Genomic DNA, 72,089 nt, shown 5'->3' on the forward strand with positions numbered 1-72,089 from the left:
TTGCATCTCTATGATTCCAAGATTACTGGATGACAATACAAGTGTCACCACAAAGACTCATTAGAAATTTGGAACAAGTTGTTGTATTGGAAAATGATGATGCTTTCTCTTCCTCTCAGGATGTGGGAGATGCCAGCAAGGTCATAGTTGTTGTCAATCTGTGGAAGATTTAAGGAAATGATGCTAAGGCTTTGTTAACTACTGAACTCTTGTTACTGATGCTTGTGTAGGAAACTGTAAGCTTTTAGGGGCAAAACAATGAAAGAAAACTGATATCTTATATTAGACATAGTGGAAATTAGAAACAGTCAGCATGTTGTGTTATTCGAAGGAGAAGACCCTAAATGTAAAGTAAAATTGCCTGCCAATGACACTATAGCACTGAATTTGTTCAACACTATGCTGGCGTACACCGGCGATTTGGCAGGAATCAGTTGCTAGGCAACAAACAGCAGAAATCCTGATGTTATTGAAGCACTGTTAAAGGGTACAACAGTTCATTGAGTTCAGTAATCAGCAAAAGCAAAGGAACTCGGTTTCCATTGGCTGACGTGCTTGGTAAACTATGCGCCACTAATGAAGATTTATGGAACTAGTGGTGTTATCTTCATCATCCAGTTATAGAAAATAAAAACCATAAGACCATAAGACGTAGGAGCAGAATTAGGCCATTTTGCCCACTGAGTGTGATCTATCATTTCATCATGGCTGATCCATTTTCCCTCTCAGCCCAATCTCCCGCCTTCTCCCCGTATCCCTTCATCACTGAGTAATCAAGAATCTATCTGCCTCTGCCTTAAATATATCCAATCGCTTGGCCTCCATAGCGGAGTGCAGCAACAAGCTCCACAGATTCTCAACTATCCTGTTAAAGATATTCCTCCTCATCTCTGTTCTAAAAGGACATCCCTCTACTCTGAGGTGGTGTCCTCAGGGCTTAGATTTCTCCACCACAGGAAACATCCTTTCCACATTCACTCTACTGAGGCCTTTCAACATTCATAGAAACATAGAAACATAGAAAACAAACAGCACAATACAGGCCCTTCGGCCCACAAAGCTGTGCCGAACATGTCCCTACCTTAGAACTACCTAGGCTTCACTCATAGCCCTCTATTTTTCTAAGCTCCATGTAGCCATCCAGGAGTCTCTTAAAAGACCCTATTGTATCCGCCTTCAACACCGTCGCCAGCAGCCCATTCCACACACTCGCCACTCTCTGCGTAAAAAACTTACCCCTGACATCTCAACTGTACCTACTTTCAATAGGTTTCAAAGAGATTCCCCCTCCTTCTTCTGAATGCTAGTGAGTATAGGGCCAGAGCCATCAAAGGCTCCTCGTATGATAAGTCTTTCAATCCTGGAATCATTTTTGTGAACCTCCTTTGAACCCTCTCCAAAGCATGTAAAAGCACAAGAACAGGCTTTCAGCCCAGCTTGTTTGTCACAACTCCGGAGCCAATCCATGGCTGCACATGGTCTGTTACACAAGAAATTCTACAGATGCTGGAAATACAAAGTGACATACATAACATGCCACAGGAACTCAGCAGGTCAGGCAGCATCGATGGAAATCAGAATCAGGTTTAATATCACCGGCATATGTAGACTTTATGATGGCAGACAACCCAACAAATCCTATACTTCCAGAGCCAGGAGAGCTCAGAAACTCTGTGGAATGCCCAGACCCTGGCCTAGACAGGCAGTATGAAGATGCAACCTCAAACCCCACAGGGAGGGTTGAGTCCAACAGGGGGGCCGAGCGAAGTGCGCTTCTTTTGTGCTGTAAGGTAAAAACGATCATCTCAACCTTCAACGCAAACACCATCCGCCTCTTGCCTCGATGCACAGAGTTGGCATCACAGGCAAGCAGGTACGAGATCTCCATCCTGGGAATCCAAGAACACCATCATGTACACCCTGAGGAAGAGATAAGGTTCACAGAGGTAGAGGGGATGCACCTCATCACCTTGTCCGCATGGAGAGAGCTGACGACAATGTCAGCACAAGGTGGAGTAGGGCTGATGTTTAACCGCAAGGCGAAGAAGGCACTGAGGGGCGTAGTCTCAGTCAGTGACAGAATCCTTACTGCGGAATTCGATGGAAACTCGGCGACCTCTGTCACCTGTTACTCCCCGCTCAACTGCAGCGAGGAGAAGGAGGTGGAGGCCTTCTACAGTAAACGTCACAAAGCTGTCACTTCAATACCGGCATATAGCTTCCTGGCTGTGCTCGGCGATTTTAATGCCCAGGTCAGACTGGAAGATGTTCCATACTCATACCAAGACTTTACCAACAGAAATGGACAATATCTAGTTGATTTCATCCAGGAGCACAGTCTTATTGCCGCCAACACTCAATTCAAGAAGTGAGCTGGTAAACTGTGGAAACACGAAAACAGAGCCTTCATCTACAGGAAACAACTTGACTACATCCTCGTAAGAACAAAATGGCGTAATTGTGTGATCAACACAGAAGCCTTCAACTCAGTCAGTTCTGACTACAGAGTAGTGTCAATACAAGTGAGACTGAGTCTGCGGCAACCCAAAACCACAGGTCCCAAGGAGGAGGTAGACTGGAAGGCATTCTCCTTACAACCTGTTCTTCAAGCCCAGTAAACAGTGGAGGTGAGAATCGCTTTGGCCCACTGGAAAGGGAGGAGGAAGAGACCGCCACTGACGGCTATCAATGGCTCATAGATGCACACACAGATGCAACAAAGAGTTTGCCTACTGTGAAGCGAATCAAGAAAAGGAGAATCTTGAAACATCCTGACTTTGTCGCAGCAAGAAGTGTGGTCAATGCTTGTCATGCCGAACTTGGAAGGAATGAAACAGAAGAGCTAAGAGACAAGTTCAAGACAGCAAAGAAGAATCTCTTTGTCACCTATGACTGACTGAAGGAAGAGGAACTAGCTGAGAGGATTAGAGAGGTAGAGGCTGCTAATGAAGGCAAGCAGCATGGAGAAGGATAGCGCCTAGTCAACGAGATCAGCAGACGGAAGAAATCCCCATCAGGTCACATAAGTGGTAAAACAGCAGAGGACCGTGCCCAGACATGGTTTACCCACTCTATGAACCTGCTGGGAAGCCCTTCAACGATCACAGAAGAAGAAGAGGACATACCCACGATACTAACGCAAGTCGACATTGATGACGGCCCATTCACGATTGAGGAATTGAAGAAGGCCAAATATGCACTCAGAAGACAAGGCAAGAGCGCTGGACCAGATGGGATACCACCAGATGTCCTGAAGAACTGCAACCTGGACGACATCTTGCTGGACATATATAATATGGCACTGATGAAAGGCAACAAACCAGAACAGTGGTCACTCTCAAACATTATCCTAGTCCCCAAGTCTGGGTCCCTCACGAAGACAGATAACTACTGCAGTATCAGCTTGACCTGCATCTTAGCAAAGCTATACAATCGGATGATCTTGAACAGGATTCGCACCGCCATTGACCCTACGCTAAGATTCAATCAGAATGGTTTTCGGCAGAAGCACACAACAGTAATGCAAGTACTTGCTCTCCGTAGAATCATCGAGGAAGTCAGGAAGAACAACCTACCAGCTGTGCTTACTTTCATCGATTTTCGCAAAGCTTTTGACTCCATTCACCGAGGTAAAATGCTGAAGATCCTGAAAGCTTACGGAGTGCCAGACCATCTACTGAGAGCAATAGAGTCCAGCTATACCAAAACCATGGAGAAAGTTGTATCACCAGACGGAGAAACAGCAGTGTTCGAGCTCCTAGCTGGTGAGCTGCAAGGAGACACTCTGGCACCCTACATCTTTATAATCGTCCTTGATTACGCTCTGCATCAAGCTACCAAAGATCATGACAAGCTTGGTTTTACCATAAAACCAGGATGAACCAAAAGGGTCAGACCAGTTACGCTCACAGATCTCGATTTTGCGGATGACATAGTCCTGCTCTCTGACCAGATGGAGGAAGCACAGCAGCTACTGACAAAAGTGGAAATTGAGTGTAATAAAGTTGGACTTCACCTAAACGCTAAAAAGACAGAGTACATGGCGTTTAACTGCGACAAAGGTACTCTTAAGACCTTAAAGAAAGTCTTTGACTTCAAGTACTTCGGATCAAGAATGATGAGTTCGGAGAAGGACATAAAGATACGGAAGGTGCTGGCGTGGAGGGCTATGAACGACGTGAAGGAAATCTGGAAGTCGACCCTGACCAGAGGGCTTAAAAAGAGGATCTTCAGAGCAATTATAGAGTCTATTCTCATGTATGGACGCGAGACGTGGACACTCACCCAAGACTATGCGAAAGTCTCTAGATGGTTGCTATACACAAATGCTCCAGATAGCTCTGGACGTGAGTTGGCAACAGCACATGATGAACGTCGAGCTCTATGACAACCTACCGATGCTCACCACTAAAATCGAGGCAAGAAGACTGCAACTAACAGGGCACTGTCTACGTCACCCCGAGCTACCTGCCAGCCTAGTCATCATATGGGAGCCCAAGCACGGGAGGATGAACCCTGGGCACCCTCCCAAGACTATGGTCAACACGCTCCTAGAAGACAGCGGCGTGGCTAATGTAGATGAACTGAACACACTGATGAGGGAGAGGGAGAAGTGGAGAGTCGGTCATCATGCCCGACGCCGGCCCCCTAGGCCTGAGTCGACGTAGAAGTAGTAATAGTGGCATATGTAGTGTCAGACAGGGTCCAGAGGAGTTCCCATGAATGAATCCAGGAATCAAAGGGTTAACGTATGAGGAGCATTTGATGGCTCTAGGCCTGTACTCACTGAAGAATGAGGAGGATTTTATTCAGGCCGCAAAACGATTGAACTCCCTGTCACCTCCCAGGTCTCATCACGTATGAAGCACCAGTAGTGTTATACTGTGTACTTTTTAACTTCTGTCATAAATGCACCTTATTATTTGTTAATTTACTAGCGGTAATGTTACTTATTGTGTTTTGTTTGTGAGTTATTTGTACTGTGTTGTGCACCTTGTCCAGAGGAACGTTGTTTTGTTTGCTGGTATGCATGTGTACGGTTAAATGGCAATAAACTGAACCTGATACTGAACTTGAAACGTATCGAATTGGGAAGCTGTTGTGGGATTTTAATTCAGGAGAAAACCTGAATGGGCCACAGTTGTGATCTTCATTTTAAAAAACGCTTGGTTTAATTTTGACTTTCATTGATGACTTTTGGCCAGGACCCTGACGAAGGGTCTCAGCCAGAAACGTCGACTGCACCTCTTCCTACAGATGCTGCTTGGCCTGCTGCGTTCACCAGCAACTTTGATGTGTGCTGCTTGAATTTCCAGCATCTGCAGAATTCCTGTTGTTTTTGTTTAAGTTTAAAGGCATATTATTTTACACAGAGAGTGGAAGGTGCATGGGATATGTTGCCAAGGCAGTGGCAGATGTTAGACAGACACATGAATGGACAGGGAATAAAGAGAAACAGACCAGGTTCTGGCATCTTCCCCCGTCTTTCAGTCCTGAAGAAGGTTCTCGTCCCAATTTAGACCACAAGGCAATAAAACACGGGAACAGATTTAGGCCATTCAGCCCATCGAGTCTGCTCTGCCATTCGATCATGGCTAATTTATTTTACCTTCCAACTCTATTCTCCCGCCTTTACCCTTTAAACTCTGATGCCATTACTAATCAAGAACCTATCAACCTCCACCTTAAACATACTCAATGTCTTGACTCCACAGGCATCTATGCAATGAAATCCACAGATTCACCACTCTCTGGCTAAAGAAGCCTCTCCTCATCTCTGTTCAAAGGAGATGTCCTTCTATTCTGAAGCTCTGCCCTCTGGTCCCAAACCCTCCCACTATTGGAAACATCCTTTGAATGTCCGGTCTATCTAGACCTCTCCAATGTCAACCTCTCCTTTCTTAGATTTGGAGCTCAAAACTGAGGTCATTCTCATTTGACTGGTCTCCCTCTTTCCCTCTCGCTCACTGCTGCCAGAGAATGGTGCCAGGGTCTCGGGCAGGATTTAACCAACACTGTTTGTGGATTGGGCTCTGCGGTTCACGTTGTGATGTGTTTCTGGTTTCTGGTGGCTCCTTTTTTATTGCTACTTTGTGTGATTTTTGATTAGGACAGACTATCATCTTGCAATATCCTCCAGAATCTTCTCATTATGAGGGAACATTCCTTGCCTGCTGCAAAGGCTTGGGGAGAGGAGGAGAAAGGGGAGAAGAGAGAAAGAGGTAACAGACATCCTTTATTCACAGTCTTTGGCTTCAGTTAAGGACTCCACTCCTCCACTCCACTGAATAAGGGATCAGTTAAGAGAAAAATCTGCAGCAGATTTTGCCAGCAGTTTTTTCAAGGTCAAGTGATGGGCCTGCGGTGAAGTATTGTCCAAGTTAAATAAGAATGTCAGATTTCCTTCCCTGGTGGACATCAGTAATCTCGGTGTTTAGCAGTCTGCCAAGTTCATGGTTACCAGCACTGAATCCAAATGTCTTTAATTAACTGAATTTCAATTCCCTAGCTGCTTTGGTGGGATTTGAACTCACCTCTCCAGATCACTCATCCAATAACTTGACCACACTGCCTCAGTACCTTACAGTCTCTGAGATATCCCAAGGAGCAATTAAGAATGGCTAAAAAATGTCATTTATGCTAAGTAACATCCATGTCCCATGAGTAAACAGAAAAAGCTTGTACCGTTTCAAATTAATCTGAACATGGTTGCACATAGTCTTTAGTACGGCATGCAGGGTTAACTTGATATGGTGCCAGTCACTGCAACAAATCATCCCCCCAAAAAAAAAGATTTGATGCAAATGCGTCCAATGCACAAAGGAACTTATTCCTACTATAGAGAAGCAGATTTCCTGTTCCGAGCAAGAGAAGCATTCACTCAGCTTGTATGCATTTTCGTACAGCTGTTCCCGGTTTAATTTGCTTGCTGGGCATCTTGTCAGTGGTCAAGGTCTCTCCAAAAGAACAACAGGAAAACCTCACACAAGGCAGGACCTTCAGACACATCCTCCCAGAAGAGGGAAACAAAACTGTAATCTGTCTTGCATGCCTACACGCCTTTACAGACCCAGCCAGCCCTTGTGAAGGAGAAAGCAAATTCAAAGTTCAACGTAAATTCATAATCAAAGTACATATGTGTTACTGTATACAACCCTGAGATTCATTTATGTGATTTAAATTGTTTCTGACCTTAAATACCAAGCTGACACACAAAATTCTGGAGAAGCTCAGCAGGTCAACCAGCATCTGTGGAGAGGAATAAACAGTTGATATTTCAGGCTGAGACTCTTCATTAGGACTTTAACCAAATGAAAGAAATTTATCAGCCTGTGCAATGAAAAGCACACTCACAATTTCCATTTAGTGAACTTGCTTCCCATATTACACTCGATACCATGGGTTAGGGAGCAATTTGTTGTACATACATCACACATGTTAAAACAAAAGTGCTAATGAAAGGTCTTGGCCCAAAATGTTGATTACTCCTTCCTCTTTCATAGATGTTGTCCGACCTGATGAGATCCTCCGGCATTTTGTGCGTGTTGCTCTGGATTTCCAGCACCTGCAGAATTTCTTCTGTGTATTAATTACCAAGCTTTTCACTTGCAGCAGGAAATCAGCTAATTAGAAACCCCACTTTTTTTTTTCGAGGATAAGCAAACAGTTGAGCAAAAATCAGAATGTCTTATTTGGTTGTGCTGCACAGGTAATTGCATGTCTGGTGTCATCCAGGTGAGTACGTGTTTAATGGCGTCTACCAGCTTCTCACTCGATGCTGCCGGAGAAAGGTGTCTGTACGTGATGGTCTGTCTTTCTCTCTCTCTCGCTCACCGCTCCCAGAGAAAGATCACTGTACTTGAATGCCCGTTATCTCTCTATCCCTCCCTCGATGTTGTTGGAGGGAGGTGTCGAAGTCTTGGCAAGGTTTAATTGACGTGGTTTGTGGTTTAGACTCTGTAGTCCACATTATGATGTGCTTCTAGCATCTGGTCACTCCTTTTCTTGTTGCTGTGTTTTTCCCTTTTTTTTTGTCTTTTGCAAAAATTGTTTTTTTTGCATGTTGGGGGGTGGTTGATGTTTTTTCTTTGAATGGGTTCCATGGTTTTTTTTTGTTTCGTGCCTGCCTGTGGGACGACGAATGTTAGGGTTGTATACTGCATACTTTAATAATAAATGAAGTTTCAATCTTCGAGTCTTGGTGTAACTTATAAGGAACTATTGAGATGCCATTTTCACTATTGCTTCGGACATCAGTTGGCACCAGTTATGGTAATTTAAAATCTATTCTGCCTACTAGAGAAGTGGTTAAGATTATTTTAGACAATACTTTACACCAAATAAAACAACAGGATCCTCTCTATTTCACAGGCCTCCAATGGCCTATCTCAAAGTTCAAAGTTCAAAGTGCATTTACGATCAAAGTACGTATAAATTATACAACCTTAAGATTCCTCTGCTTACGAGCAGTCACAAAGCAAGAAACCCATTAAAAAAAACAACACCCAATGCAGTAAGAGAGAAAATAAAACACATATCATGTAAACAATAAAAGCAAGCAATGGCATTCAGAATGAGAGAGAGTCTATAGACACGAAGCCCAGAGCAGCCAGATCAGGCCCACAGTCTCACCTTCAGTTCATCACACAGTGGAGCAAATTATCACAGAACTCGCGGGCACAAAGCCTGAAGCAGCTGGAGCAGTCTCACACTCTGGGCCTGGACCCTACCACTGCAGCCACACATTCTGGTCCCGAACCCTGCCACAGCAACACACTTTGGGCCTGGATCCTGCCACAGCGACATACTCTGGACCTAGACCCCACCATAATGAAAAAACCCTGGGCCTGGACCTCACTGCAGGGACACACAAATGGGGCCTGGACCCCTCCACAGCCACACACTCTGAGCCTGGACCCTGCCGCTGGGACACACTCTAGGCCTGGACCCCACCGCAGCGACACTCTCTGGGCCTGGACCCCACCGCAGCCACGCACGCTGGGCCTGGACCCTGCCACAGGGACCAGCCAGTACCCAACCTTTCCAAACCGGCCCAGCACTTAGATCAATCGTAAACACAAAATAATCTGCAGATGCTGAGGTCAAAGCAACGCTCACAACACGCTGGAGGAACTCAGCAGGTCAGGCAGTATCTGTGGAAACGATCGGTCAATTTTTCGGGCCGGAACTCTTCGTCAGGACTTTGAGTGTTGCTTAGATCAATCTGCAGGTTAACTTTTTTATCGGCCATAAGAAATACATATATAGCAAATTGCTTCCTATTATATGGTACAGAGTGTGTTCTGGGAAATAAACTTGCTAAATAATGGGAATTGTGAGAGTTGTTTTCACTGCACACATTAATATATTTCTTTTTTTTTGTTAAAGTATTATGATTATTTAACCATAAAGCAGTCGGTGGTCTATGTAAACTGAGCCAGGAGGCTATGGGTTTACATTACACTCTACAGAGTTTTTGTTGACAGTTATGTGCTCTTACTGCAGGACGTGCTCTAAAATCAGAGGTGCTGCCTTTCTGGTAGGATGGAAAAATCTAAGCTCTATAATCCAGGTTGGATTCGACAGAGAGAGAGGGCTGGAGGTCCCTAAGCCTGTTGTTCAGTTACCTGACAACGATAAAGTGAGTCATGTCCAGTCTCTGGATAAAAAAGCTCTCACTGTCCGTGGCTCCACAATGAGACTCACTGCCTCATCTTGACATCTGGTGCTTGAGTTCAATGTTCAAAAGAAATTGTATTATCAGAGTACATATACGGTATGTCTGGGGTGTATGGGGTGACAGGGAGGGGTAGCACTTCTGGCAGGGGAACATGTCGCATCCTTTTCAGGGCGGTTAGTCCACCTTTGGTCCCCACCTGGCACTCAGCTCTCACCCGTGGCTCCCCGTAGCTGTTTGCATGCGACAGCGGCCACACCCCGGGCAACGGCTTCGACAAGCCGGCTAAACCAGGTGAGGGTAGCCGACGGGTCTCAAACCCTCGGTGAGATAGGGAGTTGTCTATCCCAGCATGTGAAGTCAGACTCCGGCGGATTGAGCGGACGAGACCCATGGAAGGTCCGACGGTCAAGAAGGCGGTCTCTGCAAGCGTCGTGGAACGTGTAGAGCTGGACAAGACACAGAAGATGTCCTGGTCATCCACTGCGCCTAGTCCCATCTCCAGCCGTCTAGACTCTGTCTTGCCACTGGATCCAGATGGGAATTGGGAAGAGAGAGTGAGGCTGACGCTGCGTAACTCTCCCTTACTTAAATCCAAATCACGCGCTAGTCTCGACACCATCATATGGTGTCAAGGTCCTCATCGACGTCAACGATGGACGAACAACATATGGTATGTCACCAGATACAACCCTGAGATTCAATTCCTACGCAAATCTATAGAATATTAACTATAGCAGGATTAATAGAGATCAAATAGAGTGCAGAAGACAACAAGCTGCAAATGCAAATATAAATAAATAACAATAAATAACAAGAACATAAAATAACAAGATAAAGAATTCTTAAAGTGAGATCATTCGCTGTGGGAACATCTCAATGAATAGGCAAGTGAGTGTAGTTACTATATCCCCTTTTGTTCAAAAACCTAATGGTCACTGGGGTCAAACTTGGAATTGGTGATTTCCATGAAACTACTTCAATAAGACACTACAGACACAAAATACTGGAGGAACTCAGCAGGCCAGGCAGCACCGATGGAAAATAGTACAGTCAATGTTTCGGGCCGAGACACTTCAGCAGGACTTCGATAAGAAGCTGATATACCAGCCTATATTCATCCCTCAATCAAAAGTGACAAACAATTTACCTGACCATTTATTTATTTCACTGTTGTTGTGGACAAATTCTCTGTTTTGTTTCCTACATTAAAAAAATGAAAGTATTTTTAAAAACAATTTTGAAGCATCTTGGGACATGGGAAGCACAATGCTAATGTAAATATTTCTATACTATTATTAACTTTAGTGAAATATGGTACAAAGGTCAAATGCAAATACATTGGATATTACATTGAAGTATAAAGTATGGAGAAAATTCAGCTCCTAATTGGGGACAAATAATTCATGACTCTGAGTTTTTGTAGCTGTTTTAGTAAGTAGTGATGGGAAAATCAGGTTCTTGGGTCCAGACTCTGGACATCATGAAGGAATGGGAAGAAAATAAAGGCGGATTAAACCACTGTCACCAATGCGACAGAAATGATTTAAAGTTGCTCAAAGATTATAGACAAAATATCCATTGAAGTGGTGAAGTGAAACAAAATTGTAATATATAAACTCCAGAAAAAAATATAGCCTGCTATTATTTTATTTAGAGATACAGAGCAGAACAGGCCCTTGCGGCCCAACCCACCGGTTTTATTCTAGCCAAATCACAGGACAATTTACAATGACCAATTAACCTACCAACCGGTACGTCTGTGGATTGTGGGAGGAAACTGGAGCACCCGGAGGAAACCCACACGGTCACGGGAAGGATGCACAAGCTTCTTACAGAGGACACGGGAACTGAACTCCGCACTCCGCACTCCGCACTCTGAAACCCTGAGCTGTAATAGCGTCGCACTAACTGCTAAACGCTATGGCAGCACTCTACTCACTACTGAACTCATTTTCTGCAGTTCCTTCTCACACCAAATTATCTTACCTATTTGCAATGACAATATAAATCTATTGGTTCCTAAGGTTGTTATTGTTAGTGACGTCAAGCTCCCACTGTCTATTAAATGTTCCCAATGACATGCGCCTCAAATAACCTCGGACAGCCAAGTCCAGCTCCTAGCCTCCACGTGTGGTTTAGCTACTAAGCCCAGCAGAACCATTTCTACTGACAGGAGAAGGGGAAAAGGTGGGTTACTGGCACCTTAAAGCCAGTCGCTTCAGGCAGATGGAGCTCATCAGCCGCAGTTGGCCCCTCACCTAGGAGAAGGAAAACTGATCTCAAACTTCCGCTGCTTTGCGGCTTTACTCACTCACGGGGAAGGCTTTGGCAGCGAACCTTATGGGAAAAATCCGGAACTGGACTCTCTAAGGCAGTCCTACGTTGAGTTCAATACTAACTGGCAACTCCTGCGATGCTGCCCGTGCCAAACTGCGTCAGTCTCTGCCGTTCCTTTGAGTCCATCAGATGAGTTTGGGGGTGGGGGAGCTTGCGACATGGGCAATGACTTGCTCTCCATATCGTACTGCCCAGGCTTGCGTATCTAGACAACTAGAACACAACGTCCATGGTCGACCCTGACTGACGGAGGCCTCAAAGATAAAGATATTATTTCCACATATTGCTGATGTTTTCTTTTGTTCACAATGGACATAGCTTGGTTGTCATTTTATTAAGCGTGGAGGTTGGATCAAAGGATACATGGTGCGGCACAGTAGCGTAGTGATTAACACAACGCTTTACTGTACAGGCAGCCCAGGTTCAGTTCTCACAGCTGCCTGTAAGGCGTGTGTACATTCTCTCCAAGACTGTGTGGGCTGCCTCTGGGTGTTCCGGTTTCCTCCAACAGTCCAACGATCTACCAGTTTGTAGGTTAATATGTTGAAGGGCTGGAAGGGCCTTTCAAGCTGTACCTCAATAAACTAAAGAAAAGAAATGTGTGTAAGTTGTAAGATGTGCAGGAGTGTTGAGGTAGTGATGAATGAGTTTTAGCTGAAGCTGTTGGCAGATGAGACTAGACCTTCTTTATTCTCTACATGCACTGCACTTGCTCTGTAACTGTTAACAATTTATTTTACATCCTGTTATTGCTTCTCTCTTGATCTACCTACGCTGTGAAATGGTCTGTATAGATGATATGCAAAACAAAGATTTTCAGTGTATCTCAGTAGATGTGACAATAGCAAAGTACCAATTCTCATTAATCTGAGGGAGATTTTATTGAAATCTGTCAAATGTTGAAAGCCCTCGATAGAGTGGATGTGGAGAGGATGCTTCCCTTGGGGAGGGTGGGTGTCTAAGACCAGAGGATAGCCCCTCAGAATAGAGGGATGTCCGTTTAGACCGGAGATGAGGAGGAATTTCTTTAGCCAGAGAGTTGTGAATCCGTGAGATTTGTTGCCACAGGGAGCTTTGGAGGGCAGGACATTGGGTGTGTTTAAGGCAGAGGGTGATAGATTATTGATTCATCAAAGCTTTATGGATTACATGAGAAGGCTGAGAAGGAAATGGATCAGCCATGATGAAATGGCAGTGCAGATTTGATGGACCAAAAGGCCTAATTCCGCTCCTAGGTCTTATGGTCTTAATTTATTTGCATGGTAGTGTCAAATATTGTGTTGGCACGAGGCCAAGTGGTTAAGGCATTCATCTAGTGATTTGAAGGTCGCTAGTTCAAGCCTTGGCTGAGACAGCGTGTGTGTCCTTGAGCAAGGCACTTAACCACACATTACTCTGCAACGACACCAGTGCCAAGCTGTATGGGTCCTAATGCCCTTCCCTTGGTCAACATCGGTGGCGTGGAGAGGGGAGATTTGCAGCATGGGCAATTGCTGGTCTTCCATACAACCTTGCCCAGGCCTGCTCCCTGGAAACCTTCCAAGGCGCAAATCCGTGGTCTCATGGGACTAACGGATGCCTATGTATATAAGAAGTGTCAAATAGTCAATGGAAGGCCCTGTTAACATAGAACATAGGACAGTACTGGTAAGCCTTTCTGCCCATGATGTGCCAGTCTTGATGCCAATTTTCACTAAATGTCCTCCTCCTTTACGTCATCCATATCCCCATTCATTTCATCCTCATGTGTCTATCCAAATGACTCTCAAACTCTAACAAACCTCTGCTGGCATTGGGGCCCTGTCCTCAGGTCATTATTTCAGGCATTCACCCTCAAGTTCAAGGTTCAGAGTAAATTTATTATCAAATTACGTACCGTACTCTGAAAAAGTCTTAGACAGATGTACATAGCCAGGGCACCTAAGACTTTTAAACAGCACTGTAGTAATTTTATGTATTACACTGCTTGCTGCTACAAAAAACAAATTTCATGACATACGTGAGTGATGATAAACCTGATTCTGATATAACCATATATAACCATATAACAATTACAGCACGGAAACAGGCCATCTCGGCCCTTCTAGTCCGTGCCGAACTCTTACTCTCACCTAATCCCATCTACCTGCACTCAGCCCATAACCCTCCATTCCTTTCCTGTCCATATACCTATACAATTTTTTCTTTAAATGACAAAATTGAACCCCACTCTACCACTTCTGCTGGAAGCTCGTTCCACACAGCTACCACTCTCTGAGTAAAGAAGTTCTCCCTAGTGTTACCCCTAACCTTTTGCCCTCAACTCATGTCCTCTTGTTTGAATCTCCCCTACTCTCAATGGAAAAGGCTATCCACGTCAACGCTATCTATCCCCCTCACAATTTTAAACACCTCTATCAAGTCCCCCCTCAACCTTCTACACTTCAAAGAATAAAGACCTAACTTGTTCAACCTTTCTCTGTAACTTAGGTGATGAAACCCAGGTAACATTCTAATAAATCTTCTCTGTACTCTCTCAATTTTGTTGACATCTTTCCTACAATTCGGTGACCAGAACTGTACACAATACTCCAAATTTGGCCTCACCAATGCCTTGTACAATTTCAACATTACATCTCAACTCCTATACTCAATGCTCTGATTTATAAAGGCCAGCATACCAAAAACTTTCTTCACCACCCTATCCACATGAGATTCTACCTTCAGGGAACTATGCACCATTATTCCTAGATCCCTCTGTTCTACTGCATTCTTCAATGCCCTACCGTTTACCATGTATGTCCTATTTTGATTAGTCCTACCAAAATGTAGCACCTCACATTTATCAGCATTAAACTCTATCTGCCATCTTTCAGCCCAATCTTCTAACTGGTCTAAATCTCTCTGCAAGCTTTGAAAACCTACTTCATTATCCACAACATCACCTATCTTAATATCATCTGCATACTTACTAATCCAATTTACCACACCATCATCCAGGTCATTAATGTATATGACAAACAACATTGGACCCAGTACAGATCCCTGAGGCACACCACTAGTCACCGGCCTCCAACCTGACAAACAGTTATCCACCACTACTCTCTGGCGTCTCCCATCCAGCCACTGCTGAATCCATTTTACTACTTCAATATTAATACCTAGCGATTGTACCTTCCTAACTAACCTTCCATGTGGAACCTTGTCAAAGGCCTTACTGAAGCCCATATAGACAACATCCACCACTTTACCCTCATCAATTTTCCTAGTAACCTCTTCAAAAAATTCAATAAGATTTGTCAAACATGACCTTCCACATACAAATCCATGTTGACTGTTCCTAATCAGACCCTGTCTATCCAGATAATTATATATACCATCTCTAAGAATACTTTCCATTAATTTACCCACCACTGACGTCAAACTTACAGGCTGATAATTAACGCAACACACATCAAAGTTGCTGGTGAACGCAGCAGGCCAGGCAGCATCTGTAGGAAGAGGTACAGTCGACGTTTAGGCCGAGACCCTTCGTCAGGACTAACTGAAGGAAGAGTTAGTAAGAGATATGAAGGAAAAGTCAGTAAGAGTAAGAGGCTGATAATTACTAGGTTTACTCTTAGGACCCATTTTAAACAATGGAACCATATGAGCAGTACGTCAATCCTCCAGCACCATCCCTGTTTCTAACGACATTTGAAATATTTCTGTCAGAGCCCCTGATATGGGTCTCTATTGTGGACTGAGAGTGGGAAGGGGGCAAGGAGAGAAGAATCATGATTGGGTAAAGGGGAATGGAGTGCAGAGGGAGTGGGAAGCATCAGAGAGACATTCTGTAATGATCAATAAACCAATTATTTAGAAACAAATACTACCCTGAGATTCATTTTCTTGTAGGCATCTACAGTGGAGCAAAGAAGTACAATGGAATCAATAAAAAACTACACAGAAGCAAAAACTAATGAACTATGTAGATACAAAAAGAAATGAAAAAACAATTAATAAGTGTTATTTACTTCAGAGGCCCTCCGTTGTTCAACCGCGGATGATGTTTCCCTTCCGTTTACATAATACACAAGCCAGTATGCAAGCCACAGTAGTAAGGTATGAAGAGCAATTTGTCACCCATGTAGCACGCTCTCCCTCTACACAGAGATGTTGAATCCAATGGAATGGCAGAAACTGATATAGTTTGACACCGGTAGTGTCGCAGGAGTTGCCAGTCAGCATTGAACTCAACGTACGGATTCCAGCTCTGGATATTTCCCTCAGGGTTTACTCCTGAAGTCTTCTCCATGAGTGGCTATAGCCAAGAGTCTGTGGAGATCTGAGATCAGAGTTTAGTCTGAGATCTTAGATGAGCTCCCCACTATGGCTGATGAACCTCCATCTGCACAAAGCCACTGGTTTTAAAGCATCAGTAGCCCACCTTTGCCAATTCTCCCATCAATAGAAATGGCTTCACTGGACTTAATAGCTAAGCCACATGTGAAGGTCAAGAGCTAGACTTGGTTGTCAGAAGCTATTTGAGATGCACACCATTGGGAGCATTTGATAGGCAGAGGAAGCTAATCCCCACTGCCTTCCCCAGCGATAATAACCTTAAGGAACCAGTATTTATGTAAATGTTTAAATAAATGCTGTCACACTACTATTCATTTAATATTTAAATAAACACTGTAAACAGAATTACCCTGTTTCCTTTGGCTGTATTCATGGGTATTCATGCATGGTTGAATAGCTATTACATTTAAACTTGAAACTCGAACTTGAAATGAATAAATAAACAACACTGAGAGCATGAGTTGTACAGTCCTTGAAAGTGAGTCTATAGTTTGTGTTCAGTTCAGTGTTGTGGTGAGTGAAGGTCCCCACCCTGGTTCAGAAGCCTGGTGGTTGAAGTGTAGTCATTGTTAATGCACCTGGTGGTGTGGGACCTAAGATTCTCCCTGTCCACAGCTATTCCATTTTGGTTCTGTACCCCTTGAGTATGCAGGATCTCGGTCTAGGCATCTACTCTTTCACCGGGCTGCCAAGGTTTGTTCAGAAGGTCAGCTTCCAGATCAGAACGTCTATCCTACTCTACCCTGCGCCACCTGGCACAATGACTTTCAGCAGTAGTTAGATTTCCTTTAAGAAGTGCAGGTGTGATATGAATTAGTGTGGGACCATGTCAGTTTTGTCTGCCTGCTCCAGCTCCTCCTACATCTCAAAGACAAACCGCACGGGTTAGGGTTAGTGAGCGATGGGCATGCTAAACTGGTGCTGGAAGCGTGACAACACTTGCAGGCTGCCTCCAGCTCATCCTTCATCCGTGTTGAAACAAAACGCTACATTTAGCCGCGTGATTCGAGATTTCCATGTATATGTGACAAATAAAGCTTTTTTCCAAACCTAATATAATCTTTATCCATGGGGATTCCTGAACTTACAGGTGCTAACTGTCCCCTAATAGGTAAACATTATGATTGGCACTTCTAAATCACCACAATAGATGCGTGCATGAAAATTGTGAACAATTGGTGCTGGGACAAACTGTTATGAGCCCATCAAGTAATATCTTTCTTTTGAAGTTTGAGATGCAAGGATTTTATTTATTTATTTATTGGGCTACAGCGTGGAGTCAGCCTGTCTGATGCTTCAAGCCAGACCGCCAATCCGCCATTTAATCCTAGCCTGATCATGAGACAATTAACAATGACCAATTAACCTATGAACCAGTACATTTTTGGACTGTGGGAGGAAACTGGAGCACCTAGAGGAAACGCACGCAGTCATGAGGAGAAAATACAGACTCCTTACAGACAACAACAAGAATTGAACCTGGGTGGCCTGTACTGTAATGTAATGTGCTGTGCTAACCATTATCCTGCCGTGCCTCTCAAATTTTCACATCAGGATCCTGAGAACGCTGGATTATTTGTAATTCTCAATACCAACAGATAAATTTAAACACTGGTATCAATATTGTTCAAAACTGGCAAATGAAATATAGACAGGAGAAAATTTGCAGATGCTAGAAATTCAAGCAACACGCACAAAATGCTGGTGGAATGCAGCAGGTCAGGCAGCATCTATAGGAAGAAGTACAGTCAACGATTTGGGCCGAGAGTTCGTCCTGATGAAGGGTCTCAACCCGAAAAGTCGACTGTGTTTCTTCCTATAGATGCTGCCTGGCCTGCTGCGTTCCACCAGCATTTTGTGTGTGTTAAGTGAAATATAGATTAATCAAGATTATATTAAAGGACTGGCTGGTCTATTCATGCCTAACTCCTTGATTCATGCTATATTTGTATTTGCAGGCTTTCTGTCTGCTGAATTTATAATATACATTGCCTCATACTAAACTTGCAAAGTGTTTCTGCAAGACAGAAAAAAAAGCAGCAGAAATTAAGAACAAATTTAAATTAATATGATTTATTCTTAATTTATGAAGAAAATTCTCTTTTCTCTGTAGTATCCTAGGCCTGGCAGGGAATTTTCAAAATCCTGTTTTCCTTATTTCCCTTCCATTCCAAAATCTGCAAGTTCAAAAAGTTGCATGAACCATTCAAACAATAATGGACTATACAATGTAGTCACAGGGTGTGAATCTAGTCAAGCAATTAACTGAACTCAGTCTGATGATCAGTCGTGGCAGGAAGGAACAAACAGATCATGGCTCGTTCTCACAGGGTGGCAGGGAATACAAGAAGGCTTTTGTGCACCTCCTCACAGGCCCGTAACAGAATGGGATTGGTAATCTTACTCGACTGTGGCTTCGCCCATCCCCCACAATCTAACATCCCTTTTGCCCAGTCTTGTAAATTGTATAAATCAGAACGGAATTTAAAACATTACCTTTAAAAAAAAAGCTCAGTGATTCAGGAACAGCTTCTTCCCCTCTACCATCCGATTTCTGAATGGCCCATGAATCCATGAACGCTACCTCACCACTTACTGTATATTTGGCTGTTATTTCTGCAGTATTTATTTAACTATTTTATGTATATATACACACACTTACTGTAATTCACAGTTATTTTATATATTACTATGTATTGCATTGTACTGCTGCCGCAAAGACAACAAAGTTCACGGTCTATGCTGGTGATTTTGTACTTGGTTCTGAAATTTGAATAAACTGAGCAATATAATAGTAGTAGCTGAGGTGACTATGGGAAGTGGAGGAAGATACCACTGAACAAAGGCATGGTTTGCCCAAAGGAAACATGACAAAATGTCTAAGGATTAAGAGTTATTAATGTTGTTTAATCAGAAGCTTTCCTGAACCTCAGCATTACTGTGTGACGTTGAACGCATTTTGATGCTTTGAATAGCAAAAATGGATCGTCTAGATCAGTAACCTGTGGCTGCTCACTCGTGTGAAAAAAGTCTACACTGCAAAGCTGATCTCATTGTGTGTTTTTGGCTTATGTTCAAACTTGGATAATGTTGGCCACTTTTCGTGGTTGTCGGCAAAAGAGACTTTGTTTTACTGGACTGATACCAAGTGGCTCTAAATACTGACCATGAAATGATTTGAATCATTTATTTACCAAAGATATTCTATCATTAATTTTGTCGCACAACAGATATATTCTCAAAGGTTCAATATTTTGGCTGTAGGTAACAAAAGTGATAAAAAGAAAAGGAAGGTTCTAAGGAGGAAATAGAAATGCAATTCTTAATCTTTAATGACACAGATGTCTGATCTGCCCTCCAACAGCCCACACAAGTAGGTGTCAGAAGACTTGTTGAGAAACTGGAAAATGTCCCGTTTCGGTACAAGGAATAGAAACTGAAGTTAGCCCAAAGATCCTTCCAAGGGACCCTCAAAAAGTCAGTACATTAGTGAAATTTAGCTTTAAAAAATCATCGGTGTGGCTAGTGTCACATCTGTGGATTGTACAATATTGGGTTTTTACCAGTTAGGATCTGTGCCAAGTAATCAACTTCTCACCATGATGCATGATGCTGATGCATTGTTCTAATGTGGACATGAGGAGAAAGTCTATCCCTCTGTTGAAAAGGCAACCGTGAGAAATACTGCTTTGTATAATGTAGGTTCTTGTTCCCATTTGCTCATTTAAACTCCAGCTATCCTTCGATGAGTGAATGAGAGAAGAATCGGAATCAGTATCTGGTTTAATATCACTGGCATACTTGTTGTGTTGTGGCCGCTGTACAGTGCAATGTACGAGGGGTGATTGATAAGTTTGTGGCCTAAGGTAGAAGGAGTCAACTTACATTTATTTTTCCTACATTTACACACTTAGTCCAGCCATCGTGGTGCATACGGATCCCTTCTTTGTAGAAGTTGGTGTCTTGGACCTCCAGAAAGTGGTCCACAGCAGGGGTGATTGATAACTTCATGGCCTAAGGTAGAAGAGGATGAGTTATTAACTTCACACTTTCTTCATTTGCACTTAAAGAGTTGAACTGCACGTGCATGTAACAAGAGTGGTATAACTCATCTCCTTCTACCTTAGGCCACAAACTTATCAATCACCCGCTGTGGACCACCTGGAGGTCCAAGATGCTCTCATTACATGCACGTGCAGTTCAACTTTTTATGTGATAATGCAGAAATTTTGAAGTTAATAACTCATCACCTTCTACCTTAGGCCACAAACTTATCAATCACCCCTGCTGTGGACCACTTCTACAAAGAAGGGACCCGTATGCTCCGCGACCGCTGGACTAAGTGTGTAAATGTAGGAGGGGACTATGTTGTGTGCTGGGTTTTCTAAAATTGACTTCTTCTACCTTAGGCCACAAACTTATCAATCACCCCTCATGTAATAATAAAATAACTCTAAATTATAATGAGAAACACAAACACACACACACACACACACATATATATATAGTGCTGTGCAAAGTCTTACTCACCCTAGCTACAAATATGTGTCTAACACTTTTGCACAGTACTGTAAGTATTAAAAAAGAATTGCAAGAACAGAGACCATCAAAAAGTGAGATAGTGTGCATGGGTTGATTGTCTGTTCAGGAATCTGATGGCAGAGGGGAAGAACCCAATCCTAAAACACTGAGTGTGTGCCTCTAAGCTCCTGTACCTCATCCCTGATGGTAGTGCTGAGAAGAGGGCATTTCCTGGGTGAAGGGGGTTCTTAAAGATGGATGCCACCTCTTAGAGGCATCACCTTTTGAAAATGTCTTCAGTGCTTGGGAGGCAAGTGCTCATGATGGAGCTGACTGAGTTTGCAACTTTCGGCAACTTTTTCTAATCCTTTGCCGTAGCGCCTCCGTACTAGACGGTGATGCAACCTGTTAGCCTACCCTCCACGGTATATCTGCAGAAATTTGCAAGAATCTTTGCTGACGTACGAAGTCACCTCAAACTCCTAATAAAATATAACCACTGTCATGCCTTCTTTTCACTTGTTGATACCCAGGAACTTGGAACTGCTCACCTTTTCCACTAAGAAGATGCAAGAATTGACGTCAGAAGTGCTGGTTTATTATACAGTGAAATTTGAATGCCATACCTAAGTTGGAAACTAAACATCAGGCTTGATCCCGCTCAGTTGGGAGAGAATAGGTGAAAGTAGATGACCAGGCTGCTGGGAGACAACAATAGTAAGCCTTGCATAATATATTGGTTATTATGGTGAAACCAGAGCATCTGGAAATAAAGATGTCATTGTGTTTATTGGTTGTGAAAGGAGTGAATTTTACCACGTCACAAACCCCAGATGAGATTCCAGAGATTGCATTGGATTTATTATAGGCCCAGTAGAGCCATAAAAGCCAGCTCTCCACATAGAACTGGGTACAAGGAGAAACAACTAAAGATTTATTTGATTTTTTATAAAATTTATTTTTTAAAGATACAGCACAGTAACAGGTCCTTTAGCCCAAAGAGACTGCACCGCCCCATCACACCCACGTGACCAATTAACATGTGCAAAAGCCTTCGACACGTGTAAACAAAATCTGTTAAGTGAAGATGCTTCCAAACCTAATTAAATGAACAGTTTCAAAATATTAAAAAAATTACTATAAAGCACAGTGAACAGTGAAAAACTAAATCAAATCAATATTTGATGTAATCACCCTTTATCTTGAAAACTTTCTCTTACAGGAAACATAAAAACATAAAAAACATACAGCACAATACAGGCCCTTCAGCCCACAAAGCTGTGCCGAACATGTCCCTACCTTAGAACTACCTAGCCTTATCCATAGCCCTCTATTTTTCTAAGCTCCATGTATCCATCCAGGAGTCTCTTAAAAGACCCTATCGTTTCCGCCTCCACCACCGCCGCCGGCAGCCCATTCCACGCACTCACCACTCTCTGCGTAAAAAACTTACCTTTGACATCTCTTCTGTACCTACTTCCAAGCACCTTAAAACTATGCCCTTTCGTGCTAGCCATTTCAGCCCTGGGAAAAAGCCTCTGACTATCCACACGATCACTATGTACACTGTCGTGCAGTTTTGTAAGAAAATCTGCTGGTAGATTGTTCCAATCATCTTGAAGAACTTGCCACGGTTCATCCGCAGACTTTGGCTGTCTCACTTGCTTCTGTCTCTCCAGGTAATCCCAGACAGCCTCAATGATGTTGAGATCAGGGCTGTGTGGAAGCCATGTCATCTGAGACCATATAAAGTACCTAGGGTGCCTCGGACTTTTACTCAGTATTGTGCTAACCCAAACTGTGCATCTTTGGACTATGGGAAGAAACCTACGTGGCCATGGGGAGAATGTGCAAACTCTTTACAAGGAGTGGCAGGAAATAAGTAAACAGTGGAAAAAAAAGTTATAACAAGGCAGTATTCATGGGTCCATGGACCATTCAGAAATCTGATGCTTTAGAGGAAGAGGCTGTCTCTGAATCATTAAGTGTGGGCATTCAGGCTCATGTACCTCCTCCCTGAAGGTAATGAAGACATGTCTCTGATGGTGAGGATCCTTAAAGATGTCCTCAGTGGTGGGAGGGCTGTGTCCATAATGGAGCTGGCTGAGACTGCAAACCTCTGCTGCCTCTTGCAATCCTACGCATTGGAGCCTCTATACAGGTAGTGATGCGTGCTCTCTGCTGTACATCTATACGTATTTGCTGAAGTCTTTGGAAGCATACTAAATCTGCTCAAATTCCTAATGAGGTAGAAACACTGTTATGTCTTCTTCGTGACATCATTGATGCGTTAGGCCCAGGACAGATCCTACAAGATTTTATCTTTATCCATGGGTTTCCTGAACTTACAGCTGCTTGCAGTACACTAATAGGCAGAAGGCTGAAGAACAGGACCTCAAGGGTGACGTTCTCAGGATTGCTGCCAGTGCTACGTGACAGAGATGGTAAGAATTGGAGGAGATGGCAGTTGAATGTGTGGCTGAGGAGTTGGTGCAGAGAGCAGGGTTTTAGATTTTTAGATCATTGGGATCTCTTCTGGGGAAGGTGGGACCTGTACAGATTGGATGGGTTGCACCTGAACTCGAGAGGGAGCAATATCCATGCAGGTAGGTTTGCTAGCATGGTTCGGGAGGGTTTAAACTAATTTGCGAGGGGGATGGGACCCAGAGCGATAGAACAGTGAAGGAAGTGCATGGAGTAAAGCCAGATCTAACATACAGAGAGGCTTTGAGGAAAGAGAAGCAGAATAAACGGTGTAAAGACAGTAAGGTAGAAGGGCTGAAGTGTGTGTACCTCAATGCAAGAAGCATCAGGAACAAAGGTGATGAACTGAGAGCTTGGATACATACATGGAATTATGATGTAGTGGCCATTACAGAGACTTGGCTGGCACCAGGGCAGGAATGGATTCTCAATATTCCTGGATTTCAGTGCTTTAAAAGGGATAGAGAGGGTGGAAAAAGGGGAGGAGGGGTGGCATTACTGGTCAGGGATACTATTACAGCTACAGTAAGGGTGGGTAATGTAGCAGGATCCTCTTTTGAGTCAATATGGGTGGAAGTCAGGAACAGGAAGGGAGCAGTTACTCTACTTGGGGGTATTCTATAGGCCCCCTGGTAGCAGCAGAGATACAGAGGAGCAGGTTGGGAGGCAGATTTTGGAAAGGTGCAAAAATAACAGGGTTGTTATCATGGGTGACTTTAACTTCACTAATATTGATTGGCATCTGATTAGTTCCAAGGGTTTAGATGGGGCAGAATTTGTTAAGTGTGTCCAGGATGGATTCCTGTCACAGTATGTGGACAGGCCGACCAGGGGAAATGCCATACTAGATCTAGTACTAGGTAATGAACTGGGTCAGGTCACAGATCTCTCAGTGGGTGAGCATCTGGGGGACAGTGACCATCGCTCCCTAGCCTTTATAATTATCATGGAAAAGGATAGAATCAAAGAGGACAGGAAAATTTTTAATTGGGGAAAGGCAAATTATGAGGCTATAAGGCTAGAACTTGCGGGTGTGAATTGGGATGATGTTTTTGCAGGGAAGTGTACTATGGACATGTGGTCGATGTTTAGAGATCTCTTGCAGGATGTTAGGGATAAATTTGTCCCGGTGAAGAAGATAAAGAATGGTAGGGTGAAGGAACCATGGGTGACAAGTGAGGTGGAAAATCTAGTCAGGTGGAAAAAGGCAGCATACATGAGGTTTAGGAAGCAAGGATCAGATGGGTCTATTGGGGAATATAGGGAAGCAAGAAAGGAGCTTAAGAAGGGGCTGAGAAGAGCAAGAAGGGGGTATGAGAAGGCCTTGGCGAGTAGGGTAAAGGAAAACCCCAAAGCATTCTTCAATTATGTGAAGAAAAAAAGGATGACAGGAGTGAAGGTAGGACCGATTAGAGATAAAGGTGGGAAGATGTGCCTGAAGGCTGTGGAAGTGAGCGAGGTCCTCAATGAATACTTCTCTTCAGTATTCACCAATGAGAGGGAACTTGATGATGGTGAGGACAATATGAGTGAGGTTGATATTAAGGGAGAGGAGGTGTTGGAGTTGTTAAAATACATTAGGACAGATAAGTCCCCAGGCTGCTCCACAAGGCGAGAGGAGAGATTGCTGAGCCTCTAGCTAGGATCTTTATGTCCTCGTTGTCCACGGGAATGGTACTGGAGGACTGGAGGGAGGTGAATGTTGTTCCCTTGTTCAAAAAAGGTAGTAGGGATAGTCCGGGTAATTATAGACCAGTGAGCCTTACGTCTGTGGTGGGAAAGCTGTTGGAAAAGATTCTTAGAGATAGGATCTATAGGCATTTAGAGAATCATGGTCTGATCAGGAATAGTCAGCATGGCTTTGTGAAGGGCAGATGGTGTCTAACAAGCCTGATAGAGTTCTTTGAGGAGGTGACCAGGCATATAGATGAGGGTAGTGCAGTGGATGTGATCTATATGGATTTTAGTAAGGCACTTGACAAGGTTCCACACGGTAGGCTTATTCAGAAAGTTAGAAAGCATGGGATCCAGGGAAGTTTGGCCAGGTGGATTCAGAATTGGCTTGCCTGCAGAAGGCAGAGGGTGGTGGTGGAGGGAGTACATTCAGATTGGAGGATTGTGACTAGTGGTGTCCCACAAGGATCTGTTCTGGGACCTCTAATTTTCGTGATTTTTATTAACGACCTGGATGTGGGGGTAGAAGGGTGGGTTGGCAAGTTTGCAGATGACACAAAGGTTGGTGGTGTTGTAGATAGTGTAGAGGATTGTCAAAGATTGCAGAGAGACATTGATAGGGTGCAGAAGTGGGCTGAGAAGTGGCAGATGAAGTTCAACCCGGAGAAGTGTAAGGTGGTACACTTTGGAAGGACAAACTCCAAGGCAGAGTACAAAGTAAATACTTGGTAGTATGGAGGAGCAGAGGGATCTCGGGGTACATGTCCACAGGTCCCTGAAAATTGCCTCACAGGTGGATAGGGTAGTTAAGAAAGCTTATGGGCTGTTAGCTTTCATAAGTTGAGGGATAGAGTTTAAGAGTCGCGATGTTATGATGCAGCCCTATAAAACTCTGGTTAGGCCACACTTGGAGTACTGTGTCCAGTTCTGGTCACCTCACTATAGGAAGGATGTGGAAGCGTTGGAAAGGGTACAGAGGAGATTTACCAGGATGCTGCCTGGTTTAGAAAGTATGCGTTATGATCAGAGATTAAGGGAGCTAGGGCTTTACTCTTTGGAGAGAAGGAGGATGAGAGGAGACATGATAGAGGTGTACAAGATAATAAGAGGAATATATAGAGTGGATAGCCAGCACCTCTTCCCCAGGGCACCACTGCTCAATACAAGAGGACATGGCTTTAAGGTAAGGTGTGGGAAATTCAAGGGGGATATTAGAGGAAGGTTTTTTACTCAGGGAGTGGTTGGTGCCTGGAATGTACTGCCTGAGTCAGTGGTGGAGGCAGATACACTAGTGAAGTTTAAGAGACTACTAGACAGGTATATGGAGGATTCTAAGGTGGGGGCTTATATGGGAGGCAGGGTTTGAGGGTCGGTACAACATTGTGGGCCGAAGGGCCTGTACTGTGCTGTACTATTCTATGTTCTCTATGTTCTATAGGGTAAGCATTTTGTTTGGCACTTCTACAGCACCACAAGGGATGCGTGCATGAAAATTGTGAACAATTGGTGCTGGGACAAACTGGCCCATCAAATAATATCTTGCTTTTGAAGTCTGAGATGCTAGAATTTTATTTATTTATTGAGATACGGCGTGGAGTCAGCCTCCAGCCCTTTGAGACAGACTGCCCAGCAATTTTCCATTTAATCTTAGCCTAACCATGAGACAATTTACAATGACCAATTAACCTGATGATGGGTATGTCTTTGAACTGTAGGAGGAAACTAGAACACCTGGAGGAAACCCATACAGTCACGGCAAGGACGTACAAACTCCTTAAAGACAGTGATGGGAGAAAGTTAAATGAGAGTGGATATAGAACTGCTAGAAAATGAGGCAGGAGAAACAGTAATGGGGGACAAGGAGATGGCTGATGAACTAAATGAGTATTTAGCATCAGTCTTCACCGTGGGAGACACCAACACTGTGCCTGACGTGATAGTGTGTGAAAGAAAAGAAGTGGATGCAGTTACTATTACAAGGGAGAAGGTGCTCAAAAAGCTGAAAGGCCTAAAGGTACATCAGTCACCTGGACCAGATAAACTGCACCCTAGGGTTCTGAAAGATAAGCTTTAGAGACTGTGGCGGCATTAGAAATGATCTTACAAAAATCATTGAACTCTGGCATGGTGCCAGAAATTGCAAATGTCACTCCACTCTTTAAGAAAGGAGGAAGGCAGCAGAAAGGAAATTATAGACCAATTAGCCTGACTTCAGTGGCTGGGAATATGCTAGAGTCAATTATTAAGGATGAGGTGATGGAGTACTTGGCGACACAGGACAAGATAGTACAAGGTCAGCATGGTTTCCTTCAGGGAAAATCCTGCCTAACGAACCTGTTGGAAAGTAGGATAGATAAAGGGGATACGGCGGATGTTGTATATTTGGACTTTCGGAAGGCCTTTGACAAGGTGCCACACATTAGGATGCTTACCAAGTTAAGAGCCCATAGTATTACGGTAAAGTTACTGGCATGGTTAGAGCATTGACTGATTGGTAGGAGGCAGCAAGTGGGAATAAAAGGATTATTTTCTGGGTGGCTGCCTGTGACTAGTGGTGTTTCAAAGGGTTCGGTGTTGGGACACTTCTATTAATGCTGTGTATAATGATTTAGATGATGTACTAGATGGCTTTGTTTGCAGATTGGTGGAGATTGGTGGAGGAGCAGGCAGTGTTGAAGAAACAGATAGGATGCAGAAGGACTCAGACAGATTAGGAGAATGGGCAAGAAAGTGGCAAATGAAACACAATGTTGGAAAATGCATGGTCATGCACTTTGGTAGTAGAAATAAATGTGCGGACTACTTTCTAAATGAGGAGGAACTCCTAATATCTGAGATGCAAAGGGACTTGGGAATCCTTGTGCAGAGCACCCTAAAGATTAACTTGCAGGTTGAGTCAGTAGTGAGGAAGGCAAATGCCATGTTAGCATTCATTTCAAAAGGTCTAGAATACAAGAGCAAGGATGTGATGCTGAGGCTTTATAAGGTACTGGTGAGGCCTCACCTTGAGTATTGTAAACAGTTTTCACCCCTCATCTTAGAAAAGATGTGCTGGCATTGGAGAGGGTCCAGAGGAGGTTCACAAGGCTGATTCCAGGAATGAAAGGGTTATCATATGAAGAATGTTTGATGGCTCTGGGTCTGTACTTGCTGGAATTCAAAAGGATGAGGGGGGATCTCATTGAAACCTTTTGAATGTTGACAGGCCTAGACAGAGCAGAGGTGGAAAGGATGTAGAACAAGAAGGCACATCCTCAGGATAGAGGGGCGCTCTTGCAAAACAGAGATGCAGAGAAATTTCTTTAGCCAAAGGGTGGTGAATTTGTAGAATTTGTTGCCACAGGCAGCTGTGGATGCCAGGTGGTTGTGTATATCTAAGGCAGAGATTGATAGGTTCTTGATTGGACCCAGCATCAAAGGTTACGGGGAGTAGGCCGGGAGCTGGGGTTGAAGAGGAGAAAGAAAAAGGATCAGCCATGATTGAATGGCACAGCAGACTCGATGGGCCAGATGGCCTAATTCTGCTCCTATGTCTTATGGTCTTATAGAACTGTATTGTAAAGTGTTGTGCTAACCACTACACTACTGTGGCAAAGTTTCAAAGTGCATTATTATCAAAGAGTGTATAAATTATACAACCTTGAGATTTGTTTGCTCATAGGCAGTCGCAAAGCAAGGAGCCCGAAAGAACCCAATTAAAAAAATAAGACCAGCCCCACAGTGCCCACAGAGAAACAGAAAAAAACACAAAACAAATCATGCAATCAATAGAAGCAAGACACAACAACAGCATTCCAAACCAAATTGAGTCCTTAGATCCAAATCCCTGAAGCAGCCCAGAGTAGGCCTAAAGCCTTGGTATTCAGTTTGCAAATCCCTGCAAAGTTCACAGACATGAAGACCAGCTTGGGCCAGTTTCACAGCCTTAGTGTCATGAAGGGAGAAGCACCCAGACTATCTGGGCCGGCGTTTAAATTATCTGAACCTTGCGCTAGGATCCAACCCCACCGCCAGCAAGTTGCTCCAGGCCTAGATTTCACTGCCAAAGGAGCTGTTCTCGATATCTCCAAAACGTGACACATATCATATGCACACACAAGCTTATATCGAACGGCACGGTAGCATAGTAGCTAGCACAATCGCTCTACAGCACCAGTGATTGCTAATAGTTCGAATCCCACCACTGCCTGTGAAGAGTTTGCATGTTCTGCCTGCAACAGAGTGGGTTTCCTCCCAGTGTCGTGGGTTTCCTCCAAGTGTCACAGCTTCCTCCCACATTCCAAAGATGTAAGGCTTAGCGTTAGTAAGGTGCATACACGCTACGTTGGTGCTAGGAGCTTGGCAACACTGGGAGCTGCCCCTAGCACATTCTCAGACTGTAATGACCGTTAGCTCAAACAATGCATTTCAGGGCTTCCTCCAAAGTGCCAGTAGCTCCCTCTCGGTTTTCACTACCGTCAGTCATGCAAGACCTAAGTGGAGACTCAGGAGCACTTTCACACTAGAAGGTTTCTTTATTGCTGTTTCCATAACAATTTTGTTTGATCAATCTGGGTTGTTAACCCCGAGCTGAACCCCCAAACCTGGAGGACCAGTGGACCACTCTTAGTCTGGCCTCTACCTTTTGACTTGTTGGGCATGGATACCCTACCAAGAGGCAAAACACAAACCCTGACTCCAGCCAACATAGCTCTCTGGGTCATTGAGGCACGCAAACCTCCAAACCATGTCAAGGTTCTGGTCCTTTTGGAGGGCTAGTCTGAGCTTTCACACTGCTTTCCAGAAGTGGACTGACTACCAATTCCAACTACCAATTCTGAAACAAAGACCACAGTTGGAAGTATTACACATAAAAGTTACTGGTGAACGCAGCAGGCCAGGCAGCATCTCTAGGAAGAGGTGCAGTCGACGTTTCAGGCCGAGGACTCTTCCTAGAGATGCTGCCTGGCCTGCTGCGTTCACCAGCAACTTTTATGTGTGATTTCCAGCATCTGCAGAATTCCTGTTAGTTGGAAGTATTAAATCTGTTTCTTTCTTCACAGATGCTGCCTGATCTGCTGAGTGTTTCCAGGGTTTTCTGTTTTTGTTCAAGCTCTCAATCTTTGGCCTATGCTGTGCTGTGAAACCTGTCCTCTCTGGCTCCATGGTAACACTTACAGATCCGATCGTAGCAGAGGTCACAGTTCTTTTGCAGGTCGAGCAGAAGCTGTCTGAAGTGTGAGTGCTGCGGTCGAAGCTCAGAATGCTGCCACACAAGCTCAGATCGGTGCCAGTGTGTCTCTGAATTCCTCCTGGGGCAGTGGCCCTCTGGGTCTCCCCTCTCCTCATGCAGACTTCTTGGCTCCAAAAGAGACACAAGAGACACTGCAGATACTGGAAATCTGAAGCAATGTGGGATTGTAAAAGAAGAGGGCAGAAGCCTTTTCCTTTCCATTCATGATTCAGGCCCTCAGCCCAAAACACCATTTCCCTCCAAGGACACTAAGTTCCTCCAGTATCTTCTGAGTGTTGACTTCTATAGAGATTTCCTTGATGGCCTTGCAATTCCTCTCATAATACTTGGACTCTTGAATTTTCATTTACCTGTAAGCAAATCACCTGTAGGCCCACATCATCCAGAACATGTCCTGTTCTCGTTGTTACCAACAGGAAGAAAGTACAGAAACCTGAAGACACCAATTCAACAACTCAGGAACAGCTTCTTCCCCTCAGCCATCCGATTTCTGAATGGACATTGAACCCATGAACACTACCTCACTACTTCATTTTCTTTTACTCTTTTTGCAGTACTTATTTAATTTTATCTATAAATACCTATTACTGTAATTACAGTTTTGAATTATTATGTATTGCATTGTGTGTGGGCACGTGGCCAAGTGGTTAAGGCATTAGACTAGTGACCTAAAGGTTGTGAGCTCGAGCCCCAGCCGAGGCAACGTGTTGTGTCCTTGAGCAAGGCACTTAATCACACATTTCTGTGCGATGACATTGGTGCCAAGCTGTATGGGGCCTAATGCCCTTCCCTTGGACAACATTGGTGTCATGGAGAGGAGAGACTTGCAGCATGGACAACTGCCGGTCTTCCATACAACCTTGCCCAGGCCTGCGTCCTGGAGAGTGAAGACTTTCCAGACGCAGATCCATGGTCTCGCAAGACTAACAGATGCCATTTATTGCATTGTACTGCTGCCTCATAACATCAAACTTCATGACATATGCCAGTGATATTAAACCTGATTCTGATCATATGAAGGATTTCAGCCCAAAACATCGACAGTTTATCCCCCTCCTTCAATGCTGCCTGGCCTGCTGAGTTCCTCCAGCATTTCCTGTGTGTTGCTTTGGATCTCCAGCGTCTGCAGAATCCCTTGGTGTTTTTTTTTGATATGTTTCTGTGTAACTGAACTACTTCAGTTGGTTACCTGAATCAAGCTTTGCTGAGCTGAAGCCTGACTGCTTCTACTTTGTATTCCTGGTCTCTTGAGGTAAAGGGCAACTTTTCAAGAGCCTCTTAGATTGCTTTTTGCACCTGTGCAATTGCTTTTAGGGATTTATAAAATGGGGTAGCACATCCCTTGGCTCTGCTTCAATTTGTGAGCTTGCACCGTAGAGAAAATAATCCATTTTATCTGCTTTAGATCAAAATTGGTGGAGTTCGCATTTTCCAACATTGAATCGGAATTAGGTTTAATATCATCAGCATGTGTCCTGAAATTTGTTGCTGTTCAGCAGAAATACGATGCAATACAAGAAAGTAAAAACTGTGAATTACAGTTAATACATACATAAAATAGATAAATTCAATAAGCAATGAGGTAGTGAGAGCTCAATGTCCTTTCAGAAATCGGATGGCAGGGGGAAGAAGCCGTTCCTGAGTTGTTGAGTACGTGCCTTCAGGCTTCTGTACCTCTTCCCTGTTGGTAACAATGAGAAGAGAGCGTTTCACAAAGACAAGAAAATCTGCAGATGCTGGCAATCCAAAACAGCACATACAAAATGCTGGAGGAACTCAGCAGGCCAGGCAGTGTCCATGGAAATGAGAAAACAGTCGACGTTTCGGGCTGAGCCCCTTCATCAGGCTGGGAAAGGAAGAGGAGAAGTCAGATTAAGAAGGTTGGGGGGGGGGGGTGCAAGGTGGTAGGTGACAGGTGAAACCAGGAGAGGGGGTAAAGAGCTGGGAAGTTGATTGGTGAAAGAGATAAAGGGTTGGAGAAGGGGGGATCTAATATGAGAGGACAGAAGACCATGGAAGAAAGGTGCAAAAAAGTAGTGAGGTGTTGTTCATGGGTTCAATGTCCATTCAGAAATCTGATGACAGCAGAGAAGCTGTTCCTGAATCTTTGAATGTGTGCTTTCAGTCTCCTGTACCTCCTCCCTGATGGAGCAATGAGAAGAGGCATGTCCTGAGTGATGAGGGTCCTCAATGATGCATACCATCTTTCTGAGGCACCGCTGCTTGAAGATGTCCAGGATGCTGGGGAGGCTAGTTCCCATGATGGAGCTGACAGAGTTTACAACTCTCTGCAGCTTATTTCGATCCTGCGCAGCAGCCCCACCACTAGCCCGCACCCCTCCCCCATACCAGTCAGTCATGCAACCAGTTAGAATGCAGTCCACAGTACATCCGTAGAAATTTACAAATTTAAAAGTGTCTTTCGTGACATATTAACTCCCCTCAAACTCCTCAAGAAATATAGCCGCTGTCATGCCTTCTTTGAAACTGCATTGATATGTTGGGCCCCGAACAGATTCTGGGCCCAAGTGCTGCAGTTTTCCCACTCACAGTTTATCAATATCTTCTTACAAGTTTCAATTCTCAGCTACATTATAACTCTGATTTCTAACTAAAATCTCATCTGTAAGCTCTAGATTCCTTTATATATAATCTTCATATACAGTATGTATAGAGAGACCACATCACCAGGTTCAGAAACAGTTTTTATGCTAAAAACATCAGGTTCCTGAACCACCTCAATTCTGAACTGATTCCACAACCCACAGATTCACTTTTAAGGATTCTACAACACATTGTCTCAGTTTCTTTTAATTTACTATTATTATTTATTTTTCTTTGTATTTGCGTAGTTTATCTTCTTTTACACGTTGGTTGTCAGTCTTAGCATGTAGGTTTTCACTGATTCTGTTGTATTTCTTTGTTCTACCGTGAATACCTGTAAGAAAATAAAGCTCATGTTAATATGTGGTGGCATACAATTGACAATAAATTTACTCGGAACTTTGAAAATGGGAAAGTGCTGAACCTCCGGTCCAGATCTGTCGGGATTGTCCCATGTAACATCCAACAACACCTGAAAGATGGCTGCAAAGGAAAAGACAAGGCCTATTGTTCATTTTTTCCAATGCTGACTCATGTTATAGTTATAGCATCTTAACCTTCCCCCACACACCACCACCACCCCACCCCCGCCAAGAATTTGAACTTCTCAAATGTATTTACTTCAGAATCTGGAAAATTATCTTTCTTGTAAATGATTGAAGATCCTTTGCGAAGAAGTGAATGCTGACTGGTTTATCTGCGCCATGCCTTTGCTGGCCTCAAGCCTCTCATTTTGAATTCTCTTGAGATCTTGAGGCGCCTAAAGCTGAGCTTTCTCCCATTACTTGTGCCAAGACAGATTCAGCTGCCATCCCCCTATGTTCCTCGATAACGCCTTCTGTATCAGCAAAAGCACAAAAGTTGAAATTCCCAACTGGTGCTCAAAATCCCTCACGGTATTTTGGGTCCTGTAAATTTCTCTACACATTTATGAACTGTCAAACCTTCCGCAATTATAAACATGAAAAAGTCTGCAGATGTTGGAAATCCAAAGCAGCACACACAAAAAGTTGGAGTAACTCAGTAGGGCAGGCAGTATCTATTGTAAAGAGTAAGCGGTCAACATTTTGGGCCAAGACCCTTCTTCAAGACTGAGAAAGAAGGGGAAAGATGCCAGATTAAAAAGGTGAGGGGGAGTGGAAGGAGGCTAGCTGGAATGTGATAAGTGAAGGCAGGTGGGTGGGAAAGATTAAGGGCTGGAGAAGGGAAAATCTGATTGGAGAGGAGGGTGGACGATAGTAAAAAGGGAAGGAGGAGTGGACTCAGGAGAAAGAAATAGGCAAGTGAGAAGTAAAAAATCAAGGTGGGGATTAGAGGAACGGGAGTGGGGAATTTTTTCACCAGAAGGAGAAATCGATATTCACGCCATCAGGTTGGAGGCTACCCAGATGGAATATAAGGTGTTGCTCCTCCAACCTGAGTGTGGCTTCATCTTGGCACAAGAGGAGGACATGGACTGACCTGCCAGAATGGGAATGGGAATTGGAATTTAAATGTTTGGGCTCCGGGAGGAACCACTTGTGGCAGATGGTGCAGTGGTGTTTGCCGAAATCAGACTCCCAGTTTGTGATAGGTCTCACCAATGTAGAGGAGGCTGCATCGAGAGCACCGAGCACAATAGGTGACCCCAGCAGATTCACAGGTGAAGTATTGCCTCACCTTGAAGGACTGTTTGAGGCCCTGAATGGGGACTGAATGGAAGTGAGGAAGGAGGTAAATGGACGCTAGCAGGAATGTGCCAGGAGGGAAATTAGTGGGGAAGGACAAGTGGACAAAGGAATCCCAGAGGGATCAACCACTGCAGAAAGCAGAGGGGGAGAAGGTAAAGATATGTTTGGTGGTCGGATTCCTTTGGAGATGGTGGAAGTTGTGGATGATAATGTGATGGATGCGGAGGCTGATTGGATGGTAGGTAAGGACAAGAGGGACCCTATCATTATTGAGTCAGCAGGAAGATGGGCTGAGTGGATGTACAGGAAGTGGAGGAGAAAAGGGTGGGGGCTGCGTCAATAGCAGAGGGAGGGAAACCTTGTTCTTTAAAGAAGGACATCTCTGATGCCCTGGAATAAGAAGCCACATCCTGGGAGGAGGTGCGGCGGAGGAGAAGAAACTGAGAAAAGGGAATCCACAATTCCCACAATTACATTTTTTACACAGTACTAATTTCCAGTGCACCATCCTGAATCCATAATTTCCTCCCTCGTTTGGAAGCAGTGTTCCTGTAGATTTCAGCTATAAACAGGGTGAGGGTTAGAGTGAATCAGAATCAGATTTATTAGTGCTGACATATGATATGAAATTTGTTGTTTTGCAACAACTGTACAATGCAAATACTTCAAAATCTATGTTACAAAAATAAATACATAATGCAAAAGAAAAGGAGAACAAATTGTATTTATGGACCACAAGAAATCTGATAGTGGAGGGGGAGAATCTGTAAAAAATTGTTGACTGTGGGTGTTCCAGCTCCTTTACCTTCTTCCTGATGTGCTAACAAGAAGAGAGCATGTCTTGGATGGCAAAGATCCTTAATAATGGATGTTACCTTCTTAAGACACTACTTCTTGAAGATGGCCTCCATGGGGGGATGGTTGTGCCCATGATGGGGCTGGCTGCATCAATACCCGTACCAGGCTCCATACCAGGCTGTGATGCCACCTGTCAGAATGCACTCCACCATACATCGAGAGAAATTTGGAAAGACATACAAAATCTCCTCAAACATCTAAGGAGTTATAGCCAACTGGTATGCTTCCTTCATGATTGCATTGATCTGTTGTGCCCAGAGTAATTCCTGTTCAGGGGTTCCCAACCTCTTTTATGCCATGGACCAATACCAATTAGCAAGGGGTCCATGGACCCAGGGTTGGGAACCTCTGCTCTAGGTAGACAGAGAGCAGAGAACATCTACAAATTTATAAGGGTGTTGCCAGGACTTGAAGACATAGAAACATAGAAACATAGAAAATAGGTGCAGGAGTAGGCCATTCGGCCCTTCGAGCCTGCACCGCCATTTATTATGATCATGGCTGATCATCCAACTCAGAACACCGCCCCAGCCTTCCCTCCATACCCCCTGACCTCTGTAGCCACAAGGGCCATAACTAACTCCCTCTTAAATATAGCCAATGAACTGGTCTCAACTGTTTCCTGTGGCAGAGAATTCCACAGATTCACCACTCTCTGTGTGAAGAAGTTTTTCCTAATCTCGGTCCTAAAAGGCTTCCCCTCTATCCTCAAACTGTGACCCCTCGTTCTGGACAACCCCAACATCGGGAACAATCTTCCTGCATCTAGCCTGTCCAATCCCTTTAGGATCTTATACATTTCAATCAGATCCCCCCTCAATCTTCTAAATTCCAACGAGTACAAGCCCAGTTCATCCAATCTTTCTTCATATGAAAGTCCTGCCATCCCAGGAATCAATCTGGTGAACCTTCTCTGTACTCCCTCTATGGCAAGGATGTCTTTCCTCAGATTAGGGGACCTGAGTTATATGGAAAGGATGAATACAATAGCTTTGGACTTTATTCCCGAGAGCACAGGAGAATGAGGGGAGATGTGATTGAGGTATTTGAAATTATGAGGGGTATAGATAGGGCAAATGCAAGCAGGCTTTTTCCATTGAGGTTGCATAACAGCAGAACTAGAGATCACGGGTTAAGGGAGGAAGGTGAAATGTTTAAGGGGATGATGAGAGGGAACTTCACTCGGAGGCTGGTGGGCATGTGGAATGAGCTGCCAGCTCAAGTGGAAAATTTGGTTTCAACTTCAATATTGATGAGAAATCTGGATAAGTGCATGATTGAAGGGGTATGGAGTGCTATGGGTCAAGGCAGATACATAGTTCTGCATGGACTAGATGGACCGAAGGGCCTGTTTCTGTGCTGTAGTGTTCTTTGACTCTATGATTCTATGATTCTAGATAAGGTGAAATAGAAAACAAGAAAAGAGCAGTCCCGAAGTTCAAGAAATAAAGCACCGCATGAGTAATGTGACGTTGAAACCATGGCCACCGTGAGTTAACAACACTATTACAGAGAATGAAGCATCGACCAGCATTATCAGTTTTTTGCTCCAGAGGCAAATTGAAGAAACAAGATTGCCTAGTGTGTGTGAAAGTAATTTTCTTTATAAATATATATTGTAATAAATATTTCACTGATACAATGTCTATAACTAAGTAAAATAAATTATTCTATTTCCAGTTTCAACCAACTTCTTTAAATACATTAGGCTCTTTTTACACGTATTTTTTCAAGTAATTAACATAGTGTAGGAATATTAGAGCTGTACACACAGGCTTTCCAACTTGATCCAAGTTTTCTGCCTGTCACTTCAGCTCAATTGATAGCATTCTTGCCTTTGAGTAAGTTTTTTAATGGTACGTTCAAGTTTAACTCCACAGTTTGGTGCATAATCTAAACTGACACTGTAGCACTGAGAGATTGCTGGAGGTGTTGTCTTTCAAATCAAATCTTATAGAGGCCTTGTTTAGTCAAAGAATACAACTCTGCTGTTCTTTACAGAATGGCATTAATGTTTTTGGGCTAATATTTTCTCCCCAGTCAATGCATCGACCAAGAGAGTATTGAATTAATTTTAGAAATGTGTAGCTCTACTGTTGCATTTAAGTAGCACTGTGACTGCATTTACAAATTGAGATCAACTGAATGTTTGAAAGGAATATATAAAGACAAGTTTTTAATCTTTCTTATTGTGATACAGTGCAGTTTAGACCCTTTGGCCTTTTCGGCCACATGCCACCCAGCAATCCCTGGTTTTACCCTAGCCTAATCATGGGACAGTTTACAATGCCCAATTAAACAGTGCGCCTTTGGACTGTGGGAGGAAACCAGAGCATCTGGAGGAAACCCATGCAGTCACGGGGAGAAAGCACAAAATCCTTAAAGGCAGCAGCAGGATCGTTCCCTATAGCAATACTACAACAATGTGCATAGAATAATGTGAACCAACAAAGTGGATTCCAGAACTGGAAAGTAAGTTTATTGTTTTTGACAAATTTTCTACAAAAATTCAAGAACCAGATTCCCTGGATATAATCTGGCCTACAATACTAACCTTGGCCAAAATTGTGAGTTCCTTTTAATTGCGCTACGCAGAATGCTCTTCCAGATTTATTCATTTTTGAATACACATTTGAGGATGTTCAAAGAAATTTTAATGCCAAAATATGTATCATGTTGAGAAAGTGCTGAGAGGGTACCAATATAAATATTAAATGTTTCAGTACCATTTACTTTTGATGCGGCAATTAATATGGATGTCATGGTAGCATGCGGTGAGCTTAATTCTTTACATAGTAGGGGAATTAAGGCTGGTAGGTGGAGATGAATCCATGTCCAGATCAGCCATGATCTTATTGAATGGTGGAGCAGGCTCAATGGGCCAGATGGCCGACTCCTGCTCCTATTTCTTATGGTTTTATGCTTACAGTGGCTGCAATGTCTCTAAGGGGTATGAATGTTCCCCCCGTGACCTTGTGGGTTTCCTCTTGGTGCTCTGGTTTCCACCCACATCCGAATGATGTATGTTTAGGGTTAGTAATTTAAAGTCAGAGAATGCTACAGCACAGAAACAGGCCCTTCAGCCCATCTATTCCACACCTAATCACATTTAAACTGCCTAGTCCCATTGACCTGTACACAGACCATAAACCTCCATATCCCACCCATCCGTGTACCTATGCAAACTTTTCTTAAACATTGAGATTGAAATCACTTCCATCACTTGCACTGGCAGCTCATTTCACACTCTCACCTTCCTCTGAGTGAAGAAGTTTCCCCTCATGTTCCTCTTAAACATTTCACCTTTCACGCTTAACCCATGATCTCTAGTTGTAGTCTCACCATACCTCAATGGAAAAAGCCTGCTTACACTTACCCTGTCTATACCCCTCATACATTTATATACCTCTGTCAAACCACTCCTCAATCTTCTATGTTCTAGAGAATAAAGTTCTAACCTATTCAAACTTTCCTTATAACTCAGGTCGTCCAGTCCTGGCAACGTTGTGGCAAACTTCTTCTATTCTTTCAACCTTATTTACACCTTTTCTGTAGGTAGGTGAACAAAACTGAACAAAATACTCCAAATTAGGCCTCACCAACATTTTACACAATTTCAACATAACATCCCAACTGCTGTACTCAATACTTTGATATATAAAGGCTATTGTGCCAAAAGCTTTCTTTATGACCCTAATAACTAGTGATGCCACTTTTAATTAATTATGTACTTGTATTCCCAGATCCCTTTGTACTACCCCACGCCTCAGAGCCCTAACATTCACAGTGTAGGACCTACTCTGGTTGGTCCCCGCAAAGTGCAACACCTTACACTTGTCTGCATTAAATTCCATCTGTCACTTTTCCAGCTGATCCAGATTTTACTGCAAGCCATGACGGCCTTCCTCACTGTCCGCTGTATCACCAGTCTTGCTGTCATCCATAATCTTGCTGATCCATTATCATTCAGATTGTAGATATAGATGACAAACAATAATGGACCCGGCACCAATTTCTGCGGAATTTCACCATTCGCAGGCCTCCAGTCAGAGAGGCAATCATCTTTTACAAATCTCTGACTGCTCCCACAAAGCCAATGTCTCATGTACTTTACTACCTCATCCTGAATGCTGAGCAACTGAACCTTCTTGACCAACCTCCCACGTGGGACCTTGTCAAATACCTTGCTGATGCCCACATTGACACCGTCCACTGCCTTCCTTCATCAAATTTCCTGGTAAGATCCTTGAACATCTCTATAAGATTGGTTAGATATGGTCTACCATGCACAAAGCCATGCTGACTATCCTTAATCAATCACTGTCTATTCAAATACTCATACAGAACACCTTCCAATTACTTTCCCACTACTGATGTCAGGCTCAACAGTCTCTAATTACCTCATTTATTCTTAGAACCTTTCTTAAGCAGCGGAACAAAATTAGCTATCCTCCGATCCTTTAGAACCTCATCTGTCTCTAAGGATGATTTAAATATCTTTGCAAAGGCCCTGTAATTTCTGCACTTGTGGGCTTGCTATGTGGGCGCCAGAAGTGTGGCAACCACTTGCAGGCTGCCCTCGGCACTTATTCAGACTACGTTGGTTATTGGCTCAAAATGTTGCATTTCATGGTATGTTTCAATATTTCGATGTACATAGAACAAATAAGGTTAAACTTTACATCAAGTTTAGATCATCAGATTAACTGCAAAGGCAAATTAACTTGTTCAATTTTTTAAGCATCTACTAATGAAAATGAATTTAAAAATGGGCAGAGATCTTTTGATCACTGGTGAATATTGACCTATGGACTAAGTGTGCACTTGTGAAGAAACCATGTTCAGAAACTCCTTCCAAAATCTGTCCCAAATCCTCTTTACCAAGGCAGTACAGATGTCATTCAATCATGTGGTGGGGTTAGGGGGTTGTGCAGTGAATGACAGGGCAGTTCTAGCTCTGGGACAAAATGGCTGAATAAATTATTTGATCAGAACCTAAACAATAGCCAGTTGACTAGGCTGTCAAAAACATTATGAATTTTTTATGTATCTCTGACATTCAAAACCTATTCAAAATCAATTAATATTTTAAATTCCTTTTTCTTTCCATTTTAAAGGCAAAAATAGTCAAAACCACTTGGATAAGTTTAATTAAAAATACACATTTTGATTTTAGTGCAACTGAATTTGCAGTTAGCGTGATTTAATTATTTTAAATTTTGCAATTAATCACAATTCTTTGTTTTAAGTCGATCTGCAGCCCTAGTATTTTATAGGCCATTTTCAATGATTTTAGACTGAACTACCTTGTTTTTTTTTCTGATTGAATTTTATTTTTGATCTCCATTATTAAATTATTACCATTCTTAAAGGGAAACTTTTCAAAAGAAAGACGAAGCAATTGCTTTCTATTAAGCTGCCCAGTTGTGCTCATTCACTGAAATTTTTTACATCTGTTTTGAAGCAAATGAATTTTAAGAGAAACTTTCAACTAACGAATCTCAAGTGCATTTTGAGTGCAATTTCACAATTCCTCCCAAAGGAAAAACTCCACCCTGTTCTTTCTTTCTTTCTTTCAGCAATTGAAGACCTAGTTTTCAATGTAAGAAGACTGCTCAAGTTTAATGGTTTAACTCCCTTGGGACCCTGAGCTTTGTACTGCAACAAACACACGGTATATTATGTTTATGATTAAAAAAAATGTACTGGCAAATATGCAAGAAGTATACGACTATTAAAAGAAATGTCAGCAAATGTATTTAAAAGAAATCTTACTGAATAAATACGTGACTACAATTGTCATTAAGGACAAACATTTCAGCAATTCCTTCAGTACAAAAAAAACTTCAGTCTTATTAATGGAATACAGCAGCGTATTCAAACACAGCTGACAAAGAACTTGAAGCAGTTGCAGGCGTGCTATAGTGTTACACAATGACCAAAGAATAAATAATATCTTCATAAGATAAAGGCACTAAGACACTTAATGAATAATCTCCAGGAGTAACATTAAACACTTATATAATAGCTTCAGTTTGGTCCACATCTGCTGCAGTATCACTCAAAAGACTCAATGGTTCCCAGAATGTGAGGCAGGAAAGCAAAAAGAGAGAGGAAATCGAAAATAGAAAGCACGTTCATCTCTTCAAAGCTGTTGTATGATAGGCATGCAGAGTTGTCATATGTTGCTCACGAGACATAGCCATACCCTGCAAAGAAGCTTATTGAAAAGGGGGGAAAACAGCATTCAGATCTCAAAGGCTTTAGCTGAATTCTACCATTAGGTGCAGTTTGTGGGACGGGCTATTTATAAATCTCTGTCCCGCTCTCAAGACTATTGCCACCAGGTGTCTTTCTGAAGGGTAGCTTTGTCCGCCAGCATTGACTGTTATTCCCTCAATGGGAATATGTGCTGAACCATTCTTCTGCAGGAGCTTTTGTTTCCAACCCCCTCTTCATTTTGAATGGTTTCCATAGTACCCAATATATTTGCATATGAAAGCACCAAATACAAAGGATTGCAGCATGGGCCATGAGTTGTTGCAATAGAAAATGTGTAAGAGAAGCAGAGAAAAGTTTGGGAAGAAGGAGTGCAAAGGATTTTAGCATGAAACGCCATACCAAAAAAAAATTAAAAGGTTCGCTGTGGCAAAAGAACACCTCTGTCCTTTGTGTATTAATGCTTAGTGGTTCTGCAGAGGCAAACAAACGAAAGGCAATAATTACCGCATGAGTCATAAGCTAAAAATGCATTATATTCATGCAGCCATATTATAACTTAATTCCGCCTGAGCTGATACAAAGGTTTCAACTATCAAATTCCCACGCTCTTTATTCAAAAATAAGATATCAGATCGAGATCCCTGTAACCCATACACTGCTGAAGAAAGAACAGACCCATTTGGGTAGGGGGGGGTGGGCGGTGAACATTGCAACTGTTCAACAGGTGGTATGAGGGTTAAAGTCTGCCTCTCAGACTGAGCATACAGAACAAAATAATAACATCACACTTGCGTGTCACAGAAAACTGAGCCAGATGCAGGTGATGTTGGGACTTACATCCCATATTTACTCATTGGCTCAAAACTCACACTACAGGGATGTTTTCCCACCTGGAATCCTCATTCTCAACGGAATACTTCTTGCCTTTCCTGTTATTATTTTATCCGCTGTTTCAGAATATTTGGGTTATTCTCCATATGGTTAGATGCTGTACTTCTCTGTCTGGGAACATAACCACATTTCTTCGGCTCCGAAATATTTTGGGACAGTCTGAGTTCCCAATCTCATGGTTTAAATATCTGCCTCGGAGGAGATTTTGTTTTGCATACATAGATGTACTGGATCACATGTGGGGGAGTCAGAGTGCTGGAAATGAAACTGTGGCTGGGATAATCCCCAGTGGAGTAGCAGAGCAGGAAACTCCTACTTTCATGGACCATCCATCATGGTGTGTAGGTTTTCATCTGAGCGCTGCCAATATTGGAAGAACCTTAGACGTCAAAGTATTAAGTCAGCCCAAAATTTTGTAGCCACCTCTTGTGCCACAATGAGGCCACCCTCAGGGTGGAGGTGCAACACCTTATGCTCCGTCTGGGTGGCCTCCAACCTGATGGCCTGAATATTGATTTCTCCTTCTGGGAAATATATTCCATATAACCATGAACCATATAACAATTACAGCGCGGAAACAGGCCATCTCGGCCCTTCTAGTCCGTGCCGAACTCTTACTCTCACCTAGTCCCACTGACCTGCGCTCAGCCCATAACCCTCCATTCCCCTCCTGTCCATATAGCTATCCAATTTAACTTTAAACGACAACATCGAACCTGGCTCAACCACTTCTGCTGGAAGCTCATTCCACACAGCTACCACTCTCTGAGTAAAGAAATTCCCCCTCATGTTACCCCTGAACTTTTGCCCTTTAACTCTTTGCCCTTTTCCCTCCCCCTCCCTTCTTTCTCTGTTCCCCACTCTGACCTTTTACCTCTTCTCACCTGCCTATCACCCCCCGCTGGGTTCCAGCCTCCTTCCCTTTTCCCTATGGTCCGCTCTTCGCTCCTATCATATTCCTTCCTCTCCAGTCCTTTAGTATTCCTAACCATTTCATCTATCACCTTCTAGAAATCCTCCTTCCTCTCCCCCTCCTCTTTATTCTTGCTATCTTCCCCCTTCCATGTGAGTGGGAAAGGTAGAGGGCTGGAGAGAAAGGAATCTGAGAGGAAAGGAGAGTGGACCATAGGAGAAAGGGAAGGAGGAGGGACACCAGGGGGAGGTGATAGGCAGGTGATAGGCAGGTGAGCAGCCAGAGTGGAGAATAGAAGAAGAGGGGAGGGTGAGGGAAACTTATTTTTGCAAAGGTGAATTTCTTGTGTTTTTTATTAAAGTCTGCCTGTTCATGAAGCCTTTCGTTATGAATTCTCCTTTGTAACAGATTGATTTTTTTTCATATTAATTGCATTATGTAAAAACAAGAACTCAACATTAGAAACGCTTATCAGGTCAGTGGTAAAAGAAGCAGAGTTAATGTTTCAAGTCGCAAACCATTGTCGTATTTGAGTGGGGGGGGCGCCATTTAAAACAATTTAACTTGTGGTCTTCTGCTGAACATTGTGGGTGTGCAATGTTGGCATTGGAATGTGCGACAACACTTGCAGGCTGCCCTCAGCACATCCTTGGTTTTGTTGGTTGTAATATAAATGACTCATTTCATTATATATTTTGATGCACCTATGATAAATAGATCTGAATCTAAAAGTTTCTGGCACAAATTCACACATTAATCTATTTCACATTGATGTAATTTACTTTCAATGTACTGTACATTTATGTGCACGCATATGTGTGTGTGTGTGTGTTGATCTCTCCTTCTGGTGTACAAAATTTCTTCCCCCCCTCCCCCCCAATTCCTTATTTTACTTCTTCTCACTAGTCATTTACTTCCTATTATTTCCACCTGGGTCTCCTCATCCTTTCCTTTCTGCAACTGATCATTCTCGTCTTCCGTTAGATTCCTTCTTTTCCAGCCCTTGACCATACCCACCCACTTGACTTTGCCTATCACCTTCCAACTAGCCTCTTTCTCCTCACCCCACCATTTAATTTAAGCACCTCCCCCCTTCCTTCTCACTCCTGGAGAAAGGTCTCGGCCCGAAATGTCGACTGCTTATTACTTTCCATAGCTGTTGCCTGACCTGCTGAGTTCCTCCAGCATTTTGTGTGCTGTGTGTCTGTCTGTCTCCGTGTGTCTGTCTGTGTGCCCGCCTATTGGTCTGTCTACCTTTGTGTGTCTGTGTGCGTGTGAATATGTGATTGTGTGAGGGTTATGGAACAGTGACTCAATTGACTAAGAGAGCACATCTATTTCTTCACCGATGCCCAGAGTGAATGCGAAGGTGAAAAGTGCAGCTTTATGACGTGGATTTTCCCTGCAAGCTCACAGTGCACCTGTTGTGGTGTCATAGTGCTACATTATTTGGATGGCTGATCTCCAAGGAAAGAGCACTTGTTTAAATGATGACACATATTCGACTCTTGAGACCAACCCTCTTAAAATTGTCATGTGGAATAGTCCTCCTCCTCAAAACAATCAACAGCTGCGTCAAGGGATCTTGGTTCTATTTAATGGCTGCAAGTTACAATATTCACATTTCTTAATTTGCTTTCCCTGTTCAGTCCTCCTAGAGAACCAATACCTTGTTGTTGTTTGGAGGTTTACATACCTCAAAGACCTGAAGAGCTATGTAAGCTGGAGTCAGGGTTTTACGCTTTGGCTCGTTGGAAGGTCACTCATGCGGAACAGGTCAAAGGGTAGAGGTCAGAATAAGAGTGGTCCACTGGTCTTCCAAGTTCGGGGGTTCAGCTCATCGCTGACAGCCCTGACTGGTAAAACAACATTGTTACAGAAACAGCAATGAAGAATCCTTCTGCATCTGAGGGCAACGGTATTCCTGAGTCTCCACTCAGGACCTGTGTGACTGACAGTAGTGAAAACTGAGAGGAGGCTACTGATATGATGAAGGAAGCCCTGAACACTGCCAGGAATGGAGGACCCTCATTGCTGCCCTAAACTCCAGTGATTTAACAAGCACCAAAGATGTCCCTGTTGAATGTTAATGTTGAACAATCTTGCTTAGCATTTTACTGAATACTAATTGGAACATAATGCAGAATTGATGAAGGATTTCACCCTGAAATAACAACTCTTTTTTCTTTTCCATTGCTGTGGTCTGACTGCTGAGCTCCTCCAGCATTTTGCATGTGTTGGTCTGTATTTCCAGCATCTCTTGTGTTTACAATGCAGAATTACAGTTTATCTTGGCAGGTTATTGTTTGAAAAGAGACTCTAGTGATCCTGCAGATGTTGTTGTTGCGATCCTCCAGCATTTTGTGTTTTGTTGTGTAAAAAGGTCTCATTTGCTCAATACTCCAATGCCATTGTGTTTGCTGGTCCAAAATCGCACCATACTGAGCACCGCAGGCAAATAAATTGTGTTGTTCCCGTCCACGGTTTGTGGCGCATTGGGCAGCAATGGCCATTTCTTTAGCATTTGTCTGTTATTTATGATGCCAAGTTGCTAGCTCGATGTTCTACCCACCATGGATGCAGGGAGCCAGCTGGATTCGAACCTGAGAACTCTCACCTCTAAGACCAGTGCAGGTACCAGCAGACCACTGGTCAGCATAGGCAAGGAAATTATTGCCATCAATTCCTTCAACTCTAAAGCAGGATTTCAAAATTCAAAGTTCAATGTCCAAAATAAATTTAGTATCAAAGTATATATATGTCACCATACACAACCCTGAGATTCAATTTTCTTATGGACATACTCAATAAATCCAATAACCACAATAGATTCAATGAAAGACCGCAACAACAATGCAGACAACAGTGTGCAAAAGATACTGTAGCAAACTGTGCAAATCCAAAAAGAAAGACAAAATAAATAATAATAAGCAATAAATATTGAGAACATGAGATGAAGAGTCCTTGAGAGAGAATCCATAAGTTGTGGGAACAGTTCAGTGATGGGGCAAGTGAAGATGAGTGAAGTTATCCCTTTGGTTCAAGAGATGGTTGAGGGGTAATAACTGTTCCTGAACCTGGTAGTGTGAGTCCTGAGTCTTCAGTGTTCTACTTGATGACAGCAGCGACAAGAGAGCATCACCTGGGTGGTGGGGCTCCTTGATGATGGATGCTGCCTTTCTGCAGCAATGCTCCGTGTAGATGTGCTCAGTTGTGGGAGGGCTTTACCCGTGATGGACTGGGCCACATCCATTACTTTTTATAGGATTTTCCGTTTAAGAGTATTGGTGTTTCCAGACTAGACTGTGATGCAGACAGTCCATATACTCTCCACTACACATCTATAGAAGTTTGCCAAGGTTTTAGCACCCTTTTTTATGCTAGCCATTGCCTTGTGTGTGCTGAAAGAACAACTGGCAAAAAAATAACACAATTTAAATACCTTGGAAAGCATTGTCATTATAGTGCTAATTTGCTAAACCAATTAAATCTTGTTAGTTGTTTTTCACAGTTACGTTATGCATAGTTTATGGCTCCTGACACACGCACACACACACACACACAAGAGATTCTGCAGATGCTGGAAATCTTGAGTAACACACGCAGAATGCTGGAGGAGCTCAGTAGATCAGACAGCATCAAAACAGCTGATGTTTTGAGCTTCATCAGGACTGGAAAGGAAGGGGCAGAAGCTACCCTAGTGACATGTGGCAACATATTTAAAGTTCAGGATTCAAGATAATTTACTGTCATTCACCAGAATCAGGTTTAATATCACCGGCATGTGTTGTGGAATTTGTTACCTTTGCCACAGTAGTAAAATACATTAATAAATATAGAAAGGGAAAAACTGAATTACAGTAAGTATTTATATACTCACTGTTCTTGAATGTGTGCCTTCAGGCTTCTGTACCTCCTTCCTGATGGTAACAATGAGAAGAAGTCATGTCTTGGGTTGTGAGGGTACTTTCTGAGGCACTGCTCCTTGAAGATGTCCTGGATACCACAGAGGCTAGTGCCCATGATGGTGCTGACTAATTTTTTAACTTTCTGCAGCTGACTTCAATACTGTTCAGTAGCCCCCACCCTACCCCAACCCCATACCAGACAGTGATGCAGCCTGTCAGAATGCTCTCCACGGTACAACTATAGAAGTTTTTAAGTACATTTGTTGACATGTCAAATCTCTTCAAACTCCTAATAAAGCATAGCCACTGTCTTGCCTTCTTTATCACTACATCGATATGTTGGGACCAGGTTAGATCCTCAGAGATCTTGATACCCAGGATTGGTTTGTATTCCCTCGTCCTGCCTTTTCCGAAGTCCGCAAGTGTTAAAGAGAACAAAATGGTCGTCACTCTGGATCCAATGCAATATGAGCAAACACAATGTGTATAGAATCAGAATCAGGTTTAATATCACTGGTATATGTCATTGAATTTGTTAACTTTGTGGCAGCAGTACAATGCAATACATAATAATAGAAAAACTGTGAATCACAGTAAGTATAGGATAGTAGAGAGGGTAGTTTGCTCGGGAGAGCACGCGCAAAGTCGCCAATTACTGGCGCCATCTTTATATATATATCAAATAGTTAAAATAAATAGGTAGTGCAAAAATAGAAATTAAAAAAATAGTGAGTTCAATGTCATGGGTTCAATGTCTGTTCAGAGATCTGATGGCAGAGGGGAAGAAGCTGTCCCTGAATGATTAATGTGTGCCTTCAGGCTCCTGTACCTCAACCCTGATAGTAACAATGAGAACAAGCCACGAGCTGGGTGATAGGGGGTCCTTAATGATGGATGCCACCATTTTGAGACATCGCTCCTCAAAGATGTCCTGGATACTACAATAAATATAATAAATAAATATAATTGCATAAGATTAGCTTCTACACAGGCTGATTGCATGTAAATAAAGTGATGCTGGTTACAGGAGAATTTGTACATAACATGACTCTGACAGAAAATGATAAGGTAGTGATGGGGCGGTGGGTTGATGGGTGGAGGTGTTGATCAGCCTGACAGCCTGAGGGAAGTAACTGTTTTTGTGTCTGTTTTTACATACTTTGATAATAAACTTACTTTGATTTTTACTCCTGAGTTGCTAGTCTTACATCTGCTGGGAGAACAGTGATCGGAAATGGAGATGGTTTTGGGCCTAGTGTAATTCAAATTAAATGTATCCTGTTCCGTATTTAAATCCCTTCACTATCCACAGATTCACTACTCTCTGGCTGAAAAAAGTCTTCCTTACCTCTGGTCTAAAAGGTCACACTTCAATTTTGAGGCTGTGCCCTCTAGTTCTGTACGCCCCTATCACAGGAAACATCCTCTTCACATCCACCCTATCTAGTCTTTTCAACATTCATTAGGTTTCAGTAAGATCCCCCTGCATTCTTCTAACTTCCACTGAATTACAAGCCCAAAGCTCCCTAATGCATGTGTTAACCCCTTCATTCCCGGAATCATCTTCCTGCACCTCCTCTGGACTCTTTCCAATGACAACACATTCTTTCTGAGATATGAGGCCTGAAACTGTTGACAACACCCCAAGTGCAGCCTTACCAGTGTCTTATAAAGCCTCAGCATTATCTCCTTGTTTTTATATTCTATTCTCCTTGACATAAATGCTAACATTGCATCTGCCTTCTTTACCACAGTCTCAACCTGTAAATTAATCATCTGGGAGTCTTGCACAAGGACCCCTAAGTCCCTTTGCACCTCTGATCTTTGAATTTTCTCCCCACTTAGATAATAGTCTGCACTATTATTCCTTTTACCAAAATGCACTATCATACATTTCCCAACACTGTATTCCATCTGCTACTTTTTTGCCCATTCTTCCAATTTGTCTAAGTCCTGCTGCAATCACATTGCTTCCTCAGCACTACCAACCCCTCCACCTATCTTCGAATCATCTGCGGACTTTGCCAGAAATCCATCAATTCTCATCACATGATGTGACCTATAAAATGACAAAGACCAGCAGTTTGGAGTAATTTTTTTCTTCTAATTTCACAGTTATTAATTACAGTTTAAAACGTGTTTCTAGGGCAATAAAAGTATTAACATAGAAAATAGGTGCAGGAGTAGGCCATTCAGCCCTTCGAGCCTGCACTGCCATTCAGTATGATCATGGCTGATCATCCAACTCAGAACCCTGTACCTGCCTTCCCTCCATACCCCTGATCTCTTTAGCCACAAGGGCCATATCTAACTCCTTCTTAAATATAGCCAATGAACTGGCCTCAACTGTTTCCGGTGGCAGAGAATTCCACAGATTCACCACTCTCTGTGTGAAGAAGTTCTTCCTAACCTCGGTCCTAAAAGGCTTCCCCTTTATCCTCAAACTGTGACCCCTCGTTCTGGACTTTCCCAACATCGGGAGCAATCTTCCTGCATCTAGCCTGTCCAATCCCTTTAGGATTTTATACGTTTCAATAAGATCCCCCCTCAATCTTCTAAATTCCAATAAGCCTAGTCGATCCAGTCTTTCATCATATGAAAGTCCTGCCATCCCAGGAATCAATCTGCTGTACTCCCTCTATGACAAGAATGTCTTTCCTCAGACTAAGGGACCAAAACTGCACACAATACTCCAGGTGTGGTCTCACCAAAGCCTTGTACAACTGCTGTAGTACCTCCCCGCTCCTGTACTCGAACCCTCTTGCTATGAATGCCAGCATACCATTCATATTGCCTGCTTCCCCATAGTAATCTGGTTTCCCATGACTGTGAATAACAATTTCCATGCTTGACTATCTGATAGTGCACAGTGCAAAAGTAGCAGATTAGAATTTCACAGAGACTGGCTTCATCGGGACCATCAATGAGAGTTAGAACATTGGAGTTCAAACTGTGATTGGCTAAGACCAAGAACAAAACTAGCACATAGACAAAGGTAGCTCCAGTACTTCTGCTAGTCATATGTGAGTTTTACTAATCAGAATATCTCAACAGATATCAAATTTCTTTGTTAATAAGTTTTTCATTAATCCTTCTTCAGTGACACTGTTGGACTGTCAGCCATCTGACTTTCCCATCAAAAGGCAATCAGTTCTTTTAAAAAGGTATAAATCAGAATCAGGTTTAATATCACTGGCATATGTTGTGAAATATGATATTTTGCAAAAGCAGTGCAATGCAATACATAGTAATAAAGGAAAATTATAAATCACAGTAAGAAATTCAATATACTGGTGCTTTCCATTCCCTCCCATCTCCCTCCCCCTTTCCCCAACCATGATTCCCCTCTCCCTGCCCTCTTCCCACTCTCAATCCACAATGCGGACCCATATCAGGATCAGGTTTATTATCATTTATATACCATATGTTGTAATCATTTTTTGAGGCAGCAGTACAGTGTAGTACAGAAAATTACCATAGTACCGTGCAAAAGAGGCCACATCAAGGTCAAAGTCAAGTCTTTAGGCATATTGAAGGCCGATGTTGATGTCCAAGGGATACAGCGAGAAGGCGGGGAATTGGGACTGAAAGGGGAAGTGGATCAGCCATGATGAAATGGCGGAGCAGACTCAATGGGTCAAATGGTCTAATTCTGCACCTATATTGTATCGTCTTATGGTTTTGTACGACACAGCTCATAACAAACAAATGAACGAAACACAGAAGATTTGCAAATGTTGGAAATCCAGAGTAACACAAACAAAATGCTGGAGGAGCTCAGCAGGTCAGGCAGCATCTATGGAAATGAATAAAGAGTCAACATTTTGAGGTGAGACCCTTCATCAGGACGTTTTCATTAAAACCATTAATCATGTTTCAGTACAGCCACAGTTGTCATTGGATTCTTCATTGCCCGGTTATTGGATCGCAGTATAATGATCAACCCAGCATATCTTCTTCTGCTGGAAGAGTTTAAGAGGCACTGCTCAAAGAAATGATTAAAAGGCCTTTGAAAGCTGGCTTAAACATACCCACTGATTTATCTGGAATGTCAAATACTACTATTTAATTACTATTAATTATTATTTAATTATTTATTGTGCAACTGTAACGAAAATCAATTTTCCCCGGGATCAATAAAGTATGACTATGACTATGACTATGACAAATCCTGAAAGTTCCTCATAGTTTTGGGAATTTAAAAATTATTACATTTTTAAAAAATCTGTGGCAACACAATAGCATGGTGGTTAGCACAACGCTTTACAGTACTGGTGATGCAGGTTCAATTCCCCTGCTGCTTATAAGGATTTTGTACTTTCTGTCTCTGAGTGTGTGGGTTTTCTTTGGGTGCTCCAGGTTCTTCCAACAGCCCAAAGATATACCAGTTGGTAGGTTAATTGGTCATTGTAAATTGTCCAGTGATTAGGCTAGTGTTAAATCCCAGGATTGCTGGGTGGCATGGCTTGAAGGCCCTATTCTGCACTGTAGGTAGATAGAGAAAGACAGAAAGAAAGAAAGAAGGAGAGATAGAAAGAAAGAGAGAAAGAAAGAAAGAAGGAGAGATAGAAAGAGAGAAAGAAAGAAAGGAGAGATAGAAAGAGAGAGAGAAAGAAAGAAAGAAGGAGAGATAGAAAGACAGAAAGAATGAAAGAAAGAAAGAAGGAGAGATAGAAAGAGAGAGCGAAAGAAAGAAAGAGATAGTTAATTTGCTAAAAGCAAATTAACATCTTTAAAAACTTGGAACAACCTAAAATACTTCATTCCAATTAAAGGTGGTCTCATGGTGTGTTGGTCAAGCTGCTGTGACCCAGGTTCAGTCCTGAGCGTGCAGGTTTCTTGTGGACTTCACGAGTTTCCTCTGGGTGCTCTGGCTCCCTCCCACATATGAACCACGTGAGGGTTGGCAGGTTGTCTGACGACTGCAGTGGCTCCCAGTGTTTAAGTGAGTGACAGAATTTGAGGGGAGATCATGGGAATCACGGGGAGAATAAAGTAGGCAGTGGGAGGTTTGCTGTAAATGCCTGCATGAAGATTGTTGTTCACTTGGTGAGTGAACAGGCTTGAGTCCTGCAGCGATTCAGATGTGTAGCTTTCAATAGTTAACTAGTCACGGTGTCGGGATCTTCATGCAGATCTCTAGCATGTACAGTACTGTGCAAAGCTCTGTATATAGAGCTAGGGTGTCTAAGGCTTTTCCACTGTACTGTAGTAATTTTATGTATTGCACAGTTCTGCTACCACAAAAAAAACTCATGAGTGATGATAAACATGATTCTGATATGGGTCTCTATTGTGGACTGAGAGTGGGAGGGAGAAGAAAGTCATGATTGGGAAAAGGGGAAGTGAGTGAGGAGGGAATGGGAAGCACCAGAGAAACGTTCCATAATGATCAATAAACCAGTTGTTTAGAATCAAATGACCTTGCCTAAGACTTTAGCATATAACCACATAACCAGATAACAAATACAGCACAGAAACAGGCCATCTCAGTCCTTCTAGTTCGTGCCGAATGCTTACTCTCATCTAGTCCCATCAAGCTGCACTCAGCCCATAACCCTCCATTCCTTTTCTGTCCATATACCTATCCATTTTTTTTTAAATGACAAAATCGAACCTGCTTCTACCACTTCTACTGGAAACTCGTCCCACACAGCTACTACTCTCTGAGTAAAGAAGTTCCCCCTCATGTTACAGGGCACAGAGTCTGGCCCTGTAGCTCAGAAGGGTAGGGCAAGGAAGAGGAGGGCAGTTGTGATAGGGGACTCGATAGTAAGGGGGTCAGATAGGCGATTCTGTGGACGCAGTCCAGAGACCCGGATGGTAATTTGCCTCCCTGGTGCCAGGGTCCGGGATATTTCTGATCGTGTTCAAGATATCCTGAAGAGAGAGGGTGAGGAGCCAGAGGTCGTGGTACATATAGATACCAATGACATAGGTAGGAAAAGGGATGAGGTCCTGAAAGGAGAATATAGGGAGCCAGGAAGGGAACTGAGAAAAAGGACCGCAAAGGTAGTGATCTCGGGATTACTGCCTGTGCCACGCGACAGTGAGAGTAGGAGTGCGATGAGGTGGAGGATAAATGCGTTGCTGAGGGATTGGAGCAGGGGGCAGGGATTCAAGTTTTTGGATCATTGGGACCTCTTTTGGCGCAGGCGTGACCTGTACAAAAAGGACGGGTTACGCTTGAATCCTAGGGGGACCAATATCCTGGCAGGGAGATTAGCGAGGGCTACTGAGGTGACTTTAAACCAGAATGGTTGGGGGGTGGGAATCAAATTAAAGAGGTTAGGCGAGAGGAGGTTAGTTCACAACAAGGGGATGGAAACCAGTGCAGAGAGACAGAGGGATGTAAGGTGAGGGTAGAAGCAAAAAATAGTAAGGAGAAAAGTAAAAGTGGCAGGCCAACAAATCCAGGGCAAGCATTAAAAAGGGCCACTTTTCAACATAATTGTATAAGGGCTAAGAGAGTTGTAAAAGAGCGCCTGAAGGCTTTGTGTGTCAATGCAAGGAGCATTCCAAACAAAGTGGATGAATTGAAAGTGCAGATTGTTATTAATGATTATGATATAGTTGGGATCACAGAGACATGGCTCCAGGGTGACCAAGGATGGGAGCTCAACGTTCAGGGATATTCAATATTCAGGAGGGATCGACATGAAAGAAGAGCAGGTGGGGTGGCGTTGCTGGTTAAAGAGGAGATTAACGCAATAGAAAGGAAGGACATAAGCCGGGAAGATGTGGAATTGATATGGGTAGAACTGCGTAACACTAAGGGGCAGAAAACGCTGGTGGGAGTTGTGTACAGGCCACCTAACAGTAGTAGTGAGGTCGGAGATGGTATTAAACAGGAAATTAGAAATGTGTGCAATAAAGGAACAGCAGTTATAATGGGTGACTTCAATCTACATGTAGATTGGGTGAACCAAATTGGTAAAGGTGCTGAGGAAGAGGATTTCTTGGAATGTATGCGGGATGGTTTTTTGAACCAACATGTCGAGGAACCAACTACAGAGCAGGCTATTCTGGACTGGGTTTTGAGCAATGAGGAAGGGTTAATTAGCAATCTTGTCATGAGAGGCCCCTTGGGTAAGAGTGACCATAATATGGTGGAATTCTTCATTAAGATGGGGAGTGACATAGTTAATTCAGAAACAAAGGTTCTGAACTTAAAGAGGGGTAACTTTGAAGGTATGAGACGTGAATTAGCTAAGATAGACTGGCAAATGACACTTAAAGGATTGACGGTGGATATGCAATGGCAAGCATTTAAAGACTGCATGGATGAACTACAACAATTGTTCATCCCAGTTTGGCAAAAGAATAAATCAAGGAAGGTAGTGCACTCGTGGCTGACAAGAGAAATTAGAGATAGTATCAATTCCAAAGAAGAAGCATACAAATTAGCCAGAAAAAGTGGCTCACCTGAGGACTGGGAGAAATTCAGAGTTCAGCAGAGGAGGACAAAGGGCTTAATTAGGAAGGGGAAAAAAGATTATGAGAGAAAACTGGCAGGGAACATAAAAACGGACTGTAAAAGCTTTTATAGATATGTAAAAAGGAAAAGACTGGTAAAGACAAATGTAGGTCCGCTACAGACGGAAACAGGTGAATTGATTATGGGGAGCAAGGACATGGCAGACCAATTGAATAATTACTTTGGTTCTGTCTTCACTAAGGAGGACATAAATAATCTTCCAGAAATAGTAGGGGACAGAGGGTCCAGTGAGATGGAGGAACTGAGCGAAATACATGTTAGTAGGGAAGTGGTGTTAGGTAAATTGAAGGGATTAAAGGCAGATAAATCCCCAGGGCCAGATGGTCTGCATTCCAGAGTGCTTAAGGAAGTAGCCCAAGAAATAGTGGATGCATTAGTGATAATTTTTCAAAACTCGTTAGATTCTGGACTAGTTCCTGAGGATTGGAGGGTGGCTAATGTAACCCCACTTTTTAAAAAAGGTGGGAGAGAGAAACCGGGGAATTATAGACCGGTTAGCCTAACGTCGGTGGAGGGGAAACTGCTGGAGTCAGTTATCAAAGATGTGATAACAGCACATTTGGAAAGCGGTGAAATGATCGGACAAAGTCAACATGGATTTGTGAAAGGAAAATCATGTCTGATGAATCCCATAGAATTTTTTGAGGATGTAACTAGTAGAGTGGATAGGGGAGAACCAGTGGATGTGGTATATTTGGATTTTCAAAAGGCTTTTGACAAGGTCCCACACAGGAGATTAATGTGCAAACTTAAAGCACACAGTATTGGGGGTAAGGTATTGATGTGGATAGAGAATTGGTTAGCAGACAGGAAGCAAAGAGTGGGAATAAACGGGACCTTTTCAGAATGGCAGGCGGTGACTAGTGGGGTACCGCAAGGCTCAGTGCTGGGACCCCAGTTGTTTACAATATATATTAATGACTTAGACGAGGGAATTAAATGCAGCATCTCCAAGTTTGCGGATGACACGAAGCTGGGCGGCAGTGTTAGCTGTGAGGAGGATGCTAAGAGGATGCAGGGTGACTTGGATAGGTTGGGTGAGTAGGCAAATTCATGGCAGATGCAATTTAATGTGGACAAATGTGAAGTTATCCACTTTGGTGGCAAAAATAGGAAAACAGATTATTATCTGAATGGTGGCCGATTAGGAAAAGGGGAGGTGCAACGAGACCTGGGTGTCATTATACACCAGTCATTGAAAGTGGGCATGCAGGTACAGCAGGCGGTGAAAAAGGCAAATGGTATGCTGGCATTTATAGCGAGAGGATTCGAGTACAGGAGTAGGGAGGTACTACTGCAGTTGTACAAGGCCTTGGTGAGACCACACCTGGAGTATTGTGTGCAGTTTTGGTCCCCTAATCTGAGGAAAGACATCCTTGCCATAGAGGGAGTACAAAGAAGGTTCACCAGATTGATTCCTGGGATGGCAGAACTTTCACATGAAGAAAGACTGGATGAACTGGGCTTGTACTCATTGGAATTTAGAAGATTGAGGGGGAATCTGATTGAAACGTATAAAATCCTAAAGGGATTGGACAGGCTAGATGCAGGAAGATTGTTCCTGATGTTGGGGAAGTCCAGAACGAGGGGTCACAGTTTGAGGATAAAGGGGAAGCCTTTTAGGACCGAGATTAGGAAAAACTTCTTCACACAGAGAGTGGTGAATCTGTGGAATTCTCTGCCACAGGAAACAGTTGAGGCCAGTTCATTGGCTATATTTAAGAGGGAGTTAGATATGGCCCTTGTGGCTACGGGATTACTGCCTGTGCCACGCGACAGTGAGAGTAGGAATGCGATGAGGTGGAGGATAAATGCGTGGCTGAGTGATTGGAGCAGGGGGCAGGGATTCAAGTTTTTGGATCATTGGGACCTCTTTTGGCGCAGGCGTGACCTGTACAAAAAGGGCGGGTTGCATCCTAGGGGGACCAATATCCTGGCAGGGAGATTAGCGGGGGCTGCTGAAATGACTTTAAACTAGAATGGTTGGGGGGTGGGAATCAAATTAAAGAGGCTAGGCGTGAGGAGGTTAGTTCACTACAGGGGGATGGGAACCAGTGCAGAGAGGCAGAGGGGTGTAAAGTGAGGGTAGAAACAAAAAGTACTATGGAGAAAAGTAAAAGTGGCAGGCCGACAAATCCAGGGCAAGCATTAAAAAGAGCCACTTTTCAGCATAATTGTATAAGGGCTAAGAGAGTTGTAAAAGAGCGCCTGAAGGCTTTGTGTGTCAATGCAAGGAGCATTCGTAATAAGGTGGATGAATTGAAAGTGCAGATTGTTATTAATGATTATGATATAGTTGGGATCACAGAGACATGGCTCCAGGGTGACCAAGGATGGGAGCTCAACGTTCAGGGATATTCAATATTCAGGAGGGATAGACATGAAGGAAGGGGAGGTGGGGTGGCGTTGCTGGTTAAAGAAAAGATTAACGCAATAGAAAGGAAGGACATAAGCCGGGAAGATGTGGAATCGATATGGGTAGAGCTACGTAACACTAAGGGGCAGAAGACGCTGGTGGGAGTTGTGTACAGGCCACCTAACAGTAGTAGTGAGGTCGGAGATGGTATTAAACAGGAAATTAGAAATGTGTGCAATAAAGGAACAGCAGTTATAATGGGTAACTTCAATCTACATGTAGATTGGGTGAACCAAATTGGTAAAGGTGCTGAGGAAGAGGATTTCTTGGAATGTATGTGGGATGGTTTTTTGAACCAACATGTCGAGGAACCGACTAGAGAGCAGGCTATTCTGGACTGGGTTTTGAGCAATGAGGAAGGGTTAATTAGCAATCTTGTCGTGAGAGGCCCCTTGGGTAAGAGTGACCATAATATGGTGGAATTCTTCATTAAGATGGAGAGTGATATAGTTAATTCAGAAACAAAGGTTCTGAACTGAAAGAGGGGTAACTTTGAAGGTATGAGATGTGAATTAGCTAAGATAGACTGGCAAATGACACTTAAAGGATTGACGGTGGATATGCAATGGCAAGCATTTAAAGGTTGCATGGATGAACTGCAACAAATGTTCATCCCAGTTTGACAAAAGAATAAATCAAGGAAGGTAGTGCACTCGTGGCTGACAAGAGAAATTAGGGACAGTATCAATTCCAAAGAAGCAGCATACAAATTAGCCAGAGAAAGTGGCTCACCTGAGGACTGGGAGAAATTCAAAGTTCAGCAGAGGAGGACAAAGGGCTTAATTAGGAAGGGGAAAAAAGATTATGAGAGAAAACTGGCAGGCAACATAAAAACGGACTGTAAAAGCTTTTATAGATATGTAAAAAGGAAAAGACTGGTAAAGACAAATGTAGGTCCCCTGCAGGCAGAAACAGGTGAGTTGATTATGGGGAGCAAGGACATGGCAGACCAATTGAATAATTACTTTGGTTCTGTCTTCACTAAGGAGGACATAAATAATCTTCCAGAAATAGTAGGGGACAGAGGGTCCAGTGAGATGGAGGAACTGAGCGAAATACATGTGAGTAGGGAAGTGGTGTTAGGTAAATTGAAGGGATTGAAGGCAGATAAATCCCCAGGGCCAGATGGTCTGCATCCCAGGGTGCTTAAGGAAGTAGCCCAAGAAATAGTGGATGCATTAGTGATAATTTTTCAAAACTCGTTAGATTCTGGACTAGTTCCTGAGGATTGGAGGGTGGCTAATGTAAATCCACTTTTTAAAAAAGGAGGGAGAGAGAAACCGGGGAATTATAGACCGGTTAGCCTAACGTCGGTGGTGGGGAAACTGCTGGAGTCAGTTATCAAGGATGTGATAACAGCACATTTGGAAAGCGGTGAAATGATTGGACCAAGTCAGCATGGATTTGTGAAAGGAAAATGATGTCTGACGAATCTCTTAGAATTTTTTGAGGATCTAACTAGTAGAGTGGATAGGGTGATATACCAGTGGATGTGGTATATTTGGATTTTCAGAAGGCTTTTGACAAGGTCCCACACAGGAGATTAGTGTGCAAACTTAAAGCACACGGTATTGGGGGTAAGTTATTGGTGTGGGTGGAGAGTTGGTTAGCAGACAGGAAGCAAAGAGTGGGAATAAACGGGACCTTTTCAGAATGGCAGGTGGTGACTAGTGGGGTACCGCAAGGCTCAGTGCTGGGACCCCAGTTGTTTACAATATATATTAATGACTTGGATGAGGGAATTAAATGCAGCATCTCCAAGTTTGCGGATGACACGAAGCTGGGTGGCAGTGTTAGCTGTGAGGAGGATGCTAAGAGGATGCAGGGTGACTTGGATAAGTTGGGTGAGTGGGCAAATTCATGGCAGATGCAATTTAATGTGGATAAATGTGAAGTTATCCACTTTGGTGGCAAAAATAGGAAAACAGATTATTATCTGAATGGTGGCCGATTAGGAAAAGGGGAGGTGCAACGTGACCTGGGTGTCATTATACACCAGTCATTGAAAGTGGGCATGCAGGTACAGCAGGCGGTGAAAAAGGCGAATGGTATGCTGGCATTTATAGCGAGAGGATTTGAGTACAGGAGCAGGGAGGTACTACTGCAGTTGTACAAGGACTTGGTGAGACCACACCTGGAGTATTGTGTGCAGTTTTGGTCCCCTAATCTGAGGAAAGACATCCTTGCCATAGAGGGAGTACAGAGAAGGTTCACCAGATTGATTCCTGGGATGGCAGGATTTTCACATGAAGAAAGACTGGATGAACTGGGCTTGTACTCGTTGGAATTTAGAAGATTGATCGGGGATCTGATTGAAACGTATAAGATCCTAAAGGGATTGGACAGGCTAGATGCAGGAAGATTGTTCCCGATGTTGGGGAAGTCCAGAACGAGGGGTCACAGTTTGAGGATAGAGGGGAAGCCTTTTAGGACCGAGATTAGGAAAAACTTCTTCACACAGAGAGTGGTGAATCTGTGGAATTCTCTGCTACAGGAAACAGTTGAGGCCAGTTCATTGGCTGTATTTAAGAGGGAGTTAGATATGGCCCTTGTGGCTATGGGGGTCAGGGGGTATGGAGGGAAGGCTGGGGCGGTGTTCTGAGTTGGATGATCAGCCATGATCATAATAAATGGCGGTGCAGGCTCGAAGGGCCGAATGGCCTACTCCTGCACCTATTTTCTATGTTTCTATGTTTCTAATTTAACATAGAATCATAGAAAATATAAAACTTGTTCAACCTTTCTCTGTAACTTAGGTTCTGAAACCCAGGTAATATTCTAGTAAATCTCCTCTGTACTCTCTCTATTTTGTTAACATCTTTCCTATAATTCGGTGACCAGAACTGTTCACAATACTCCAAATTTGGCCTCACCAATGCCTTGTACAATTTTAACATTAAATCCCAACTCCTATACATAGTACTGTAAGGAAGAATTTCTCCACTTCCTTCACCCATACTGAATTCCAGGAATCCATTTTTAGTGATCAGTTGACAAAGGTGCAAAAAAATTGCTGGTCACCTTGGGATCATTTGCATAGGTAAATGACAGCAGTATTTTTCCAACCTAACAAGATCAAAGCCAATAATTTCAGGTCACAGTGACTCGTAGGTGGAGTTAGACAGGTTAGGAAGAAAAAGAGGCAAACGTGAATGCTACATAAGCCAAGAGAACTTTCAGTTCAAGTTGAAGTTTACTGTCATTCAAGTATACACTTGTATACAGCTAAATGAAACATTGTTCTTCAGGGGCCAAGGTGCCAAATACAATGCATATTGCCACACATAGCACGTATAATTATGATCTAGCATATAAGAGGTGAGAATGCAACTATGAGATGGGGAGATGGGAGGAAGGGTGTCTCTGCGTTTTCGGACAGGGTGTACATCTGTGCTGGGGGGCAGCAGGGTGCGAGGAAGCTCAGGGGAAGAAACAGTTACCCAGTCTGACAGTTCTGGTTGAATGTTGGAAGATAATTGTCACAGCAATCCATTGATCAATAAAACAATTTGTCTATCCATGCAATGAGGATTAATTGGCAACAAGAATTGAAGAAAGGAACTTATAAAGAAACCCTTCCTCGTCAATTCAGAAATGCATTTGGAAGATAAGCATTTGACTTTTAGAAGAACCCAGAAAGAACAAAAATGGAAGCAGGAGATGTTCATACCGGCTCTTTCCTCTAAGCTGCTAGGGTGCACGGCTGCGCAGTAACTGAAATGCTCCACACACTGCCTCAAACCACAAACTTGCCGTAGGGTTTGGAGGCTTGTCTGCCTCAATGATCCAGAGAGCTATGTTGGCTGGAGTCTGGGCTTTATGCTTTGGCTCTTGGTAGGGTCACCCATACCAAACAGGTCGAAGGGTAGAAGTCGGACTAAGAGTGGTTCACTGATACTCCAGATTTGGGGGTTCAGCTCAGGGTTAACAACCCTGACTGGTAAAACAAAATTGTTACAGGAACAGCAGTGAAGAATCCTTCTACATCTGAGTGTGGTGGTATTTTGAGAGTCTCCACCCAGAACTTGCATGACTGACAGTAGTGAAGTCCGAGCTACTGACATGATGAAGGAAGATCTAAACACCGTCAGAGATGGTGGCCCTTGATTGCTGCCATAATCGCCTGCTGCATTATGGGCACCAAGTAACTAAGTCCAGTGCGCTGGGCCGGAAGGGCCTATTTCGCCCTCCATCTCTAAATAGAACTGTTTGACTCCTTGCTATCCAAAGCTTAATTTTCATTACAAAGCTTCATCAACTCTGAGGATTAATACTATCTGGCTGAAGAAATTCCTCTTCATCTCTGTTCTATAAGGACATTGCAGTGAGTAGAGAGACAGAGCCTTTCAATCCTGGAATCATTTTCGTGAACCTCCTTTGAAACCTCTCCAATGTCAACACATCCTTTCTTAGATAAGATCATTATCTTTAATGGAACACTTTAGGATGTCATTTCATGTTGCTTTCCTTGTAGAATCATGAGTTATACAGCATGGAATTACCCACACTGCACCAGAATATGTGGTTCCCGGACTGGCCCCTTCAACTCCCAGAGGACCCACTCGTGGACAACCGCTTAGAGCATCATACTCGACCCGAGTGACCACACAACATGGAAACAAGCCCAATTCACCCCTGCTCAACAAGCTGTTTTCCCGAGCTAGTTCCATTTGCTTGTGTTTGGCCCATATCAGGGTCACGATGTGAAATGGTACGGAGATGAGGCAGGAGATTGGGCTGAGGGGAAAATTGGATCAGTCATGATGAAATGGCAGAACAGACTTAATAGGCCAAATGGCCTAATCCTGCTCCTGTATCTTATGGTCTTATGATCTTATATCCCTCCAAATTAGGATCTTACATTCCCAAAATCTTTATGCCATGGACTCCTACCATTAACCAAGGCATCCATAGCCCCCATTTGGGAACCCCTGTGAGTCTAAACCCTTCTTATTCATCTATGAATGTATGACTCATGTATGAGTCCAAATGTTGAAATTTTATCCTCCTCCACCACTTCCTCTGGCAACTCGTTCCACATAGCACCCTCAGTCATGACGTTCTACACGTTTTTGAGGGCCCTGTCATTCACTGTGTATGCCCTGTCCTGGTTTAACATCCCAACATGCATCACTTCACACTTGTCTGTCTTAAATTCCTCGGCCCACTTTCCCAAATGATCTTGATCCTGTTATAAACATAATCATAGGATTCCACAACCTATAATATAATTGAAACCACTATGGTATTGTGCCAGTTTACGTGACTATCTGCATAACCCCTTTATTTTCAGCTAAGTGAAATGATTTAGCAACTTGGTCAAAAATCAATGGGGAATGACAATTGGCTTCCGTTGAGCATCACAGGTCAATGCAAGTATGCTGCATGTCCGCGTGAACTGGGCATTATGTGGAATCATCGCAAATGGCCAACTTACAAATTCAACAGACTGCATTCTTCAATCACGATCAAGGAATATTCTCACATTAAAGATAATTCTAGCTGGAACTATTTTGACAGCAAGGATTGAATCAAGAATAAGGCAGTAAGTATTGTTTTATGCTTTGGCTTTCTGCTACTGTAATTAACATTACACGTTGTTGATATGTAGCTGTAGAATCTGCTAAGGATATACATAATACTCTGTCCGTCCTAGAAATTTATGATCTATGAATTGTGTGGAGTAATTTTGTACTGAAGAAAGTTAGAAGTATTTCACAGTCAAGGGTGTATTTTGCAGATTCCACAATGTGTGAAAATTTGAAGCTTGACTCAAACCCAACTGGTCTTCCAATGACTGAGTGAAAAAAAATCTGTTTTCCCTAGAATTATATGTATAACCATGAGCCCAACTACTTTAAGTAGGAAGCTTTATGATGTTTTTCCATTTAAATTCCTATTGCATTTGAAAGTCTGAAAGTACCCAGCAAAATATCTCAGAAGGAAGTTAAATAACAAGGGAAATTTGTTTAAGAAAATTATAGAACTCTGCTGCACAGGATCAGAAAAGGCTGCAGGAAGTTGCAAGCTCAACCAGCTCCATCGTGGGCACTAGTCGCCCCAGGATCAAGGACACCTTCAAAAAGTCGTGCCTCAAAAAGCAGCATCTATCATTAAGTACTCCCATCATCAGATTTCATCAAGTACCCCGCAAAAAACTTAGGCACACAATTATATAAATCTCCAGGGTGCCTACGACGTTTGCACATTACTGTAGTAATTTAATGTATTGCTCTATACTGCTGCCACAAAATAAACAAATTTCATGACATATGGGATAGAGTTCGAGAGCTGAGAGGTAATGTTACAGTTATATAGGACCCTGGAACACTCACAACACACTGGAGGAACTCAGCAGGTCGGGTAGCATTCATGGAAAAGATCGGTCGACGTTTCGGGCCGGAACCCTTCGTCAGGAATGTAGGGGGAAGGGGCAGAGGCCCTATAAAGAGGGTGGGGGGAGGGTGGGAAGGAGAAGGCTGATAGGTTCCAGGTGAAAAACCAGTAAGGGGAAAGATAAAGGGGTGGGGGAGGGGAAGCAGGGAGGTGATAGGCAGGAAAGGTGAGGAAAGAATAGGGGAAAACACAATGGGTAGTAGAAGGACGCAGAACCATGTGGGAGGTGATAGGCAGCTGGGGGAGGGGGAAGAGTGACATAGGGATAGGGGAAGGGAGGGGGAGGGAATTACGGAAGTTGGAGAATTCTATGTTCGTACAAGGGGCTGCAGACTACCTAGACGGTATATGAGGTGTTGCTCCTCCAACCTGAGTTTAGCCTCATCATGGCAGTAGAGGAGGCCATGTATGGACATATGGCAGGTACAGCAGGCGGTGAAAAAGGCAAATGGTATGCTGGCATTTATAGCGAGAGGATTCGAGTACAGGAGCAGGGAGGTACTACTGCAGTTGTACAAGGCCTTGGTGAGACCACACCTGGAGTATTGTGTGCAGTTTTGGTCCCCTAATCTGAGGAAAGACATCCTTGCCATAGAGGGAGTACAAAGAAGGTTCACCAGATTGATTCCTGGGATGGCAGGACTTTCATATGAAGAAAGACTGGATGAACTGGGCTTGTACTCGTTGGAATTTAGAAGATTGAGGGGGGATCTGATTGAAACGTATAAAATCCTAAAGGGATTGGACAGGCTAGATGCAGGAAGATTGTTCCCGATGTTGGGGAAGTCCAGAAGGAGGGGTCACAGTTTGAGGATAAAGGGGAAGCCTTTTAGGACCGAGATTAGGAAAAACTTCTTCACACAGAGAGTAGTGAATCTGTGGAATTCTCTGCCACAGGAAACAGTTGAGGCCAGTTCATTGGCTATATTTAAGAGGGAGTTAGATATGGCCCTTGTGGCTACGGGGATCAGGGGGTATGGAGGGAAGGCTGGTGCAGGGTTCTGAGTTGGATGATCAGCCATGATCATAATAAATGGCGGTGCAGGCTCGAAGGGCCGAATGGCCTACTCCTGCACCTATTTTCTATGTTTCTATGTTTCTATATCTGAGTAGGAGTGGGAAGCAGAGTTGAAGTGGGTGGCTACTGGGAGATCCTGTCTGTTTTGGCGGACGGAGCGGAGGTGCTCATAGTTGGGAAAAATATAAGGGAGAGGAGAGAGATTTGGAAGCACCTGAGAGACATTCTGTAATGATTTTAATTTCCCAAATATTGACTGGCATCTCCCTAGAGCAAGAGGTTTAGATGTGGTAGAGTTTGTTAGGTGTGCTCAGGAAGGCTTCCTGACACAATATGTAGATAAGCCTACAAGAGGAGAGGCTGTACTTGATCTGGTGTTGGGAAATGAACCTGGTCAGGTGTCAGGTCTCTCAGTGGGAGAGTATTTTGGAGATTGTGATCACAATTCTATCTCCATTACCATGGCATTGGAGAGGGATAGGAACAGACAAGTTAGGGAAGGGTTTCATTGGAGTTACGGGAAATATGAAGCTATCAGGCAGGAACTTGGAAGCATAAATTGGGAACAGATGTTCTCGGGAAATGTACGGCAGAAATGTGGCAAACGTTCAAGGGATACTTGCGTGGCGTTCTGCATAGGTACGTTCCAATGAGACAGGGAAAGGATGGTAGGGTATGGGAACCATGGTGTACAAAGGCGGTTGTAAATCTAGCCAAGGAGAAAAAAAGAGCTTACGAAAGGTTCAAAAAACTAGGCAATGATAGAGATCTAGAAGATTACAGGGCTAGCAGGAAGGTGTTTAAGAATGAAATTAGGACAGTTAGAAGGGGCCGTGGGAAGGCCATAGTGAGCAGGATTAAGGAAAACCCCAAGGCATTCTACAAGTATGTGAAGAGCAAGGGGATAAGATGTCAGAGAATAGGACCAATCAAGTGTGACAGTGGAAAAGTGTGAATGGACTGGAAGAGATAGCAGTACTTAATGAATACTTTGCTTCAGTAAAAAGATCTTGTCGATTGTAGGGATGAATTACGGCAGATTGAAAAACTTGTGCATATAGATATTATGAAAGAGGATGTGCTGGAACATTTGGAAAGCATCCAGTTGGATAAGTCTCCAGGACTGGACGAGATGTACCCCAGGCTACTGTGGGAAGCAAGGGAGGAGATTGCTGAGCCTCTAGCAATGATCCTTGCATCATCAATGAGGATGGGGGGTAAGTTCCAGAAGGTTGCACATGTTGTTCCCTTATTCAAGAAAGGGAGTAGACATAGCCCAGGAAATTATAGACTTGTGAGTCCTACTTCGGTGGTTAGTAAGTTGACAGAGAAGATTCTGAGGGACAGGATTTATGAACATTTGGAGAAGCATAATATGATTAAGAATAGTCAGCATGGCTTTGTCAAAGGCAGGTCGTGCCTTACGAGCCTGATTGAATTTTTTGAGGATGTGATTAAACACATTGATGAAGATAGAGCAGTAGATGTAGTCTATATGGATTTCATCATGGCATTTAATAAGGTACCTGATGCAAGGCTTATTGAGAATGTAAGGAGGCATGGGATCCAAGGGCACCTTGCTTTGTGGATCCAGATCTGGCTTGCCCACAAGGCAAAGAGTGGTTGTAGACGGGTCATATTCTGCATGGAGGCCAGTAACCAATGGTGTGCCACAGAGATTTGTTCAGGGACCCCGTCTCTTCGTGATTTTTATAAGTAACCTGGATGAGGAAGTGGAGGGATGGGTTAGTAAATTTGCTGATGACACAAAGGTTGGGGGTGTTGTGGATAGTGCGGAGGGCTGTCAGAGGTTACAGAGGGACATTGTTCGGATGTAAACAAGGCTGAGAAGTGACAGATGGAGTTCAACCCAGATAAGTGTGATGTGGTTCATTTTGGTAGGTCAAATATGATGATAGAATATAGTATTAATGGTAAGACTCTTGGCAGCATGGAGGATCAGCGGGATCTTGGGGTCCGAGTCCAACGGACACTCAAATGTGCTGCACAGGTTGACTCTGTGGTTAAGAAGGCATATGGTGTATTGACCTTCATCAACCATGGGATTGAGTTCAAGAGCTGAGAGGTAATATTACAGCTGTATAGGACCCTGGTCAGACCCCACTTGGAGTACTGTGCTCAGTTCTGGTCACCTCACAACAGAATAGAGGTGGAAACTATAGTAAGGGTACAGAGGAGATTTACAAGGATGTTGCCTGGATTGGGGAGCATGCCTTATGAGAAGAGGTTGATTGAATTCGGCCTTTTTTCCTTGGAGCAACGGAGGATGAGAGGTGACCTGATAGAGGTGTATAAGTTGATGAGAGGCATTGATTGTGTGGATAGTCAGAGTCCTTTTCCCAGGGCTGAAACCGTCTAACACGAGAGAGTACAGTTTTAAGGTGCATGGAAGTAGGTACAGAGGAGATTTCAGGGTAAATTTTTTACGCAGAGAGTGGTGAGTGCATGGAATGGGCTGCCAGCGACGGTGGTGGAGGCAGATATGACAGGGTCTTCTAAGAGACTCCTGGGTAGGTACATGGAGCTTAGGAAAATAGAGGACTATGGGTAACCCTCGGCAATTTCTAAAGTAAGTACATGTTTGGCACAACATTGTAGGCTGCAGGGCCTGTATTGTGCTGTACGTTTTCTATGTTTCTATTAATAAACCAATAGTTTAGAATCAAGTGACCTTGCCTGGTGTATCAGGGCTAGGTGTGTCTGCAACCGCGAGTCCCCTGTCTCCCCGGCACTCTTTCTCTGCCACCCGTCCCACACCCTTCCCACAGTGCTTCACCCTCAACATTCCCAACATCCTGCTCTCCCGCCAAATTCACAGACTGGCTCTCCACTCCACATTGACAAATACAGTACTGTGGAAAAGTCTCAGGCACCCTGGCTATATATATGTGCCTAAGACTTTTGCTCAGTACTGTATATATATTCTGTAAATTATAGTCTCTTATTTCATGTTGCACTGTACTGCTACTGTAAAATAACAAATTTCATGACATGCGCCAGTGATATTAAACCTGATTCTGAGTAAACGTTTAGATGGGAATTATCTTGATGAAGTGTCCTAGTCCAAACTGTCAACAAGTTTTTTTTCAGATTTTTTTTAGATTTTGAGGACCCACAGTCCTCTTTTATTGTCACTTCATAATGCATGCATTAAGAAATGATACAATGTTCCTCCAGAATGATATCACAGAAACACAAGACAAACCAAGACTATAAAAACTGACAAAAACCACGTAATTATAACATATTGTTACAACAGTGCAAAGCAACACCGTAACTTGATGAAGAACAGACCATAGACCGGTAAGAAAAAGTCTCAAAGTCTCTCGAAAGTCGCATCATCTCACGCAGACAGTAGAAGGAAGAAAAACTCTCCCTGCCATGAGCTTCCAGCGACGCAAACTTGCCAATGCAGCACCCTGGAAGCACCTGACCACAGCCGACTCTTGAGTCTGTCCGAGAACTTCGAGCCTCCGACCAGCCCTCCGACACCAAGCACCGAGCACCATCCTCTGCCAAGTGCTTCGACCCCACCCCGGCAACAGGCAATAGTCAAAGCCAAGGATTTGGGGCCTTCCCCTCCAGAGATTCTCGATCGCACAGTAGCATCGGCAGCGAAGCGGGCATTTCAGAAGTTTCTCCAGATGTTCCTCCATGCTTCTCACGTCTGTCTCCATTAAATCAGGATTGTGCACGGTACCTACTTACAAATACGATATAATTTTGGTGCGGCCGCGCACGCTGCGTCGCGCTGCCATCTTTTCCTCCCTTCATAGAAAGTTACTCATAACATAGAAAGTTATTCCTTTCTATAGAAGTTGTCTGACCTGCTGAGTTCCACCAGCATTTTGTGTGTGCTACCCTGGAGTTCCAGCACCTGCAGAATCTTTTGTGTTTATTATTATCTCTATGAAGGTGTGTTCACAGGATTAGTAAAACTGCAAATCACTCCTGTTACAGAGGAGTGATTGCAAGTCCCTGTAAGATCTTTTTATCTGCAGAGCTGCATTTTTATAGTCTGTGTCATGATATTTTCTTTGAGGTCTCCATTGGTCAGGGCCGACCACAGATGTTGCAACCCAGCTGTCTAGATATGCAAGCCTGGCCAGTACGATATGGAGAGCAAGCCATTGCCCATGTCGCAAACTCCCGCCTCCACGCCTCTTCTGATGAACCCAGAAGACTGCTTTAGGGACTTTAGCTGTGGATTTTTCCCCCAGGATTTACTCCCGAAGCCTTACCCATAAGTGGGTATAGACGCAAGGCAGTGGATGTTTTAGATCAGAGTTTATCTTCTCCTAGATGAGTTGCCAACCATGGCTGACAAGCCCCATCTGCCTGAAGCAACTAGTTTTACTGCATCAGCAATTTACCTTTGTCCCTTAGAACCTAGAACACAAGAACAGGCCAGCCAGCCCACACTGGTGTACGAAACTGGCTAAAAATCAAATAAGAAGCACCCCAAACGCTAATCCCTCCTACCTACACCATGTCCATATCCCTCCATCCTCCTTACATCCATGTGCATCTCTCTTCTCCCGTTCAGTAGAAACAGTTCTGCCGGGCTTAGTAGCAAGGCCACACGTGAACGCCAGGAGGTGGACTTGGTTGTCAGAGGCTATTTGAGACGCACGTCATTGGGAGCATTTAATAGGTAGTGGGAGCGTATCCCCATTAGCACCCCCAGCTACAACATCCTTTAGGATCCAATACTTCCTTTACCTGGTGAATATTATGTGATTTAACATTTAGAACTGATTACAATTTTGCTTTAATTACTAATAAATTATATTTGAAACAAGATCGGAGCCTAAAGATATCAAATCATGTGCCATGCTACCTTAGGTGACTTCCCAAAGTTTATTGCAATGTGTGATTATTGAAAGCACATTTTTGAATTTCCTTCACTCTCTGTAGTTAAGGCATTATAACCAGCATTGAATTTCCCTTGACTTTATAGTCAATAATTCATATAAAATATTGGCTATAAATTTAGATCATCTTAAATTAATCCACTCAGCTCTAATTCAATAATGGGCGGATTTACATCTGCAGAGGGTGCCAAGAAGTAACTGATTCAGGTTTTTTTTTCTGTCAGTTATTTCATGAGCAAACTACTAACGATCCTGTGACACAAACTTCGGTGTGCCTGCAGATATTCTTGTACACTAAGGCCAACATGTTGAATTTGATCCGGCGTTCAACTTCTTCTGAAACTTCAAAGACCACATCATTGAGCTGGGTAGCACATTTTCTCACTACAATTGGCCAATTTCAATCCCATATGTAAACCAGAAGAAGTCAAGTTTGGAATGATTTTGGTACATAGTAAAACTTAGTGTGCTCATGCCAGATGTATGCAGAGCAGACTGATCGTATTGTCAAATGTAATGCCGATTGAAGTACAGTCTTTTCTAACTAGGCATTAACGATCATGTCAGCTACAGGGAGAAGCTTCCCAACTCTGCAATTTAAGGCTATAGTCAATAATTGGCAGCTTTATTTGCTTAATTCCACCATCCTGATTGGCTGACACAACATTCCTAAGTTGAACATTATAGCCCCTTATCTTTAGCTGAAACCAAAACATTCTGCCAGCAGGACACATTGCTTTTATGGAAAACTACTAAATAATATACTACACAACATTAGCAGTAGCGATCTTAACCAGGGCATTACATAATATTATCTCACAATTTTTTATGCACATTGGGTGTTTTATGGTCTTTTTTTAATGGGTTCTAGTCGGTGTCTTTGTTTCATGGCTGCCTGTAAGGAGACTTATCTCAAGGTTGTATATAGTCTACCTTGATAATAAATGAACTTTGAACTCTAACACGAGGAAATCTGCAGATGCTGGAATTTCAAGCAACACACATCAAAGTTGCTGGTGAACGCAGCAGGCCAGGCAGCATCTCTAGGAAGAGGTACAGTCGACATTTCGGGCCGAGACCCTTCGTCAGGACTAACTGAAAGAAGAGCTAGTAAGAGCGCAAACACGAGGAAATCTGCAGATGCTGCAGAGCTAGTAAGAGTGGGAGAGGGAGGGGGAGATCTGAAATGATAGGAGAAGACAGGAGGGGAGGGATGGAGCCAAGAGCTGGACAGTTGATTGGCAAAAGGGATATGAGAGGATCATGGGACAGGAGGCCTAGGGAGAAAGAAGAAGGTGGGGGACAAAAGCCCAGAGGATGGGTAAGGGGTATAGTGAGAGGGACAGAGGGAGAAAAAGAATGTGTGTATTATAAATAAATAACGGATGGAGTACGGAGGGGAACTCTGATTGTTCTGAAGATAGTGCAGCATGGCAAGGTAGCATAGTGGTTAATATACGGTTATTACAGCATCAGAAACTCAGGTTCAATTCTGCCACAATTTGCAAGAGGTTTTATGTTCAGCTTATGGGAAGCATAGGCCCTTTAGGCCTGTACAGCATGTTACCATGTTGTACCATCTTCTCCTGGAAGCAATGGAGAACTGTGTTACTCAAGATGTTTCAATGCACATACGTGATGTGCCATTGTTTAACTCCTCAGAATATGTGGAACAACAGAAGAAAGGTCCAGACAAAGGGATGGCACAGTAGTGCAGTGGTTAGCACAGTGCTCGTCAGGTGACCCAGGTTCAATTCCCAGTGCTGCCTGAGTTTCTACTTCACCATGTGGGTTTCCTCCGGGTACTCTGGTTTCCTCCAAAGATGTACCAGTTGGTAGGTCCACTGGTCATTGTAAATTGTCCTGTGATCAGGCCCGGATTAAACTGGGGGATGGCTGGGCGGGGTGGCTCAAAGGACCAGAAGGGCCTAATCTGCTCTGTATCCCAATAAATTAATTTTTAAAAATGTTGTCCTCTGTTCAGACGTTATCACAGGAAAAAAAAACACTGGCTGCCTTTTGTCAACACTCGTGCCAGATTATATTTTGCTAATCATTTCAGAAGTACTGAAGTTACTCAATGAAACTTTCAGATTTCCATTTCAGAAGTACTGAAATTACAAAATGAAACTTTCAGATTTTCAGAAGTCAAAGAAAAAGCTCATCAATTTCACCAAAGTTGTTTCAGGGTGCAGAGGAGATTTACAAGGATTTTGCCTGGATTGGGGAGCATACCTTATGAAAATAGGTTGAGTGAACTTGGCCTTTTCTCCTTGGAGGAGGATGGAGGTGACCTGATAGAGGTGTATAAGATAATGAGAAGCATTGATCGTGTGGGTAGTCAGAGGCTTTTTCCCAGGGCTGAAATGGCTAGTACAAGAGGGCATAGTTTTAAGGTGCTTGGAAGTAGGTACAGAGGAGATGTCTGGGGTAAGTTTTTACGCAGAGAGTGGCGAGTGCATGGAATGGGCTGTCAGCGGAGGTGGAAACGATAAGGTCTTTTAAGAGATTCCTGGAGAGGTACATGGAGGTTAGAAAAATAGAGGGCT

This window comes from Mobula birostris, chromosome 2 (assembly GCF_030028105.1).
Source record: "Mobula birostris isolate sMobBir1 chromosome 2, sMobBir1.hap1, whole genome shotgun sequence".
Taxonomy (NCBI): domain Eukaryota; kingdom Metazoa; phylum Chordata; class Chondrichthyes; order Myliobatiformes; family Myliobatidae; genus Mobula; species Mobula birostris.